This window comes from Saccopteryx bilineata, chromosome 5, assembly GCF_036850765.1.
Source record: "Saccopteryx bilineata isolate mSacBil1 chromosome 5, mSacBil1_pri_phased_curated, whole genome shotgun sequence".
NCBI lineage: Eukaryota > Metazoa > Chordata > Mammalia > Chiroptera > Emballonuridae > Saccopteryx > Saccopteryx bilineata.
The window spans coordinates 263,665,896-263,735,726 of record NC_089494.1 but is presented as its reverse complement, the minus strand read 5'-3'; the positions used below and the strand labels follow the sequence as shown (position 1 = coordinate 263,735,726).

Sequence of the window (69,831 nt, the reverse complement as noted above, 5' to 3'; positions counted from 1 at the left end):
ATGATACATTGGATTGTAATAGTATGGATACACATTGCATTGTCATATTATGGATACAAATGTATCCTGCAGCCCAGGCCGAGGCGGGAATGAGTCAGAAGAAGAAGCGTTCTCTCTCCCCGAACAAGGCCGCCGCTGCGCAGCCTGCCGGGGAAGAGAAAGCCCTTGCCATCGTCCCCGAGCCGGCCAGCCGCCGGGGCTGGGCTGCAGGCTTTAGTTAAACCGTTTTCAGCTTCCATAAATCCTCGTAAGCTACTTTAAGGCGCATCAGACCCCTCAATTGCCATTTAAGTGTTTTTCTCTGCACTAACTGCTTCTTGTTAAATAGTTTGACATTTATGCGTCTAGACTTCGGCTGTTTTGATATTGATTTGGTCCAAGAGGATAATGGAGGAGGAGGGAGGCGGCGCTTGGGTGCCGTCAGGGGCGCGCGGCTGTAGATCCATCTCTCTGGGTGAGGCGGGCTACGTTTTCCCTTCACCGGGTTGGAAACTGCAGGGATGCCCACGCGGGGCTGGAAGGGTCTGCACGCTCCAGAGCTGCCCCCACACACACCACGCGGGGCTGGAAGGGTCTGCACACTCCAGAGCTGTCCCCCACACACCCACTATGCGGGGCTGGAAGGGTCTGCATACTCCAGAGCTGCCCCCCCCACACACACCACGCGGGGCTGGAAGGGTCTGCACACTCCAGAGCTGCCCCCCACACACACACACCACGCGGGGCTGGAAGGGTCTGCACACTCCAGAGCTGCCCCCCCACACACACACATCATGCGGGGCTGGAAGGGTCTGCACACTCCAGAGCTGTCCCCCCCACACCCACCACGTGGGGCTGGAAGGGTCTGCACACTCCAGAGCTGCCCCCCACACACACACACCACGCGGGGCTGGAAGGGTCTGCACACTCCAGAGCTGCCCCCCCACACACACACATCATGTGGGGCTGGAAGGGTCTGCACACTCCAGAGCTGTCCCCCCCACACCACGCGGGGCTGGAAGGGTCTGCACACTCCAGAGCTGCCCCCCCCACACACACCACGCGGGGCTGGAAGGGTCTGCACACTCCAGAGCTGTCCCCCCCACACACACACATCATGTGGGGCTGGAAGGGTCTGCACACTCCAGAGCTGTCCCCCCCACACCACACGGGGCTGGAAGGGTCTGCACACTCCAGAGCTGCCCCCCCACACCCACCACGCGGGGCTGGAAGGGTCTGCACACTCCAGAGCTGCCCCCCCACACCCACCACGCGGGGCTGGAAGGGTCTGCACACTCCAGAGCTGCACCCCCAACACCCACCACGCGGGGCTGGAAGGGTTTGCACACTCCAGAGCTGCCCCCCCACACCCACCACGCGGGGCTGGAAGGGTCTGCACACTCCAGAGCTGCACCCCCAACACCCACCACGCGGGGCTGGAAGGGTTTGCACACTCCAGAGCTGCCCCCCCACACCCACCACGCGGGGCTGGAAGGGTCTGCACACTCCAGAGCTGCCCCCCCACACACACACATCATGTGGGGCTGGAAGGGTCTGCACACTCCAGAGCTGTCCCCCCCCACACCACGCGGGGCTGGAAGGGTCTGCACACTCCAGAGCTGCCCCCCCACACACACCACGCGGAGCTGGAAGGGTCTGCACACTCCAGAGCTGTCCCCCCCACACACACACATCATGTGGGGCTGGAAGGGTCTGCACACTCCAGAGCTGTCCCCCCCACACACACACCATGTGGGGCTGGAAGGGTCTGCACACTCCAGAGCTGCCCCCACACACCCACCACGCGGGGCTGGAAGGGTCTGCACACTCCAGAGCTGTCCCCCCCACACCCACCACGCGGGGCTGGAAGGGTCTGCACACTCCAGAGCTGCCCCCACACACCCACCACGCGGGGCTGGAAGGGTCTGCACACTCCAGAGCTGCCCCCCCACACCCACCACGCGGGGCTGGAAGGGTCTGCACACTCCAGAGCTGCACCCCCAACACCCACCACGCGGGGCTGGAAGGGTCTGCACACTCCAGAGCTGTCCCCCCACACACACACCACGTGGGGCTGGAAGGGTTTGCACACTCCAGAGCTGTCCCCCCCACACACACACCACGCGGGGCTGGAAGGGTCTGCACACTCCAGAGCTGCCCCCCCCACACACACACCACACGGGGCTGGAAGGGTCTGCACACTCCAGAGCTGTCCCCCCACACACACCACGTGAGGCTGGAAGGGTCTGCACACTCCAGAGCTGTCCCCCCACACACACCACGTGAGGCTGGAAGGGTCTGCACGCTCCAGAGCTGCCCCCCCCACACACACACCACACGGGGCTGGAAGGGTCTGCACACTCCAGAGCTGCCCCCACACACACACACATCATGTGGGGCTGGAAGGGTCTGCACACTCCAGAGCTGTCCCCCCCACACCACACGGGGCTGGAAGGGTCTGCACACTCCAGAGCTGCCCCCCCACACCCACCACGCGGGGCTGGAAGGGTCTGCACACTCCAGAGCTGTCCCCCTCTCCCCCCCACCTAGCAGGAGGTGCCGCGTTGAGTGAGGTTTCCTGTTCTGTTCTCGCCGGAGGTCACAGGTGCCCGGGTCACAGGTGGGATGGCGGTGAGCACCTGGGGTGGGGGCTGGCACGGGCTCAGCTGTTTGCCACCTCCTGGGCCAGCCGGACTGTTTCATGCCTCCGCACCTTGGTCTGTACCGTTCGCTCCCTTCTTTCCTCCATCCTCATCCGTCCAGACCCCACACAAGCTCCTTCTCCCCCGGTCTCCCTCGCCTCCCCAACCATGCACGTGTGATATAGTGCCGTGGACACCCAGGGCCCTCAGGATTGTCCTTAGAGGTCAGCCACATCCCCCTTGTCACCTTGTGGGTGAGAAAGGGCATGCGACCTGCCTAATGTCACCCGGGGAACTCCGAGGGGCAGCTGGACCTGAACCCACTCTCCAGCTCGCCTAGCCAACCCTCTTCCACTGTGTTCTCTGGACACCCTGCCCAACTCCCACCCAGCGTGGCCGTCATCCTGATCCCGGCTGCTGCTGCAGACCCCTCCCCCCCCCCCCCCCCCCCCCGGGGAGCTTGTGGCCAGAGAGTGACTCTCCAATCAATACCAGGAACCGTGCGGAGCGTCCTGTGGGCTGCGGGGTGAGTCCCGGCTCCAGGAGGGCGAGGGAAGCCCCCGCCGGCGTCAGCGGGCCCCTCCCCCCGCCCCGCCCCTGCGCTCAGCCGCGAGGTCCTTTGTCCTGCTCTATGGCTTTCACAAACAGAAATTGTTAAAGCACAGAACGGCACAGAGGGGAACCTTCCACCCATGTTCCCAACTCCCAGAATCCACGCATGTTCACATTTTATCGTTGGTATTCCCCCCTTCGCGGAAACAGAAGAAAGGAAACCACAGGTGCAGCGGCCGTGTGTCCTGCCGCCCGCCCCCGAAGGTCGCCTCTCCTGCCGCTTGCTCGCTCGCCTGTCCGGTCTGCGTTCTAGGCCCTCGTACACAACCCGCAGCATCGCATCACACTTAGGCGCCTCGGCAAGATGCTGGAAGTTTACTTTAGCGGCACTGTCTGTCGTATTCTATCGTCTGCATCAACTCGGTGTCATTGATCCATTCCACGGCACGGGCGTGCGTGTGTGTGCGTGTGTGGGGGGGGCTGTTCCCCGTTTGCTTCCAGGACGAGCAAAGCCGCCACCGGCCCCTGTGTGTGCCCCGCGTGTGCCCCCCTGCGTGTGCCCCCTGCATGTGCCCTTCGTGTGCCCCCACGCCTCCTGGGTGTGCCCCTGCGTGTGCCCCCACGTGTGGCCCTGCGTGTGCCCCCTGCATGTGCCCCCTGTGTGTGCCCCCTGAGTGTGCCCTCGCGCCTCCTGGGTGTGCCCCCTGTGTGTGCCCCCTGTGTGTGCCCCCTGAGTGTGCCCTCGCGCCTCCTGGGTGTGCCCCTGCGTGTGCCCCCACATGTGGCCCTGCATGTGCCCCCGCGTGTGCCCCCTGCGTGTGCCCCCGCGCCTCCTGGGTGCCTGCGTCTCAGCCTCTCGGTGCCAGTCCCAGACGGGAGGTGCTGAGAGGCTGCTGCAGGAGCCGTCCTCCTGACAGCTGGACATCTGTCTGTCTGTTCCCTGAACTTCCAGATTTTTTTCTTCTCTCTATATCTGTGTCCTTTTTTTTTTTTTTTTCCAAATCAGGTTGTTGGCCTTTTTCCTCACTGAGTCATAACAGTAGCTTACATCCCCTGGAGAGCAGTCTCCCCTCTGACAGACACGCTGCAGACGCCTTCTGTCTGCTGCTTGATTTTTATCTTTGCTGCAGTGTCTTCTGTCCCTCGGTCAGGCTACGTTTTGATGTAATCGGGGCGATCACTCTTCGGGAGGAGTTTTTCTTAGTCTCCACCCAGAACTTCCTTGCCTGAGGGCTGGGCTAGCCTCCGGGACTTTCTTCCCCGCGTTTTGTTGCCCATGGGGAGATATTTTAACATTTATCTACAAGTGTTATAGAAGGCATGGGTCTCATTTTTGCTAAAACAGATTCACACTTTTAGGGTCTTTGCTTTGTCGTGATGGATTTATTTAATAATCTGCTGGGCTGAATTTGCTAATTTCTCCTGGAAGATTTGACATACCTGTGCATGAACTTGGCCAGCAGGTGTCTGCTCTTGGACAAACTGTTGGTGTCAGGATATACCAGTCCCTCACACAGGGAGAGGGGGCTGTGTGAATGTCGTAGACATTATCTGCTATTTGAAGATGTGTTAAAATTTGCCTTTAAGGCCCTGGCCAGTTGGCTCAGTGATAGAGCATCGGCCCGGCATGTGGAAGTCTTGCATCGATTCCTGGTCAGGGCATACAGGACAAGCACCCATCTGCTTCTCCACTCCTCCACCTCCTCTCTCTCTCTTCTCCTCTCCTCCTGCAGCCATGGCTTAACTGGAGTGAGTTGGCCCCAGGCGCTGAGGATGGCTCCATGGCCTCTGCCTCAGGCACTATGAAGAGCTCTGTTGCTGAGCAATGGAGCAACACCCCAGATGGGCAGAGCATCACCCCCTACTGGGCTTGCCAGGTAGATCCCATTGGGGCACATGCGGGAGTCTGTCTCTCTGCCTCCTCTCCTCTCACTGAATAAAAAATAAATAAATAAATAAATAAATTGCCTTTAAGTGGTCTGGGGCTACACGATTTTTTCACAGCTGTAGAATTTCAATTTCCTCTTAAATAAAATTGGAAAACATATTTTTTCCTCCCTGGGGAAAAGATCTATTCTTTCTAGTTTTTCAAACACATTCCTATAAAGCTGTTCAGAATCCTACCTCATCGTTCTCAGCCCCGACGGGGTCCAGGTGTGACAGACCCTTTTCCTTCTGCCCCCCCCTTTCTCTTAAGCGGTCCTGGCAAACGTTTGTTTGTTTACTTTTAACAGTCATTTGTTCAATATTTCAAAGAACTGTATTTTGGATTTTGCTGAAATTCATACTATTTGTGATTTTTTCAGTGGTTTCATTCTGGCTGTAGAAAGACAAGAACCATGCCATGGTCACCAGCCAAGCCTCTGTCTGCCACCTCCCACCGCACGCGTGTGACCTGGGGCAGGTCTCTGTGCCTCACCAGTAAAGCAAGGAGAGTAGTCCTGCTGCTTGGGTCATTGGGGGGGAAGTATATATAAGGTCTACCGGAAAGTTCTGTCCGTTTTTGGAATAAAACAAAATACAAATTCTTCTGACTTAACTCATGTGGCACCCATCTTGAATATTTCCACACCAATCCTATCTTCCGAATATGGTCCGAAATGGTTTGCTGAGCTGAATTAAGCCTTTCTGCTATCTCCGATGTTGTCAGAAAAGGATCTTGCTCCAACATGGTCTTAACAACATCGTCATCCATCAAAGATGGTCGCCCAGAACGTGGCTTATCAGAAAGGTCGAAATCACCTGTTTCGAATTTTTCAAACCATCTTCTGCATGTCCTATCAGAAACTGTACCTTCACCAAACACTTTATAATAAATTTCTACATGCTTCTGTAGCATTTCTTCCTTGTTGAAATTCGTGTACAATACAGTGGCATAGATGAACTTTATCAGTAGCCATGGGTACACTATTGCTTCACACATAAGACTAACGTGAATCAACTTTGTTTTAGTTAATTTGCTACGTCAGTATGTATACATTAAGTGATAAAAACAGAGAGGCACACATGCACCAAATAAACGTGCTTACGTGTCGAAACTTGTGATAGAAACGGAGAGAACTTTCCGGTAGACCATATATATATATATATATATATATATATATATATATATATCTAGTGTAAGCACTCTTCGGATATTTAAAAAGCAGTGTAGCAAACTCAGACTAGAAGCGTTTGCTCTTCCAGTGTCTACCTGGCCCAGGCACACAGCGGGCGTGGAGGGGGCACTGCTGGGCACGTGCTCGAGTCACCTCAGGTCAGCAGGACGAGGACCCCGGCCAGCTTGGCCCTAGAGGCAAGAAAGGGGCAGGGCATTCAGATGGTCTTTATTCTCATCCAACGTGATTGTTCTCTGGAGAAAGCCCAAGATCATCTATAGAGAAATGATCAGAACTGATGAGAGAGTAGCAAGGCTTCTGAATTCTAGAGCAACGTAGTTTTTAAAAACTCATTACTTCAAGCAAGCAACAAAGTCTGAAAACCCGACTGTTACAACAGTAAATCTAGAACATTCAGCAATAAAATAAAAAAAAAATTAAAAAAAAAAAGATCGGGAAGCTCTCAATACAGGAAGTTATCAAACATTATTAACAGATGCTATAGAAGACCTGAATAAATGGAGTAACAGACTGTATTCATGGAAACAAAAACATGAATTTAAAGATACATGTTCTCATCCGCACAATGTGATACCACGTGGTCACGAAAACGAAAGAAATGCCACCTTTGGCACTGGCGTGGTAGACCTGGCGCTGCTGCTGCTGCTGAGTGCATTAAGCCAGGAAGAGAAAGACAAATGTCATGTGATCCCACTTCTCTGTGGAATCTAACGACCACAGTAAACTGAGGAACGGAACAGAAACAGAGGCGGGGTCCCAGGGAACAGCTGGACAGCGGTCAGAGGGGCGGGGGGTGAGGGGAGGAGATCAGAGAAGGTGAAAGGATTAGCCCCAAATTATACACACCTAGCACACAGATATGGACAACAAGGTGGCGAGTCCCAGAGGGGAAGGGGTGGACAGAGGTCGGGGAGGCGGAGAAGGGGGGGAATGGGAATGGAATAGACATTGCACAGGGCCGGGGGGGGGGCACAATGCCAGGGACGGAGGGCGGTGGGCATATCGAGTGGGACGCTTGAAACCATGGCAACACAATCAACTAAAAATACAAAAATTTTAAAATAAAGACGTTAGTTCTCCCCCAATCTATGGAGTCAGTGCCATTCCAGCCGCATTCTGATATGTGGTCGAGAAAGCCCCTTTTCTGTGGTGCTGTTTAGGAGTGTCTTGGCTCCTAAGCGTTTGTGTACACGTGTGTGTGTGTGTGTGTGTATGTGTGTGTGTGTGTGTGTGTGTGTAAAATGTAACAAGCCGGTTCTCGATGTTTATGGAAAAGCAAACACCGCCAGACTAGGCGGTGGCAGTGGATAGAGCGTCAGAGACTGGGATGCTGAGGACCCAGGTTCAAGACCCCAAGGTCACCAGCTTGAGCACAGGCTCATCTGGTTTGAGCACAGCTAATCAGCTTGAGCCCAAGGTCACTGGCTTGAGCAAAGGGTCACTCGCTCTGCTGTAGCCCCTCCGGTCAAGGCACATATGAGAAAGCAATCCATGAACAACTAAGGAGCCACAACAAAGAACTGATGCTTCTCATCTCTCTCCTTTCCTGTCTGTCTGTCCCTATCTGTCCTTCTCTCTGTCTCTGTCACAAAAAAAGAAAAGAAAAAAAGCAAACACCCAGTAGCCAAGACACTTCTAAACAGCACCACGGAAAAGGGGCTTTCTCAACCACATACCAGAACATTTTATAGTCATGGAAACTTAACCCTTGCCCCCAGCAAGGCCACTCCTAAGTTAGACACCCCAGAAAACTGGAAACAGAAAGTTGTATCTGAATGTCCAGGACAACATTCTTCACAGCAGCCAGTAAGTGGACACTGTGTAGATGTTCATCAGCAGTTAAAGGAGAAACACTGTGCGGTCCATCCACGTGGTGGGATACTACTCGGCCACGGAGAGGAAGGGCTTGCCGACACCCGCCCCTCCTGGACGAGCTCTGCAACGTGGTGCTCAGTGAGAGGAGCCAGACGCCAATGGCCACAGGTCCCAGGGTTCCGCCTCTGCGGACTGTCCAGAGCCGGCAAGTCCACAGAGACAGAGGGTAGATTGGGGTTGGCGGGGGGGCTGAGGGGAGGGGTAGGGAGTGACCGCTGATGGGGACAGGGGCTCTTTGGGGGACGCTAAAAAGTATCCTCACACTGATGGTGATGACAGTTGGATTCCTCTTAACGTGCTAAAAAGCCGTTGGATTGCACACTCGACATGGGTGAGTTCTGCGGCATGTGAATTACAGCTGCATTTTGGGGGGAAAGGCTCTATCGGTGCTGAATTAGGCAAGTGGACGGGAGCCGGCCCACGAGGGCAGGTGGGTGGCTTGTCCGCCAGGCCCAGGGCCGAGCAAAAGGTCTGATGTGCACACACACGTGCAATAAACAGTAAAGGGAGAGCTAAGGACCGGCGTGGCAAGGCCAGAATGAGTTCAAGTCTGGCCCCTGCTCCTCCAGCCGGTGGGCAAGCGAAGCTCGGACCTGAGTTCTGGTCATCCTGCCTCCCCAAGCCCACCCCCTGTTGACCCCCTCTCCCCCCAGGAGGGAGGACAGAGGTGGTGCTGGGGGGGGGGGTCCCGGAGAGGCAGGAGGGCTGCCTGTCCCCTCATCTCAGCAGGCAGGTCTGGGAGGACGTCAGGGTTGAAGCCGGTGCCCAGGGGTGGCGATGCCTCATGGTGCTGGTCGTGAGGTCAGGTCGGGGCATGAGAAAACCCCGGGGACTGGCAGAGTTGATGCCAACCCCAGCAGCCACGCGGGGACCCTCGGGAATGCGAGGGACTGGCAGAGTTGATGCCAACCCCAGCAGCCACGCAGGGACCCTCGGGAATGCACGGGACTGGCAGAGTTGATGCCAACCCCAGCAGCCATGCGGGGACCCTCGGGAATGCAAGGGTTTCCTGGCAGAGTTGATGCCAACCCCAGCAGCCATGCGGGGACCCTCGGGAATGCGAGGGACTGGCAGAGTTGAAGCCAACCCCCACAGCCATGCGGGGACCCTCGGGAATGCCAGAGTTCATGCCAACCCCAGCAGCCATGCGGGGACCCTCGAGAATGCGAGGGACTGGCAGAGTTGATGCCAACCCCCGCAGCCATGCGGGGACCCTCGGGAATGCGAGGGACTGGCAGAGTTGATGCCAACCCCCGCAGCCACGCGGGGACCCTCGGGAATGCGAGGGACTGGCAGAGTTGATGCCAACCCCAGCAGCCACGCGGGGGCCCTTGGGAATGCGAGGGACTGGCAGAGTTGATGCCAACCCCAGCAGCCACGCAGGGACCCTCGGGAATGCGAGGGACTGGCAGAGTTGATGCCAACCCCCGCAGCCACGCGGGGACCCTCGGGAATGCAAGGGTCTCCTGGCACTGTGAGAGGCAAGACTGAAACCTCCTCCCTGTGTCCCCCAAACTCCCCACGGTCACTCGGATGTCTCACTGTGACATGCCGCTCTCTGCTTGGGGGCTCAACCTGGTATGTAATGAGGTGAGAGCTTGGAGGCCCTTTTTACTGTAAACTGTCGTAATGAAGTGCCCCACACACACACACACCAGGGACCCTCTGGGCCAGGTGTCCTTATTTAGAAAACCGCAGGATGAGGGCCCATGGTGGTCACCGGTCTCCTGGGGAGAGAGCCACACTCAGGACGGCCGACGGATGTGGTCTGGTGACTCAGGAGGGTGACACATTTACCCCACCCCCCACCCGTGCAGGGAGACCCTCCCCAAGAGGCCTGAAGCAAGTTTATTTGGGGCTGGTGCCAGGAAGAGCCCCGGGAGGCCCCCCGAGGTGCTGAGGACAGACAGGGTGCTGCCCCTTACCCTGTGGGGGGAACTTGGGTGAGTCTCTCACTCGTCCTGCCTTGGCTTCCCTTGCCAGGGCCCCGTGCAGCCAACCAGGCTGGCCCGCCCTGTGAGCCTGGCCCCCGGCAGGTGGGATTCTCCCCCGTGTGGGTTCTCAGGACTTCCGGCCGGGCAGCCTCCTCGGCTGAGAACCTGCGGTGGCTTCTCCTGCATGTCTAGGTGGGTGGGCCGGGGTATGTGGGGCTGCGTGTGGACTCCACTCTGCAGATTGCATGGGGACAGTGGTGCCAAGGTGTCACATGCAGAGCCTCGCCCTCCCCCACAGGCACAACAAGGTCACCCCCGGTGGAAGAGCAGCTGCTGGGGGCAGGCATGTCCGGCCGCTTGCAAAGGACTTCCTATCGCGTTAGAATCATAGCGTCCTGGGGCCGCCATCGGGGACCCTCTGGACCAAACCCTTTGTGTAGAGGGTGGAACCAGGTCCGGTTCTGAGTCAACCAGCGAAGAGGCTCTGAGCCCTGGGGTCCCAGCAGCCTTAGCCAGGCACCCCTCCACTGCCTGCTCATTGCAGCCCTGCCCCCCAGGTTCCTGTGTGTACCCCCCCTCAGTCCAGACATCCCCCAAAGAGCCGGCTGCATTTCCCAGAGCCAGTCGGTGCCGATCACGGAATCATCAATAAATCTCCAAGCCCTCGTAAATCTGTCCGGCATAAATGCTTGTTTACCCAGGGCGGGCCGCGCGGGGCGTCTGCGCGTGGGAGACAGGTTCCTTTGATCAATGGAGCACTTTAGCCGGAGTTCGCTCAGCACTTACCCAGTGGCAGGCCTGCCCCGGGGGATGAGAGGAGGAGGTGTTCTCTACCCTCTACCCCGGGGTGTGATGTGGACGAAGAGGATGCCACACACTTACAAAACTGGCCACCGCACCACAAAACATGCCAGATACCAGGCGTGCACAACGAGGAAGTAGCCATCCGTTGGACACAGAAAGCCTGGCCGGAGGCGGTGGTGTTTAGGTGGGGTTTTGAAGGATGTGTAAGAGTTCGTTAGGAGAGCGTCCTGGGAACATGGAACCATGGGGGGAATGGCAGGAAAATGCCTTGCATCCTGTGTTACGAGGTTCCCTGGTGCTGCTACCACAGACTTCCTTAAGCTCACTGTCTTAAAACAACACCGATTCTGTTATCTTATAGTTCTGGAGGTCAGAAGTCTGAAATGGGTCTTAAGGGGCCAAAATTACACACAGCAGGCAGGCCCCCAGTGACAGAGACCTGGCTGCCAGCCCTTTCCGGCCTCCTCCTGGCTGGGCAGCCTCCTCTGCTGCTCTGGGCCTCCATCTCCCTTCCTTCTCAGCCCTGCACTCAGGTCAGGTCCGAGCACAGGACCCTCATGGCACAGCTAGCGATGAGGGCGGGGTTCCTGCTCCCCGCAGGGCGTCCCACTGTGCGGCCTGTCCCTCTCCAGGACCGGGGCTGCCCACTGGCCTTTTCTTTCTTTTTTCTTTTTTGTGACAGAGGGACAGAGAGAGACAGAGAGAGGGACAGACAGAAAGGGAGAGAGATGAGAAGCATCAGTTCTTTGTGGTGGCACCTTAGTTGTTCAGTGATTGCTTTTTCATATGTGCCTTGACCAGGGGGGGCTGCAGATGAGCCAGTGACCCTGCACTCAAGCCAGAGACCTTGGACTCAAGCTGGTGAGCCTTGCTCAAACCCGATGAGCCCGTGGTTAAGCCAGCGACCTCGGGGTTTTGAACCTGGGTCCTCCGCATCCCAGTCCAACACTCTATCCACTGCGCCACCTCCTGGTCAAGCCCACTGGCCTTTTCTGAACGTGCACACCTGGCTTGTGTCCGCATCATGTGTTCACTGGCGTGACGCTCGCACCCAGTAGGTGCTCAGGAAGTCCGTGTGGAAGGGAGAGGGGGGAGGAGAAGGGGAAGGAAGAGGAAGGGGAGGCACAGACGTCCTCCGGCCTGGGTTTAGGGCGTGGGTGGGCATGTGCAGGTCCCCCCGGCTGGGATCAGGGCCCCTAACAAGGCGGCAGAAAGCAGGACCGCACGGCTAAGTGGCTTGATTGAGGCCCTCAGCGATAAAATGGATCCAGACAGCCCCTGCTCAGCTGTGCCCGGTCACAGCAGAGGCTTGGGGCTCTGAGCTCGTGGGAGAAAGGGCTTTTCTCAAAGGGGAATGTTGGTAAAACCCCACGTTTGTCAGAGAGGATCCATGTCCTCCAAAATGCCCTGTGAGGTAATGAGCTCCCCGTCACAGGAGTGGGGGGCCGCCTGGCTGGCAGAGACACAGCACCTCCGACTCCTCCCTCCCCTCCCCCAACCCCTCCCCCACCAGCGGTAAACCCCTCCCCCCACCAGCCAGGGGGCCGGAGCAGCGGGCCCCTGGGGCCCAGCGAGGGGCTGACGCTGACATGATGTGCTCGGGCAGCCGAGAGCAGCTCCCGACAACTTTCAAGGTCTTTCTAAGTAATGAGTCCCCTTCCCCCAAGTGCAGCCAGGGAGCCGGCCGCCCAGGCGCGGCCCGGAGCCAGCCCGTGGTCAGCCGGTCTGGCTGCACACATTTGACCCTGCTCCTCCCTCAACCTTTTCTCACACCTAGAGAGCAGCCCTCCGACCCCGGTCTGGAGAACTTGATCCGCGCTCCCAGGGTCTGTTTACCTTACCTATTAATTCTGGCACACCGGGCCGACCCCTGATTCTGGGGCCAAACTTCTCTGCTGTCACTCACTGTGGCCAGACTCCAGCGGACAGGCCCGACCGGCTGTGTCCAGTTCCCTCCTGCCTTTGCTGGCTCACCAGGTACCAGGGAGGCGGCCCTGGGGACCAGGCTGTGCTGAGGGCATGGAGGGTGGGGGACTCCCCCACAGAGTTGCCCGGGGCTGCCCGGGGGCACATCTGTGCGGGTCACAATGGCCGAGGTGACCTGGGGTCACGAGACGCCCTCCGGCCACAGGCCGTGTCTGAGGCGCTCGGCGCGGGATCCCAGCGCCGGTGCCCGGCGGGTCCTCCATAAGCGCTTGCCCGATGCGGTGATTAATCACCGACTCCTCTCCCTGCTCTCAGTTTCTCTCGGGTCCCCAGACGGTGGACGCACCAACCTTCCTCTGAATAATGGATGCCTCGCCGTCTCGTGGACACCGCGCCAGGAGCTGACGTCCATCTTCGGCCCGCAGCCCCGGCTCGGACGGCCAGCGCACCCCGCGCTCGTGTTTGGGGTCCCCTGGCTGGCCTCTGAGAGCCATCCCCCCTCCGGCTTCCCCTGTGTCTCTCTTCGTACTTCCCTCTGCCCAGATCTCCCGCGCTGATCGATTCTCTCCTGCGCAGTTACGATGGCACCCCTCTCGTCTCGCCCAGACGGTTTGGGATACGGGATAGAATATATTGAAAGACAGCCCGTGAGTGAATTCTCGGTGGGCCACTGGATCTCGGTGATAAACTTGTAGGAAAGGAAAACCAAACACTAACCAGGCTAACCAGGGCCGCCCAAGTGTGGCGCGTTCCCCTCCCCCACGCCCAGCTGCACACGCGGCTGGAGGCAGAACAAGCCCCCCCCCCACGGTGCTGGCGGTAACGGGGGCACGGGAGGGGCCCGCGAGGTCATAGCTAACAGCCGTTGCTCCTTTGTGAGGACCTACTGTGTGCGTGTGCTGTCGGATAGAATGGATACTGAGTCAGTTTGATGGAGGAATCACCTGAGATTCAGAGACTGCTCCAGGTGACCCCAGAGAGGGGGTTGGGGGGGGGCTGGGGCCTGAGCTGAATCTCACGGGGTCGGAACTCTCCCGCGTGTGGCACTGTCAGTGAGAAAGCCGGAGACCCGGTGGGCGTGCGTCTCCAGCTTTGCCGGGGACAGACACACTGTCCTGTTGTTAGGGTCTCATCCAGCTCCGATGTCACATGCGGGACCACTGAGCCAGGAGGATGACGCCCCTCTCTCAGCAACCCCCCTCCTGCATGACTTCAGCCTGGGTCTCCCCCCCTCCCACTCGGAACTCAGCCAGCCGCTTGTCCTGATTGGAACCAGAGCCAGTGTCCACCACAGAACCTTCAGGAACATGCAGGAAGTAGAGAGAGACAACAGTGAAGGTCACATCCGATGCCCGTCAGGAACAGGGCTCATGCCAGCGGGGGTGGGGACTCCTGAGCACCTGCTGTGGCTCACGTGTGCTCCGTGATCTTCCTGTGAGCCAGCAGGAAGGCGTCTCCGGCATCCGGCGACTTCACACGTGTGCGTCACACAACAGCCAGAAGACCGCGTCTGACTGATGGGAGGAGCCGACCGGCCACTCGGCGGGGGCACAAGGAGGTTGGCAGAGCCCGGTCTCGCCCGCCGGAAGGTCCTGCCCTCAGACGCTCTTGCTGCTGCTCTTAGACCCGGTGTTCTCTCTGCCTGGAATTTGAGTCGGGCAGTGGGGGTGAGGAGGGGTGTGTGTTTGTGGAGGGGCTTAAACCATTTTTTTATTGGCTAAACACAGCCCGGACCCTCCTCTGAGAAGCAGCCGTGGAGCCTCCTTTGAACACCCCCAGGGTCTGCCCCTCAGAAGGCCACGGCCCAGGTCAGGCCAGGATTGCGTCTTGTCCCTGTGGAAATGCCCAGCACCCGGGTGCCCGGCAGTGGCCTCACTGTGGCCCGGACCAGAGGCCAGAGGCTGAAGCAGCTCTGGGGCGAGTCCTCTGCCTGCTGAGAGGGTTACAGGCCTGCGCTCACCCCCGCTGGCTGTGCCAGACCAGCCCTCCCTGGACCCTGGCGGTCTTGTCCTCTAACAAGGCAGCCGCCTCCCAGGGACAGCCCATTTCCACGTACAAATCAATTTGTCTCCACTGAGGGGAGAGAATTGCAAAGCAAACAAATTATGCACGTCCCACTGCACCCCGGGCACGCGGCCGGCTTGGGACATTCAGGGGATCTGCTTCCTCCACTTGTCCCCCGGGATGACCACCTGGAGGGGACACGTGCATGCCCCTCAGTTCCTGAGATCTGTCTTCCCTGGAACCGTCCATGCTGGCCGAAGCGTTAGGACGGCCAGTCCCGGGCAGGGGGTCTGTCGGAGCCTGGGGGGGGGGGGTGTGGAACGGAGGGCCTTCGAACAACTAAACTCGCCCGCCCTCTGTCTTGGGGGCCAGGAGTGTGACGTCAAGCTAAGGGCGCCCCGGGAATGGTCCCCCACGCTTCCTCCTGTCTGTCCGGTGGTGGCCGCTGTCCTAGGCGTCCTGGGTGTAGAGATACACGCACCAGCCTCGGCCGCCCTGGACACATGGCCTCTCCTGTGCTCCTGCGTCTTGCCCTGTTCTCAGAAGGACACCAGTCACTGGGCCGGGTCCCACGCGACCCCAACATGACCCCATCTTGACTTGGCTACATCTTCAGAGACCCCATCACGTCACAGCCAGAGGTGCCTGGGGCTGGAACTTCAACTCCACCTTCAGGGGGACAGCAGGGTCCGGCCCCCCGCGAAACATGAACCAGCGACCTTGTTAGCGTGTCATACGGCCAAACCCCCGACACGGAGGACGGGAGGCGAGAAAGACCAGAGTGGATGAGAGGGTTTGGACGGCAGCCGTTGCCTCCCGGGCCCGACTGTGGGATCAGGGAGGAGACAAGAACAGAACCACCCCACAGATCACTACAGACGGAGGGGGTCAGCTCCGACCTGCAGAATCGGTGCAGGAAGGGCATCGACTCGGACAAGGGTGATGGCGAAGGCTGCGCGGGAGGGACAGAGCCACGCCGCGCCCGCGGGGGCGGGTCAGAGTTTCCCAGAACCCCTCATCTATTTACTCCTCTTCCGGTAGTAAGCTCGGCGGCCGACGGACAACCCCTGGGGTCCCCACACCTGGGGTCCACCGTCCCGCCCTTCTCCCACATCCTCCCAGCGGGAAAGAAGAGGCCATCGTAAGCACCAGCGCATGCCAAGGTTCTGGTCACCACCAGCCAGTCCCGCGGCCGAGGGGCGTCACAGTCCCCAGGAACCTGAGCTGCCGTCCCCACGGGGACAGGCGGAGCCCGGGCCGATGCTCCCGTCACACCAAGGCCGTTCGTGTGCCCAGCTCCGCCAGGAGCCGCCTGGACGCTCTGCCATCTTGTGAAAACACCACGGTTTTTGTTGCAGCGCAGAGGGGCAGGCTGACCGGCTGAAACCGGCTCCGATTCCCTTTATTGAATTCGGTGATATTGGATTTATGGAACTCAACTTTCTGATGACAAAAAAAAAAAAATTATCTGTGGGTCAAATGAAGATGAACGAAGCTCAGAGCCCACTCAAAAGGCCATTTGGGTTTCTAATCCACCGCACGGACTGCTTATCACGCCCGGGATGGTGTCATCTGCCGGGTGGGGATAGAAAGTGCCTTTTTGGACTTTTCTTAAGCTAACATTAGAAAATTGTACGTAAATCTAATCTCGACTAAAAGGTAAAGATAGTCCCACAGCCGAGGGCGAGGCCACCGCCACGCGGCCACTGCTGTACGTTATGGTCAATCAGACACCAGCTAAGAGGGGGAAGAACACGGCTCTCTCGGCTAATCAATTATATTTGGGTAATTGATCGTATATTATTATTGATGAAAGCCCGTAATAGGTGAATTAGAAGGGAGTAGGTTCTCAAAAGATTAGATTTGTATACGAAAATGGAAGCGGAGGATAAAAAATGACTGTCATAAAATCATTTGAGTGGTTTATGGTTTTATTGCCCGGCAGGTCAAGGAGTCGGGTCCACTCTGCTTCCCTCCCTCCCCGCGTGCTGTCCACCTGGGAGGAGGGGACCCGGACATGCAGCAGAGAGGAGGGTTGTAAGTCCACAGAGCCGCCGGGCATGGTCGAGCAGTTGTGATGGGGAAGAGAGAGGGGATTGGGCCAGCACAGCCTCAGAGGGCCATCTGGGGTGGACAGTGTAGGAAGAAACGGTCCTAGGGAAGGGGTTTCTCATAACAAGCAACATCGTCCTCGTAAGGGGGGACCTTCCCACCCAGGAAGGCGTGAGAGCGAAGGTTGTCAGACCAGGATCAGGGACGTTAGGCAGGAGAATCCGCTTCGCCAGAAGACCCTCGAGGTCGTTGTCAATCAGAGGTCAGGATTCTAAAGCGTGCCGTCAGCCAGGGTGGTGGGGTCAGGAAAAGACACGCACCACTCACCGGGGTGAGGTCCCTTCCCCCCCGCAGCCCCCAGGACACCGATCTTGTTCCTACCCTCGCCCGCACCAGAAAGTAGAGACTGGGAGGTGACAAGTCTCTCCACCTCCCACCGTCCGTCCATCCCTGGGCCCTGACACCCATTTTTATCTTCTTTCCAGCTGTTCCCATGTTTGAGGCCACTGCCTGCAGCCCCGGCAGGGGCCAAGGACCCCACCCACCCCACCAGCCCTGCTCCCAGTCTGAGCTCTCCCTTCCCCCTCACCCCAGGGTCTGGGCAGTCACCCAAGGTGAGGGGAGCTCAGGGGACGCTTGGTCCAGCAGCATCCCCCTCACCCCCACCCCGCCCCGCCCCGGAAGGAACACGCCTTCTGACCCTGCTCCTCCTCCAGTGAGGGCCCACTCACACTTCTTCACAGACAGGCGCGGAGAGCATCCCCGGTCCCCCCCAACCCCCCCCCCACTCCCCAGGCACGTCCTTGACCCGTCCGTGTGACCTCCACAGACCCAGCAAGGCCCACTTCTAGCTGCCGTTCTATTTCCCATTTGTTCATTCATTCATTCATCCATCCATCCATCATTTATTCATTCATTGTTTAACGAGCATCAGCGGTGAGCAAGCCTGCCCACAAGGAGCTGGGGTTCAGACACGGTCCCTCCCCAGTGGAGAGAGCCAGTCAGCATCGAGCCGGGATGGACGCGGATGGGTAAGCCCGGCATCGAGCCGGGATGGACGTGGACGGCTAAGCCCGGCAGCGTGTGCCAAGCACGCCCCAGACCCACGCCCGTGGGCAGCGACTCTCTCGGCCCCGGATGCCCCATCAGAACCGCCTCCTGGATGTCACTCACGCCCTCTCTGGGTCCTCCTTCCAAAGAGCCTTCTCTCTGCCCCCCCTTTTTTTAACCGAGATAAAATCTACCATTTTAACCATTTTAAAGTGTTCTGGCCAATGGGATGGGAGCAGAAGTGGTGGGAGAGAGAGAGAGAGAAAGAGGAAGAAGGAGAGAGAGAGAGAGAGAGAAGCATCAATTTACTGTTCCGCCTAGTTGTTCCATTTCATTATACACTCGCTGATTGCTTCTCCTATGTGCCCTGACCAGGGATCGAACCTGCAACCTAGGTGTGCCGGGATGACGCTTTATCCACTGGCCCACCCGACCCGGCCGGGGTCCAGCCCAGACTTCTACATGAGAGAGGAACTTCCTCAGAGAGTGGTAACCCACAGTTCTGCTGCGTCTCTGGTGGTACCCAGCTCAATCCATTCTCTAAGACCAAGCATAATTTTAAGAGTGTGTTCCAAGTGGTAAAAGGTTTTCCGTGGGGGAGGTGAAATTTTTAATTCATTATTTCTAATTTTTCTAGAATATGGCTAGAGAGAATTTCAACCCGTTAAATTTCTCTTCTTTTGTGTGTTTATTTTGTTGATTTTAGAGAGAGGAAGAGAGGGACAGGAACGTCAGTCTGTTCCTGTGTGTGCCCTGACCGGGGATCGAACCGGCAACCTCTGTGCTTCAGGACGACGCTCTAACCTAACAAGCTATCTGGCCAGGGCTGACATTTTCCTTAAGGTTTTCTTTGAAACCACATACACTATCAGTTTTTAGAAATGCTGAAGGAGCCGTAGAAAGAACACACAGTCTCCGAGGCACACGGTGTTTTTGTACACAGCTATTAGATTGAACTTGCTGAGTAGAGTGGTTCCGTTCTTCTCAAACCTGATTTAGTTATTTGTCATCCACTCGACTAGTTCCGGTTCTGAACGTCGCCACCCCTGGTGGAGCTCTGCCTTCTTCCCATTCTTCCTGTATTTTTACTGGGTTCTTTTTTTAAAATTTTCTTCTCATATTTTTCAATAACCTGGCTTTATAGGGTTAGCTGCTAAGCTGATTAGTGTCTAACACAGATTTATAGTTTTACAGATTCATAAATTGTTCTGTGAATTCTCCTGCCCACCTTCCCTTCCCGGGTGGTGTTCTGAGCTGTGCCCCCCCCCCCGTCTCTGGACTGAAGAGAAACCCTCACATCCCTTCCGCCTGCCTTTCCCGGCGTCTCTGACAACAACCCTTTATTTTCGAGCCTTCTCTACCATTTGCCTTGAACGCGATGCTTCTTTGAAACACATACCGTTTATTTCTTTTTTAAAAACCCAAATTGGCCGTCTCTGTCCTTTTAACAGAGGACTCGGCCACGCCCATTCCCCCGCGGTCTGCCTTTCACCCCTTCCGTGTCTCCCGCATGCTCATGGTTACGTCCTTGATGTGCGCTGGCTGGTTTCTCCCCTTTGCCTCTGCTCAGGGGGCTGGTCACCTCCCCTGTCTCCCGGGAACTTCTGTGAGTGAACCTGGTCTCTCTTCTCCCCACCAGGGCTCACCTTTCCTTTCCCTGCCTCCAGATCTGACCCCCTGTTCTGTATTCTAATACAAAACTGAGACACTCTCCCCCCCCCCCCGCCGTGACCCCCAGGGGATACATGCTCCCTCTGGGACCCCCTCCTCCCACGGTGCCTGTCCCTGCTGGTGGGCAGCTTACACCAGCTCCCCCATTGCTCTGCCGTCTCCCTCAGACTCGCAGGGGGCACGGCCAGGCAGACCCCTTGCTGCTAGCCCCTCCCAGAGGGGGATCTGTCCTGAGTCGGCGGGCCTTGGCTCAGATGAGCTTCCGGGCCATGTATTCTTGCCCGGCAAATGTGGAAGCCTCTTTCTTTCTCGGTGACCCGTGAATTTTGTCTGGAGAAAGGGGGGAGGAGCACAGACTCCTCCTGAAGCTGAGCTCCAGGTCCTAGTCCTGGCTGTGGGACTGTGGCCGGAAGATGGGGGTCATTCTAACACCCCTCTGGTCAGTGAGAGGTGACAGAGGAAGCTCACGTGTGTCCGGTACTGTGAGCAGCGCCTGGGCGAGGAAAACGTCCCTGGGCACCGGTGATTGTCATGGTCAGTCACTGTCACTCACCATCGGGAGCAGGAGGGCCAGACAGAGCCTTTTGCTCTGAGCCCTTTGTAGGCCCTTGTCCACTATCTTCTGGCCCTCACAGTAACCAATGAAAACTCGTCCAGGGCTTATAGGATTTTTGCTTTGTCCTCTAGTTCAGATATTTATTCAGACTCTACCTGTCTTTCCACACCAGCCCCGTCTGGACTCTCAGGAGCCCTTCCAAGTGGCGGACGTGAACATCATGGGCTCAGAAACTCCTTCTGTTATTTGTTCTCTGCCCCCCGCCCCCCCCCCGCCCCCCGCTCCCGGGTATGTGCACAGGGGACCGCAGTCTGTCCTCAAGCCTCTCTGTCCTCGTGGTTTTCTCATGGGGGTGCCTGAGCTCTGACGGTCAACTCACTCCCCCACGTGGTCCCCCCATGAGGTCAGAAGCAGAGACGCCCGGGCTCCTGTCCGTCTGGCGCTGGGTAGGTTTGGTTTACAGATCAAGGTGCTGAGTTCCAAATGCTTCCCATGCTCCCTTGAATCCCTGTCTTTTCACTGTGTGATTCCAGGGGTGGCCTGTCCCCAGCAGGCCTGTCGTCTCAGCTGGCCACCTCTGTCCTGCCCACACCCTCTCCCTGGCGGCAGCCCTGCCCTCTGGGCCTGGCAGGGACGCTTGGCTGCCACACAGCTGGGTGTCTGTCCTCAGCTGCCAGGATTAGCAAAGGCGAGTCATTTGACCTTGTATCCTTAGTGGGTTATATCCCAGGAAAAGGAAAGTGAAAAAAAAGGAAGGGAAGAAAGAAGAAAGGAAGGGAGGAAGGAGGGAAGGGAAGGGAAGGGAAGGGGAGGGGGAAGCGGAAGGAAAGGAGGAAGGGAGGGAGGGAGGGAGGGAGGAAGGAAGGAAGGAAAGAAGGAAGGAAAGGAAGGAGGGAGGGAGGGAGGGAGGAAGGAGGGAAGGAATGAAGGAAGGAAAGGAAGGAGGGAGGGAGGAGGGAAGGAAGGAAGGAAAGGAGGAAGGAAAGGAGGGAGGAAAGGAGGGAGGGAGGGAGGAAGGAAGGAAGGAAGGAAGGGAAGGAAGAAAGGAAAGGAAAGGAGGGAGGGAGGAAGGAAGGAAGGAAAGAAGGAAGGAAAGGAAGGAGGGAGGGAGGAAGGAAGGAAGGAAAGGAGGGAGGGAGGGAGGAAGGAAGGAAGGAAGGAAAGGAGGGAGGGAAGGAAGGAAGGAAAGGAAAGGAGGGAGGGAGGAAGGAGGGAAGGAAGGAAGGAAGGAAGGAAGGAAGGAAGGAAGGAAGGGAGGGAAGGAGGGAGGGAAGGAAGGAAGGAAAGGAAGGAGGGAGGGAGGAAGGAGGGAAGGAAGGAAGGAAGGAAGGAAGGAAGGAAGGGAGGGAGGGAAGGAGGGAGGGAGGAAGGAAAGAAGGAAGGAAAGAAAGGAGGGAGGGAGGAAGGAAAGGAAAGGAGGGAGGGAGGAAGGAGGGAATGAAGGAAGGAAGGAAGGAAAAAAGGGAGGGACAGAGGGAAGGAGGAAGGAAGGAAGGAAAGAAGGAAGGAAAGGAGAGAGGGAAGGAGGGAGGAAGGAAGGAAAGAAGGAAGGAAAGGAAGGAGGGAGGGAGGAAGGAAGGAAGGAAAGGAGGGAGGAAGGGAGGGAGGAAGGAGGGAAGGAAGGAAGGAAGGAAAGGAAAGGAGGGAGGGAGGAAGGTGGGAAAGAAAGAAGGAAGGAAAGGAAGGAGGAAGGGAAGGAAAAAGAGAAGAGAACTCCTGACCAGTTCTGGCCATCAGCTGTCAGCCTGCGAGTGTTGCAGCTGACACGGTCCTCCTGAAGCCCATGTGTGTGTGTTACAAATAAAGCAAACGAGCAATTGTAAGAAATACTAATTCTATCACACCCGACGTTGTTGAAAGCCAGGTTCTCAGAGCAGGAAAGAGGTGACGTAATCCTGACCTGGAATCAGAACCCTCACTCGGAACTCACCTACGACTCCCCTTCAGAAGAAAACCCGTGTCTGGTCCACTGACAGGGAGCCCCCACCCCAGCAAGGAGAGGCCCTCCCATCTCAGGGACCCACAGAGACCTGGAGGCCTGGGGCCTCCAAGCCTTACCCTCAGGTGAGGTTACAGGGGCTCGAGGTTCCTGCCAGCTCTCCCGCCCCAGAGGCCTTGACCCTGAGGGTGTCCCCTGCTGCCCACCCCCACTCTGCCCAGCGGGGCGCCCTGACCTTCCCCGATGTACTCCCAGACACCCGGGCTTCAGCCGCAGGACGTGAAGTCTGGTCTCCCGCTCACCCCTCCCGGTGTGCGACCCCCGGTTTTCCCCGTCTGTAGAGCGGGGTCCCTCTTGCTTTGGGGACCACGCGCAGACGAGTCTGAGCGGCAGCCGGTTTGTGGGCACCAGGGCGGCCTCGCTCGCCCGCTCGGCCAGGGTCCGATTCTAAGCCGCACACATGGAGCCTCTCATCACAGCAGAAGGTGAGCACGCTCACTTTAATGAAGTGGAGCCGGTCTCACGGGGTCCTCGGGAGACGGAACCAGGAGCCAGGAGCGCGGGCCGCGGAGGCGCTGGGTCCCGGCCACGCCCCGGCCGCAAGCAGCACCTAGTACTTGAGCAGCCAGCGCGGCTTGTGCTGGCTCAGCGCCGTGAAGTAGGACCACCACCAGGGCTTGCTCCCGTCCCCCGGCTGCCTCCGCTCCCGGCCCGGCTCCTCGGCCTCCCCGTGGGGGCCGCCGCTGCTTCCCGGCGGGTCTCGGAGCCCCGGACCGCTTCTCCGCGGCCCCTGGAGGAATTTCTTGGGTCCAGTCCCCAGAGGCTGGAGAATAAAGTCCACGCGGCCTGCCCTCTTCATCCGGGCAGGGATGGTGACTTTCTTGATGACCTTGGAGTAGCCAGGAGCCTGAGCGATGACGATGTGGGACCCTGGGGGTAGCAGTCTCCAATAGTCGCCATCTGGGGCTGTGGACAAATAGAGTCAAGTAGTTCTCGGACCTGGGCTCAGAGTCAGCCTGGAGGTGATGGGTCCCGGGAGTCGGAGGTGGGCAGACAGGCCCCAAGTGTACACTCGCCTCTGTAATGACCTGGGACGATGTCCTTCCTGCCTTCTCCATCTATCGAACTCCTACTCATCCCTCAAAGCTCTGCTTGGGCACCACCTCCTCTCTGAGGCCTTCACAGACCTTCCCCGAGCCATACACTGAGCCATCCCTCCCTCCTCTGGGCCAGGCCACCCACATTACAGCGTATTGCCATTTTCAGATCAGCTGGGAAATCCCCAAGGGCACTTGGACCCCACGCTGGGCACCCAGCCTATCAATGGGACAGAAACTCTGGGATTTGAACAAACGGGCTCATGGACTGGCAGCAGCCCCCTCCTTGGTTTTCGAGATGGTGGCTTTTCCGAGCCCCGTGATTTCCTGACAGACATGGAGTATGCGCGTGGGCAGCTGGGACCCAAACGCGGTCTCCCTGGGCCACACGCTGCAGCAGTCACGGACCACAACCCCCCCCCCCCCGCACCCTCGCCGACCAGGCGGGCGGGGGAGGAGTCATGCTGCCCAGAGGAGCGTGGACTGCGGGAGCCGGCGGCCAGGACATGGGCCCTGAAAGGGGCTCACCTGTGGTGATGTCATGGCGAATACCCTTGACGGATATACGGGCATTTTTAACCGGCTTGCCAAACTTGTCCATCACTACGCCTTTGATGCCCCGGTGCACCTGGAGGGACCAGAAATGAGGGTGCAGCTCTGATGGGTGCTCACCAAAGAGCCTGGTCAGCCCCCCATCCATCTCTCCGTAGAGCCTGGGGTCTCCGGTGGCTGAGCCTGCCCTACCCCTCACTTTGCCTCTCTCTGGGCCTCTGTTTTCTCATCTGTGAAGTGAGGGTGGCGGGTGAGCCCATCTCTGGGGCAATCAACCCTGTCCAGGTTTGTGAACAACCCGCAGTCCTACCGGAGGGTCTGGCTGGCGTCTCTCGGGCAGTGAGCACCGGGCAGAAAGGTGAGTCCACCTCTGAGTACACCTGAGCGGCCCCCCGCCCGCCGCCATAAGCGGAGCCTTGGTGAGTCCACCTCTGAGCACACCTGAGCGGCCCCCCGCCCGCCGCCATAAGCAGAGCCTTGATGAGTCCACCTCTGAGCACACCTGAGCGGCCCCCCGCCCGCCGTCATAAGCGGAGCCTTGGTGAGTCCACCTCTGAGCACACCTGAGCGGCCCCCCGCCCGCCGCCATAAGCAGAGCCTTGGTGAGTCCACCTCTGAGCACACCTGAGCGGCCCCCCGCCCGCCGCCATAGGCGGAGCCTTGGTGAGTCCACCTCTGAGCACACCTGAGCGGCCCCCCGCCCGCCGCCATAGGCGGAGTCTTGGCTGGGTTCTCTCTGAATCAAGGTTCTGAAGGCAGCACGGGCCACCGGAAGGACTCAGGCCAAGGGTTTGGGCCCCGGCTCAGTCCTGGCCGTGGCACAGACCCGCTCCCCGACCTTGGGCAAGCATCTCAGTGTGGCCGCCCTGTCTGTCAGGCGGGGTCGCGCGGCCTGCTGGGCACCGCTGGGGAGTAATGATACGTAGTGATGTGGACAGCGCCAAAGCGGAGGCCCGGGACCTGCCCCCCAGCTGTGTGCCTGCAGCTCCTGCAACACAGCCGGCCAGTGGTTAGCCGGGGGCGCTGCGCTTCCCTAAAGCAAAGCTCCTATCAGAGCCACCTGATCCTGCTCACATTTCTTCTCCCCCCTCCCCCAAATCGGCAATAGACAAGCCAAACTGCCCTTGCTCTACGGGACTGAAAACTACGGGTCCACAGGTCACAGCAAATGAGGCCAGGATGACTGGGTGGGAGGAGAAATTCAGTGCAGTGAGGCTGGTCTCCCCCAGGAGGCTGCTTTATCCCTCCTCAGTGCGGCCCAACACCTCATCAGCGCCCCCACCTGGCCAATTCCTCATCCCTTTGAGATATAGCTCACATGCCTCTTCCTCCAGGAAGCCCTCCCTGATGACTAGTCACACCCTCTGGGGTCCCACAGTCATGAGCTTCTCCTCTCCCAGCCCTGACCTCACTCTAATGTCACTGACTGCCTTCCTCCTCCTACCCTGATAACAGAAGTCACACAAACAACAGGGCCTCATTTAACATCAGCTTGCACTGTCCGAATTTTACTCCATCCCAGCCCACAGACTGAGGAGTCATCCCTCTGCAGGACCAGGATGGGGAGCTCTCTGACAAGGAAGTAGAGATGGTGAGCAATGCCCTCCCCTCCCCCCCCAGGGAGAGGAGACACCCACCCAAGGGCCTGGTCAGGATCACTGTGCAGAAGGCCTCAATGGGCCACGACAGGCTCGATCTTATCGGAAGGCTCGGCCTGGCTCTCCTGAGGGGTCATCCTCAGGGGGCAGCCACGCCCAGCCGCGTGCTGCCCAGCCTCCCACAGAACCTCGCTGGCTATTAAATCTTCCTATTCCAAGACTTCACATACAATATCCTCAGAGCGATACCAGCCCCATTTAAGTCTCCTTAAAACTCGTTTTCACCAGACAGCCATAAAATGGAGTGCATGTGGGGGTCTGGCCCAGGGCCATTACTGGATGATGACTCGCCCCCACCAGCAAGAGGTCGCGGGCACAGCCATAAACATGAAACTCGCAACACTAATGACATCCCAGCGATTACTGGTGCTTTTCCCCTGTTGCTACAGCGGCTGACGGGGAGGCTGTCTGGCTCTTGCCTGGAGGAAGGTTCCTGATCTTCCCGGAAAGAAGGGAGGTCACGGACAGAGCCGGGCTGTGGGGCAGGCAGGCGGGTCTGAGTTTGAGCTCTGGGCAGTCGCTGGGTGACAATGGACACACAGGCCCCATCACCCTTGGCCGCCTCCTCTGACTATCTCACAGCCACCAAGAAGAGCCAGGGACAGGAGCCTGTGTGTCGCCCGGTGACCCCAGACCAGCTCCGCCCTTCCCTGGCACCTGCCCCTCCATCTATAAGTGGGGCAGCCCGCCTACCGCCCAGGACTGGTGTCAGGATTCACGCCCCATGGGGGGGGGGGGGTACCAGCTGTGACACACTGTGCACCTGCCAACCCAACCCCTCCCCTTCGGCCGGTCCCGTTGCTTCTCACAGGGACATTGTGCACTCTCTGATTTTTTTTTTAATGCCTGGAAAACAGAGCAGAGGTTCTAGAAAAACCACGGTTGCCTTTCGACTCCCTGCATTCCCCTCATGCACGCTGCTTTCGTCAGAACCCTGTGACATCCCTCGGCTGTGACCGTGCTGGCGAGACTGAGGTCTGGGGCAGGGCTGGACGTGGAAGCCGGATGTCTGGCATCTTGTCCCCAGCTGGTCACCCAGACTGGGGTCTCCAGGCCCAGCGAGGGGTTTAGACACATACTCTGAGGCCCCCGCTCACTGGGCAACTATTTCTGTGTGACCTCAGCCCCATGAAAGCAGTTACCGCTCCACCTCCCCCTGCCAGCCAATGCCATCCCATCCAAGGGGCAGACGTGCCCAAGGCCCTGGGGCACACAGATCCCCTGCTGCCCAGAGGCCCAGAGCTATCACCCCTGGGCCTCAGCCTGCCCACTGCCCACTGCCTTCCTACGGCCAGGGGGACCCTCCCCCACCGCCCCTGCCCCCTGCCTGAGCTCTCCTGGTCCCATCCCCTTTCCCCTCTTCTTCCAAGACAAAGCCCAGGTACTGCCTCCTCCAGGAAGCCCCATGGCCTCTGAGGCTGGGTCAGGTGTCTTCCCCTGGTGTTCAGCTGTACCCCTTGAGGACCTGAGACCCTTGCTATACCAGGACCCTGACATATGACCCCACACCCCCCCCAGCCCATGGCCTGTGGGTGCAGGTCAGACGGGGCAGGGGGTTTCCGCTATAAACTAACAGGCGCTTAGCTAACAAACGAGTGAAATGTAACCGAATGTGCGGACGCAGAGCTCTGCCACACAGTGCCCCGGGTACGAGGTGGGGGGTCGCCCCTGACCCCTCACCACCCCCAGAGCGAGGCAGGCAGCCGGCTCACCGTCTCCATGAAGTTCAAGAGCGGCTCCTTGTTGTGCTGCCAGAGCGTGTAGAGCGCCTCCTCGGGGGGGAACTTCACGCAGCCCAGCTCCACCGTGATCTCAAAGCAGTTGCTGTGCAGGTAGTTGAAGTCGGACATACCTGCAGCACAGGGGCCAGCTGAGCGCGGCCACCGCTTCCCAGGTGCCGCTGGCTGGTGCCGCTGTCCCCTGCTCCACGGGTGAGCAGACAGAGGCCTGGGGGCATGTGGTCCCACAGGGGAAGGGGCCGAGCTGCACTCTGAACCCGGGCGGTCTGGGGCTCAGGCCGGCCACCCCTCGGTGGGTCCCTGGAGGTCCTGCATTCCGTCAGGCAACCCTACTTAACCCTCAGACGGAAAAGCGGAACTGGACGTACAAGTGGAGCCATGGGGTGGACGTGGTCACTAACCAGAATGGCAGCAGGAGGTCCCGGGCCCTATTCTGGTGAGCCCACCCACGCCCCAACCTTTCCTCCCCTGAGTGGGAGTCTCCCAGCCAGGGTGCGTCTTTGCTGCTCTCCAAGGGCCCAGAATCAAGCTCCAGGAAAAAGCTGCGACAGGAGGCCCCAGGCCCTGCCCCACCCTCCCCCACCCTCCCCTCCCCCTGCCCTCTCCTGCCCAGCGCCGGCTCCTGCCCCCACCCTCCCCCACCCTCCCCCACCCTCCCCTCCCCCTGCCCTCTCCTGCCCGGCGCCGGCTCCTGCCCCCACCCTCCCCCACCCAGCCCGCCCCCAGCCCTCTCCTGCCCAGCGCCGGCTCCTGCCCCACCCTCCCCCACCCTCCCCGCCCCCTGCCCTCTCCTGCCCAGCGCCGGCTCCTGCCCCCACCCTCCCCCACCCAGCCCGCCCCCTGCCCTCTCCTGCCCAGCGCCGGCTCCTGCCCCACCCTCCCCCACCCAGCCCGCCCCCTGCCCTCTCCTGCCCAGCGCAGGCTCCTGCCCCCACCCTCCCCCACCCAGCCCGCCCCCTGCCCTCTCCTGCCCAGCGCCGGCTCCTGCCCCACCCTCCCCCACCCAGCCCGCCCCCTGCCCTCTCCTGCCCAGCGCCGGCTCCTGCCCCACCCTCCCCCACCCAGCCCGCCCCCTGCCCTCTCCTGCCCAGCGCCGGCTCCTGCCCCACCCTCCCCCACCCAGCCCCCCCCCTGCCCTCTCCTGCCCAGCGCCGGCGCCTGCCCCCACCCTCCCCCACCCAGCCCGCCCCCTGCCCTCTCCTGCCCGGCGCCGGCTCCTGCCCCCACCCTCCCCCCCCCAGCCCGCCCCCAGCCCTCTCCTGCCCGGCGCCGGCTCCTGCCCCCACCCTCCCCCACCCTCCCCTCCCCCTGCCCTCTCCTGCCCGGCGCCGGCTCCTGCCCCCACCCTCCCCCACCCTCCCCTCCCCCTGCCCTCTCCTGCCCAGCGCCGGCTCCTGCCCCCACCCTCCCCCACCCTCCCCCACCCAGCCCGCCCCCTGCCCTCTCCTGCCCAGTGCCGGCTCCTGCCCCCACCCTCCCCCACCCAGCCCGCCCCCTGCCCTCTCCTGCCCAGCGCCGGCTCCTGCCCCACCCTCCCCCACCCAGCCCGCCCCCTGCCCTCTCCTGCCCAGCGCAGGCTCCTGCCCCCACCCTCCCCCACCCAGCCCGCCCCCTGCCCTCTCCTGCCCAGCGCCGGCTCCTGCCCCACCCTCCCCCACCCAGCCCGCCCCCTGCCCTCTCCTGCCCAGCGCCGGCTCCTGCCCCACCCTCCCCCACCCAGCCCGCCCCCTGCCCTCTCCTGCCCAGCGCCGGCTCCTGCCCCACCCTCCCCCACCCCGCCCGCCCCCTGCCCTCTCCTGCCCAGCGCCGGCTCCTGCCCCCACCCTCCCCCACCCAGCCCGCCCCCAGCCCTCTCCTGCCCGGCGCCGGCTCCTGCCCCCACCCTCCCCCACCCAGCCCGCCCCCAGCCCTCTCCTGCCCGGCGCCGGCTCCTGCCCCCACCCTCCCCCACCCTCCCCTCCCCCTGCCCTCTCCTGCCCGGCGCCGGCTCCTGCCCCCACCCTCCCCCACCCTCCCCTCCCCCTGCCCTCTCCTGCCCAGCGCCGGCTCCTGCCCCCACCCTCCCCCACCCTCCCCCACCCAGCCCGCCCCCTGCCCTCTCCTGCCCAGTGCCGGCTCCTGCCCCCACCCTCCCCCACCCAGCCCGCCCCCTGCCCTCTCCTGCCCAGCGCCGGCTCCTGCCCCCACCCTCCCCCACCCAGCCCGCCCCCTGCCCTCTCCTGCCCAGCGCCGGCTCCTGCCCCCACCCTCCCCCACCCAGCCCGCCCCCTGCCCTCTCCTGCCCAGTGCCGGCTCCTGCCCCCACCCTCCCCCACCCAGCCCGCCCCCTGCCCTCTCCTGCCCAGCGCCGGCTCCTGCCCCCACCCTCCCCCACCCAGCCCGCCCCCAGCCCTCTCCTGCCCAGCGCCGGCTCCTGCCCCCACCCTCCCCCACCCTCCCCTCCCCCTGCCCTCTCCTGCCCCCACCCTCCCCCACCCTCCCCCACCCTCCCCCACCCTCCCCTCCCCCTGCCCTCTCCTGCCCAGCGCCGGCTCCGGCCCCCACCCTCCCCCACCCAGCCCGCCCCCAGCCCTCTCCTGCCCGGCGCCGGCTCCTGCCCCCACCCTCCCCCACCCTCCCCTCCCCCTGCCCTCTCCTGCCCCCACCCTCCCCCACCCTCCCCCACCCTCCCCCACCCTCCCCTCCCCCTGCCCTCTCCTGCCCGGCGCCGGCTCCTGCCCCCACCCTCCCCCACCCAGCCCGCCCCCAGCCCTCTCCTGCCCGGCGCCGGCTCCTGCCCCCACCCTCCCCCACCCTCCCCTCCCCCTGCCCTCTCCTGCCCCCACCCTCCCCCACCCTCCCCCACCCTCCCCTCCCCCTGCCCTCTCCTGCCCAGCGCCGGCTCCTGCCCCCACCCTCCCCCGCCCAGCCCGCCCCCAGCCCTCTCCTGCCCGGCGCCGGCTCCTGCCCCCACCCTCCCCCACCCAGCCCGCCCCCAGCCCCCCGGAACCGCACCTCCCGTGAAGCTGTACCAGTCCGCCCCGTTGATGATGCTGCCCCTCTTCAGGAAGTTGCCCCCACACCTGTTCTCCGACTTGTCCATCATCATGGGGTGGACGTCCGCATAGGCTCTGGCCAGCAACTTGAACATCTGGAAAGGAGACCATAAAAGAGGTTCCCCGAGGCCCAGACCAGAAGGTGGGTGCCCTGTAGGGTGCCCTCAGGGCTGGGGGGCAATGGAGAGGCTTCCTGTGAGAGGGGCCTCCACACTGGGCACCTGTAACACAGGCAAGAGAGGGGAACAGTGTCCTTGCAGTGGGCACAGCACGTGCAAAGGCCCAGAGGCGGAACGGCCAAGCTCGGGGCACCTGTGGTGGGTCCCTGGGGGCAGCGCAGAGCCCCTGCACTATGACAACAGGCCTGACCTGGGAGGTGAGCACAGGACAAGGAAGCTGGGAGGAGTCCGGCCGAGGCCAGGCCAGGCATGAGTGGACAAGGATGAGGGGAACATGGTGGGGGCAGTGGACTGCTGCAGGGGGGGGGGGAGCACGTAGACTGACATGGGGCCCCAGGACACAGGCCAGGGGCCAGGACAAGACCACCCTCCCAGCTCCTGCCACCAGTGACCCTGGATAAAGCAAGCCTCCCCCGCCGGGGCCTGGGCCGAGTCCGGAGGGGACAGCGGGCAGCACCGAGCGGGAGTCCAGCGCAGGGTCTGAGGGGCAGAAGAGCAACGGGGAGGAGCGGGCAGCTGCGGGCAGTCTGGGGGCCCGGAACGCTGCCCGCGGCCCTGGCCCTCGTCCACGGGATGCCATGGAAGTCTGAGGGGGGTGCCTGGGGACAGCCTGACCAGCCCCTCCTCAGCCCCTCCGCCCCACAGCGCCTCTCTGGGGACCCTGGTTTCCACAGAGACCACCACAGGCTGCGGGGCTGAGGGTTATTGATTGCCGATTGACGGCCCGTGCGGAAGACGCTCAGCTTTCTGACTCTGCCGGGACTCATTGAGGTGAACGTCCCCTCTGGGAACATCCACACACAGCGGCCTCTGAGATCCAGGGCCCAGGGGCTCCCTCTGCCCCAGCGGAGAGGGGGGCACACAGGCCACAGAGCTGATGGCCCTATGCTCCGACAGCCAGCCCCCTGCACCCCACTCCCAGGAAGCTGATCCTTAAACCCTCAAGGCCCACAAAGGAGGGCGGCTCAGAGCCGGGCGGGTGTCATTCGCGCTGCAGCACTGCCCCCTGCTGGTGCCTTCTGGAACCCACCCTCCTCTTGGACCAGAAACACCAGGTGGCCCAGTGGGTGGGAGGGTGCTTGGCCACAGTCCCCACCCCAGAAGGTCCCAGATAGAGACACTGAGGAAGGTGGGGTGCAGCCAGAGCAGAGAGGGGCTGCTTCCAGCTGGGCTGGAAGGCTTCCTGGAGGAGGGGGCTTTGGAGCTGGGCCCAAAAGGCTCCTAAGGGTTCAGCGACTCTGTGGGCTCAGGACAGGTCCGGACAGCGATCCAGCTCGAGGGCGGCACCCACCCCGCGGCTTCCCTGCGCCCCCCGCCCCCCCCCCGCCTCTCACCTTCTCGTCAGGCGTGGGAGAGAACATCTTCTCCTCGTGGGGGTCCTGGGAGAAGTCAAAGGGGTAGGACACCACCAGGTCGCCCCCGTGCAGGCTAGCCGACAGCACAAAGGGGGCGGTCCTCATCCACTTCATCACTGCCTTCGTCTCAGGGGCCACCTGCCCAGGGTGGACGGGGCCGCCTCAGGACAGGGCACAGCCCACTGCCCGCCCTGGGTCAGTGCCCAGCCTTCAGGACTGGGGTCAGGTACTACGGGGCTCTCGCACATGCCAGTGCTCCTGCCTCTTAGGATGCCACTTCCTTCAGGAAGCCTTCCTGGGCACCTGTCCTGAGCACCTGCCAGGCTCTGGGTGCTTTCAGTCACTGCGCCCTGAGAACCGCCAATGCCCAGCGAGGAGCTATCCCAGGAGGGTAAGGCTCTAACCACCGGGCTCCCTGTCCTGGTAGGGGAAGGACCGCCCCGGAGGAGGGTCCTGGAGTAGCTGTGGGTGGGGCCCCCCCTGGGGGCGGGCGTGGCAAGGGCGGCTCCTACCTTACCCCACCAGTAGTGCTGGGGGATGCTGATGTGGTCTGTGCAAGGGGGGGGGGGGGGGCCGGGGGGCGGGCGTGGCAGGGGGCGGCTCCTACCTTACCCCACCAGTAGTGCTGGGGGATGCTGATGTGGTCCGTGCGGGGGGGGGGGGGCCCTGGGGGCGGGCGTGGCAAGGGGCGGCTCCTACCTTACCCCACCAGTAGTGCTGGGGGATGCTGATGTGGTCTGTGCGGGGGGGGGGGGGGGGGGGGGGGGGGGTGGCCCTGGGGGCGGGCGTGGCAAGGGGCGGCTCCTACCTTACCCCACCAGTAGTGCTGGGGGATGCTGATGTGGTCCGTGCGGGGGGGGGGGGGGGGGGGCCCGGGGGGCGGGCGTGGCAAGGGGCGGCTCCTACCTTACCCCACCAGTAGTGCTGGGGGATGCTGATGTGGTCTGTGCAAGGGGGGGGGGGCCCTGGGGGCGGGCGTGGCAAGGGGCAGCTCCTACCTTACCCCACCAGTAGTGCTGGGGGATGCTGATGTGGTCTGTGGGGGGGGGGGGGCCTGGGGGCGGGCGTGGCAGGGGGCGGCTCCTACCTTACCCCACCAGTAGTGCTGGGGGATGCTGATGTGGTCTGTGCGGGGGGGGGGGGGGGGGGGGGGGGGGGGGGCTGGGGGCGGGCGTGGCAGGGGGCGGCTCCTACCTTACCCCACCAGTAGTGCTGGGGGATGCTGATGTGGTCCGTGCGGGCCCCCCGGGAGGAAGCTAGCCGGTAGAACTCGGAGGTCAGGTCGGGAAAGTTGCGGTTCAAGTCCAGGTTCTGCGCGTTCTGCCGTCCGCTCGTCCACCCGTTGTAGCCGGCACCCTGAAACACGGGCCACCCGCAGCCGGGGGTCAGCATGCCTGCCCTGCTCCTCCCGGGAGGTGAGAGCTGGAACCGGGGCTGTGCTTTCTCTGGGGCTTTGCGTGATGACCTGGGGAGGACGTCCACCCTTGACCTCCTCTGCCGGCTCTCTGGCCCTGGCCCGCCCGCCCTGCCTCCACGCTGACCCCCCGCCCTCAGAGCCTGGCGCTGGCTGCCCCCCCTGCCTGGAGAGTCCCCCCCCTCCCTGACTGCTCGCGCTTAGTGGATGACTAGGAGTGACTAGGGGTGTGGGGGGTACGGCCCACACAGTGCCGCCTCAGGCAGGGCGCTCACCTCGGCGGCGGCCACCTCGTAGCCGTCGGGGTTCATGGAGGGCAGCAGGTGGACACGGGTGGTGTTGAGCAGGCGCTGGACCCGGGGGCTGCCCTGCAGGTACTCGGCGCACAGGTACTGCGCCAGGTAGATGAGCATCTCCCGCCCCGCCACCTCGTTGCCGTGGATGTTGCCGATGAGCTTGACCTCGGGCTCCACTGCAGGGGAGACATGGTGACCCGGGGGTCGTCTCAGAGCCCGGGAGGGTCCCCTGCGGCAGGGCTGGCCAGATGTTCTTGCGCCTACTCACACTTGCTGTGGCCCCAGTGTCTCCGGGGCTAATGAGGTCTTGTTATTGAGCTCATTTGGCATTTTCAGACATAATTAGCAGCAGCACGAAGCATCGAGGAGATTAATTAACAATACAGAGCATCAGCCCTGGCCAGTTGGCTCAGTGGTAGAGCGTCGGCCTGGTGTGCAGAAGTCCCGGATTCGATTCCCGGCCAGGGCACACAGGAGAAGCGCCCATCTGCTTCTCCACCCCTCCCCCTCTCCTTCCTCTCTGTCTCTCTCTTCCCCTCCCGCAGCCAAGGCTCCATTGGAGCAAAGTTGGCCCGGGCACTGAGGATGGCTCTGTGGCCTCTGCCTCAGGCGCTAGAGTGGCTCTGGTCGCAACAGAGCAACGCCCCAGATGGACAGAGCATCGCCCCCTGGTGGGCGTGCCGGGTGGATCCCGGTCAGGTGGATGCGGGAGTCTGTCTGCCTCCCTGCTTCTCACTTCAGGAAAAAGAAAACAAAAAACAATATATGGCATCACTGGTTTGTGCAGTTTTTACTGAAAGCCATGCTTCATGTTTGTGTAATAAGTTAAGGTATATGTTCATGCTTACGTGAGAAGGCAGACAGCAGCCAACGAAGGAATGAATGGAAGGAAAAAAGGAAGGAAAGAAGGATGGAGGGTGGGTGGATAGATGACGGGTGGGTGGATAGATGATGGGTGGGTGGGTGGATAGATGATGGGTGGGTGGGTGGATGATGGGTGGGTGGGTGGGTGGATAGATGACGGATGGGTGGATAGATGATGGGTGGGTGGGTGGATAGATGATGGGTGGGTGGATAGATGATGGGTGGGTGGGTGGGTGGATAGATGATGGGTGGGTAGGTGGATGATGGGTGGGTGGGTGGGTGGATAGATGACGGATGGGTGGATAGATGATGGGTGGGTGGGTGGATAGATGATGGGTGGGTGGATAGATGATGGGTGGGTGGGTGGGTGGGTGGATAGATGACGGATGGGTGGATAGATGATGGGTGGGTGGGTGGGTGGATAGATGATGGGTGGGTGGGTGGGTGGGTGGATAGATGAAGGATGGGTGGATAGATGATGGGTGGGTGGGTGGGTGGATAGATGATGGGTGGGTAGGTGGATGATGGGTGGGTGGGTGGATAGATGACGGGTGGGTGGATAGATGATGGGTGGGTGGGTGGGTGGATAGATGATGGGTGGGTGGGTGGATGATGGGTGGGTGGATAGATGATGGGTGGGTGGATGGATAGATGACAGGTGGGTGGATAGATGATGGGTGGGTGGGTGGGTGGATAGATGATGGGTGGGTGAGTGGATGATGGGTGGGTGGGTGGGTGGATAGATGACAGATGGGTGGATAGATGATGGGTGGGTGGGTGGATAGATGATGGGTGGGTGGATAGATGATGGGTGGGTGGGTGGGTGGGTGGATAGATGACGGATGGGTGGATAGATGATGGGTGGGTGGGTGGGTGGATAGATGATGGGTGGGTAGGTGGATGATGGGTGGGTGGGTGGATAGATGACGGGTGGGTGGATAGATGATGGGTGGGTGGGTGGGTGGATAGATGATGGGTGGGTGGGTGGATGATGGGTGGGTGGATAGATGATGGGTGGGTGGGTGGATAGATGACGGGTGGGTGGATAGATGATGGGTGGGTGGGTGGGTGGATAGATGATGGGTGGGTAGGTGGATGATGGGTGGGTGGGTGGGTGGATAGATGACAGATGGGTGGATAGATGATGGATGGGTGGGTGGATAGATGATGGGTGGGTGGATAGATGATGGGTGGGTGGGTGGGTGGATAGATGACGGATGGGTGGATAGATGATGGGTGGGTGGGTGGGTGGATAGATGACGGATGGGTGGATAGATGATGGGTGGGTGGGTGGGTGGATAGATGATGGGCCCACACGTTCCAAAGCTGCAGGCCCACCCGCGTTGGGCAGAGCCCGCCTTTAGCCCAGAGCCCACCACCAAACCAACCCGGGGGCTGGGAGGCAGGCTGGGCCCCGGAGACCGAGGGGCTTGGTGACCTCTGACCCCTGGCCAGAGACCGGGCTTCGGGCTCAGGACGTCCACGCTGCCTAAGGCAGCAGGATAAGAGCTGGGCTGAGGTGGGCAGTCCAGCAAAGGGGCCGGAGCTGCTGCACTAAGTGGGGTGGATTTCTACAGCAGCTTACAAGGACCAAGGGTTGAATGGGGTCTGCTTCTAGATCGAACCTGGCCGATGCACACGGTCACGGGGACAGACAAGGTAGGGGATGAGGCTGGGGAAGGACTGGGACCCTCACTCACCAATCCCCCCCACACACACACACTCACAGGAAGCAGGCTGCCCAGCCGGGGGGCAGAGACTTTGCTACAACCTCCTGGACCTTGGGCCAGACCCCAGCCCCGGCCCCAGAGCCCACTGCCGCGTCCATGGCCTCGGCCTAGCCCTGAAATTCAGCCCCACGGTCATGCGTCCAGCGCCCACCCTCCCGGCCTGAGCGGGCCCTTCCTCAACCACGGCGGGCGTGGACGGTGACTGCAGTGACGTCCGGCTTTGCCTTGAAAGAGCAGAGCTCTACGGGGACAATGAAATGTGGCCTTTCCCGGGCAGCTGGCTCTCCCTCGTCTCCAAACAGGGCCCCTCCGTCCGAGACGAGTGAACACGGACGTGGGTTATGAAAAGGGAGAAAGGGCTTTGTTCCTACGTTCTCTGACGTCGCGCTCGGCAGGCAGCTTAGAGGAGCCAGACTGGGTGCCGCACCCACCTGCCCGGGGTCTGGGCGCCGAGGCAAGGTTGCCAAGGGACGTGGTACACTCCGTGGTGACGTGTCCCCCCGTGGAGGCACACAGGCCACGGCTCTGCAGCCCTGGCGAGCCCCTGATTCACTTCTCCCTGGCGGTGCAGCCTTTGTTCCCGGGGCTGTGAGCCCTGCGTCCCACGTCCCCCTGGGCTCCCAGTCCTCACTAAGTGGTTCCACGTGGCCGGTGGGGTGTGGCCGTTCACCCAGTGTAGCAAGCAGACCCTTGATGACTCTGTCTCGCCACCCCGTCCCCCTAACATCAGGGGCTTTGATTAGACTCCGGGACCCTGGCTATTTCACCCCAAGGCCAAGCAGGCCCGGGGTCCGTCCCCGGAAGCGGGCCCACGCCCAGGCCTCTCACTGGGGCGCCCGCAGTGCCCGGCTGTGGCTTACTCAGCTCGTGCTGGCCGGGCCGGCTGGAGAACTCGATGACCAGCAGGTCCCGGCCGTCGAAGCTGCGCCCGATGCTGTAGGTCCTGGCGATGTGGGGGCAGCGGGCCGCCGTCCGCCTCAGCACGCGCGCCATCTGGGCGTAGGAGTGGTGGGTGAAGTCGATGAAGGTCGGAGGCAGGCCCGAGGGCAGCGTGTCCTCCACGTCCAGGCCGCCTGGAGCCGGGGGTGGGGTGCCAGGTCAGCCCAGGCCAGCTGACCCACTCACTGCAAGCTGCTGTCTGCCTCCACCCACCTCCCCTCGGACCCTGACCGCTCCACACCCTCACCCCCCCACCAACCCACTTTGGCTGATCTGTGTCTGTTTTAAATTAAAAACCCCTCTATAATACTTGATTGATACCACAGCTAATAGCAGCACCCAGCATGTATAAAGCAACCTCGTGCCTAATGCGCCCCTGCAGAAAAGTAACACGTTACTGCTTCGGAACGTTCGTAAGATACGGGCCAGCAGGATTTGGAGGAAAAGACAGACCTACAGAAGCCTCAAGCCTGCCCTTCGGCCTGTAGCCTCCGGACTGCTTCCTGTTTCCCGGGAGCACCTGCCGTGACCCCGTGCTGACGTGGGGGGTCCCCATCTGCCTTGTTTCCTCGTCCAGGCGGAAACAGGTTCGGCACCTGCGGGTCAGGGAGCACCAGCTCTGAGGGGCTCCTGCCAGCTCACAGTCCAGCCCCTGAAGGCTCCAGACGGCTGCTGCTCCTGCCAGCAGGACAGTGAGCATGCCTGGGGGGGACACTCACTCCATACTTCTAAAGGTTTCTTTAAGAGAAGTTCCTGGGTCCAGGTCAGGGGGACCACCGCTGGCCAGCTCTCCCATCCTGCCACCCGGAGCACAGACCCGGCAGGTGGCCCTGGCTACTCCCTGCCTGCGCCGTCCCCATGCCGGGGCCTCAGCGTGACTAAGCAGGTCCCTGCAGGCTGGTCCCGGGGGGGGGGGGGGGAGCATGAACAGTTAATCCTCTCCCAAAGTGTCTCACTTGACCTGTGGTTTTGTCTGTGCTCAGAATGGTTTTCGAGGAGGGAGGAAACAGAACCAGCAATTTGCTGGCGAAGTTGCCCAAAATAATCTCTTTCAAGCCAAGTCCACGGGCTTTCCCAGGGTGGGTGGGCAGGCGGGCGGGCGGGCCTGACCCACAGAAAGTCTGGCTTCCTTCCTCTGCGTCCCTGCCACAATGCCTCCTGCCTCCACATGAACAGTGTGCTGCCCACAGACCCCGGCGTCCGCCCGGCAGCCCCAGAGCAGCGGGACCCCCACCGCTGTCAGCTCCGGGGTCAGCCCTGAGCCCCGCACACAGCCAGGGAGCGGCAGAACGGGGGCCCAGGCTCGCGGGGGCCGGGGCTCCATCCTGGACGTCCCAGCATGCACCAGGCTCGCAGCAGGTGCTCACAGCTGTCTGGTGAAGGCACAGTCCAGTCTGTGCAGCCCGGTTCACCACCGCCACCGTCTGCCTCCCAGAGCTCCCCTCTGCCATCTGTACAATCGGGGTGACTACCTTCAGGGTTGCTGTGGGATATAGACGAGACCCACGCACGGCACCCAGCCCCAGATCGTGGGAACCTCACCGTCAGCTTTGTGATGTGAATACACAAGAGGCCAGAAGCAGATGTCCTGCACTGTCCAGTGTCACACACTGGCCACAGGTGGCTATTTATACTTAAGCTTAAATCCATTCAAATCAAATCAAATAAAAACTCTGACGCTCAGTGGCACTAGCCACATTCCCCAGTGTGACTAGCGGCATCTGCCTGGGACAGCACAGGAAGGACATTCACCATAGCAGAAAACTGTTAGCCGGCCACCACAGATGGCCCCTGTGACCCTGGAGGGTGGGCAGTCATGGAGCCCGTCCTCCAGACCTGCCCTGGAAAACCCAGCAGGGAGCACAGCAGGCTTGGGGTGAAAGGCGTGGAGAGGCACTTGGCTTAGCCTCATGAAGAACTTTTCTTACCCCCTCCCCTGGCACCACCGCCAAGAAGTCCTCCAGGACTTCCTTGCATATCTCATCTCCCAAGACGAGTGGCTCAGCACTATCAAAGGGCTGCCCACTGCACCTCTGCTGCTTTGTCCACACAAGGAACCAAAGCCCATCCCTCTGCATACGCTCTCACAGTGAGCGACCTTGTTGAGCCCACCGGGCCCCACAGACCCCGCTTTTATGGGTCCGGCTGCTGGGCAGTATCCCACGTGTGATCTTTCAGGGCCGGCCATAGGCAATGACAGGCTTTGCCTCGCAGAGCTCACACGAGGTCATGCCCTCCCCACACCAGCCTGGGGTAAGCCGGTGCACCGCAGTGTCCTGAGGGCTGCGGGCAGGGACCCCGGCCCCCCGGGGCAGCCACGCATCCAGGCATTCTCACAGGCGCACTCCCGCACGGGCACCTGCCCGGGGCCCCCTCGCCGGGCCCTGGCTGAAGCGCTGTCCCCGCTCCGACTCAGCCGTCCCGTCGGGGCCCCCCGGACGGCCCGGCCCAGCCCCGCTGAACCCCGGAGCCCCCTCCGCTCACCGCGCAGCTTCTCCAGGGGGTCGTGGCAGCCTTCCTCCTCGCCCCCGAAGTAGCGGCCGCAGTCGAGGAAGTAGGGCCAGGCCATGTCGATGGCGTCGAAGGCGGGCTGGCAGGCGGCCCTGAGCGCCTGGCACACGCCCCGGCAGGGCCTGCGCACCCGGCCGCCCTCGCAGCGGGGGGCCAGCACGGCGCAGCCCAGCAGGCGCAGGTCGGGGTTGCACTGGCCCTCCAGGAGGTGGTGCAGCACGCTCAGCAGGATGTACTCGGAGCTGGCCTCCACCGCCTCCCGGGACCGGTGCTCCAGCGGGGTGGGGAAGGCCGTCCGGTTGTAGGCGGCGTCGCTGCAGGTCCTGAGCCGCAGGTCCACGCACGTGGCTGGGGGACGAGGGTCAGGTCAGTCCCTCCCGTGGGGACCCGCGGGGACCCACTCTGTCATCTGTCAGACACTTCCTGAAGGCCTGCTGTGCCCCAGCCGACCCGCCCAGGCTCAGGGCCTGCAGGGAGGGAGTCCTCAGACTGGGCGGGGCCGAGGCTGGAACAAGGGCTGTTTCCGGGGCAACCGGGGCCGGTGGGAGGACCGGAGAAGGCTCCTGACACTGACCGGGCTCAACTGCTCACTTGTGGGTGAACCAGGCGGGTCGTCCTGGGCCTCAGCTCCCACATCTGTGAAATGGGAGCAGGAATGCCAGCCTTGCCCAGGGTTTGCAACATTAGGGCATGTCATTGAATGCCATATTGGGAAAATATTTTCCTGCCATTCTTTTATTAATTCAGTGAGAGGAGGAAAGGCAGAGAGAGACTCCCACATGCACTCTGACCAGGATCCACCCAGCAAGCCCACTAGGGGGCGATGCTCTATCCATCTGGGGCGTTGCTCAGCAATGGAGCTCTTCTTAGTGCCTGAAGCAGAAGTCATAGAGCCATCCTCAGCACCTGGGGCCAACTCACTCCAGTTGAGCCATGGCTGCAGGAGGGGGAGGGAGGGAGAGAGAAAGAGAGAAGCAAGAGGGGGAAGGGTAGAGAAACAGATAGGTGCTTCTCCTATGTGTCCTGACTGGAAATCAAACCCAGGATATCCACATACTAGGCTGATGCTCTAGCACTGAGCCAACCAGCCAAGGCCACTTTTCCTGCTTTAAAAATAAAAAGAACCCTAGTCCCTCCACTTGGAATAGAGCAGATGCCCAATCTGACAGGAGAAGACTTGAAGAAATGTCTGTCTGCTTCTGAGCCCCTCAGACACATCAGATCCCACACGGCCTTCAAAACCGTGCGTGGGCACCGCATCCCCTTCCGCACTTGGGGAGGGAGGAGGAAATCAGAGCTCAGAGAGGAGAAGGGGCTGGGCCCAGCCCAGGTTCCAGCAGGTGCCGGCACAAGGCCGAGAGCCTGGGAGCACGGGGGCTGAAGAGCACACCCCACACACCCCCCACGGCTGAACCCCAGCGTGTGGAGCCCACCTCCGAGGTGGCCCAGGGGGCGGAGGAGCAGGCAGGAAGGGGGTACCGCTCTGCAGGAGCCGGGCCTGTCCAGAGGCCCAGGGCAAAGAGGGGGGGGTCCTTCCTTGTTCATTTTGTCTCGTTTCCAGCTGCTTAAGAAGCAGTCTGGATTTGATTAATGGGCCACACTACCCATTACCCTTCAGAACCATGGGTTCAGCTCTTTAAAATGCTTTGATACCCTGGCCTGTGGTGGCGCAGTGGATAAAGCATCGACCTGGAACACTGAGGTCGCCGGTTCAAAACCTTGGGTTTGCCTGGTCAAGGCATATATGGGAGTTGATGCTTCTTGCTCCTCCCTCCCTTCTCTCTCTTTCTCCTTTCTGTCTCTCTTCTCCATAAATAAAAAAATAATTTATAAAATGCTTTGATAGTTGGGGGGGGGGGAGTGTCTGCACCACACTCCCATATACACAAACAAGGGCAGGCCACGTACGTACCACTGTCAGAGGCCGGCGACTGGTGGCAGCCACCTGCAGAGAGAGAGCCAGCGCTGTGAGAGGGCCCTGCTGTCATTGTCCCCCGACGCGCGCTGACACTCGCCGGGCACCCCGCCCCGCACAGGCCCTATGTAGGCTTTGTCTCACTCGGTCCTCACGGTGATCTCTGAGGTCCACGTGGCCGGGCTCCCCCACCGCGCGGGTATGGAGCCCTCATGTCACGGAGGTCACGTGACTCCACGCAGAGAGGATGGCCAGAGAGTGGGGGGCTCTCCACAGCCCAGAGCCCCGCCCCCACATGCGCCAGCTGCCCGCCCGGGCACAGACACTTCCACCACGCCAGCCTCCCGCTGTGGAGCAGCACCTTCTCATAGAGTTCCTGGACATGGACGAGCAGCCGGCCCTCGGAGCCTGGACCGGGGGCTCCGCCCGTCCATCACGGACCCTGACCTCATGTTATTCAAAGTCATCCGGCCTCGGGGATGCCGGCTCCCTGCCCTCCAAGACTTTCTGCAAGTGTGGCGCTCCTCTGTCTCCTGGGTGGGGGACCCTCTTCACAGAGAGAAACATGCAGAACTGTCCTTGCCATTACAGCTCAAGGTCCCCCCGCGAGGCCCAGGCACGTGGACCTGACAGGCATGAGGTGTTATTGGGGAGGCCGAGAACATCAACCACAAACAGTGTCACCTGCAAGGCCGCCGTCAGAGCAGGTCTGTGAGCATCAGAGGGAGGACTGATGGAGAGAGATTTAAGCCCAGCCAGGAGTCCCGGGGGGTGGGGGGGCAGGAACAGGAGGACACAGGAAAGGAGAAGAGGGGATGTGGGAGAGGTGAGGAGGAGAGGGAGGAAGGCTATGACTGGAGGGAGAAGGCCCCGATCTAATCCTGTAACCTCCCCCACACCCTGACCTTCATCCAGGCCCAGACCCCGAGTCTGGGAAGGGTGGGTTTCACCTTAAAATCCTGAGGTCGGCCCTGGCCGGTTGGCTCAGTGTTAGAGTGTCGGCCTGGTGTGCAAGGGGTCCTGGGTTCGATTCCCGGCCAGGGCACACAGGAGAAGCGCACATCTGCTTCTCCACCCCTCGCCCTCTCCTTCCTTTCTGTCTCTCTCTTCCCCTCCCGCAGCGAGGCTCCATTGAAGCAAGGATGGCCCGGGCGCTGGGGATGGCTCTGTGGCCTCTGCCCCAGGCGCTAGAGTGGCTCTGGTCCCAGCAGAGCGACGCCCCGGAGGGGCAGAGCATCGCCCCCTGGTGGGCAGAGCGTCGCCCCCTGGTGGGCAGAGCGTTGCCCCTGGTGGGCGTGCCGGGTGGATCCCGGTCGGGCGCATGCGGGAGTCTGTCTGACTGTCTCTCCCCGTTTCCAGCTTCGGAAAAATAAAAAAAAAAAAAAAAAAAAAAAAAAATCCTGAGGTCGCCACAACCTGCCTGCGCACAGGCGAGGCCCCAGTGGAGGAGGCGCAGGAGGGCGGGCGCTGGTCCTTCAGGAACTGAGAACAGGGTTCCCCAAGGGGACCGGGCAGCCACCGTCCCTGAGCCCGACACGGTGGCCCAGCTCCCGCGGGACGAGGGTCTTAGGGGAGCCTCTCACCACCAGGGGCTCGTGTGATTCCCCTCCTGACTGGTCACAAAGACAGCCACACACGGTGACACAGCTGTCTGCAGGCGGCCTGCAGGGACAGGCCTGCAGCCCCGGGACCACCTCCCTCCTTGTCCACGTCATGTGGTAAGAAAACGTCGCTGTGAGCCGCGAGGCAGCATAAGGCAGGGCAGGATGCCCGGCGGGCGCCAGCGCCAGGCGGGTCCGACCCCGCCCGTCACAGCAGGGAGGCCGCCCAGGGAGCTGCGCTCTGTGGCTCCCTTTCCCCCACCTGAGCTGGGTTTTGTTGCCACCACTTTGCGGGAACAACGGGGGGGGGGGTTCTCCGAGACATCCCACACTCTGCGACGGGCTCGGGGTAGATGCCCCATGAGTAATGGCGCACACACCTGCCCCCTCAAAGCCACCGGGAGCCCCCACCAGCGACTGGGTGCATGGATTGGAGCAGGTTTGACAAGGGGGTCCCTCCTCAAGTCCCATGGCTTCAAGTCGCCTCGATTTATGGATGGGAAAACTGACATTGGATGATTACCTGCCCCTGTGCCTCAGTTTCCCCATCTGTAATATAGGGAGAATGAGAGTGCACACGGTTGTTGGGGGTCCTGGGCCCATGGCCACGTCGCCCCACAATCTTTGTCTCCATGTCCTTCCCGGTTGTGCCTGTGTCCAAATTACCTTGTTCTTATAAGGACATCGGCCATCGGATTCAGGGTCCACCCTAAGCCAGTGTGACTTCATTTTAATCTGACTGTGTCTGCAAGGACTGTTTCCCAATAAAGTCACAGTCACGGGTACCGGGGGTTACGATGTCAGCACATCTTCCAGAGGACACGATCGAACCCAAAACGAGAGGCAGGTGACAACGTGCACTTGTCTCGAGGGCTCAGGGGTTGGTGGGGGCTGGGAACAGGGGAGTTCTGGCCACACCCTCCAGTGTGGTCCCCACTAGCCACCAGCGGGGCCTGAGCACCTGCAATGCTGTGGGTCCAAGTCAACATGAGTTGCAGGTGTCAAATACCAAACATCAGACTTAGTACTAAGAACAAAAAGTAAAATATATCATTGATAATATTTATATTGATGAGAAATACTGGAACAATATTTTGCATATAAAGGGTTAAGTATGTTTTGCTATAAAATTTAATTCCACCTGTTTCTTGTTACCTCTTTAGTGTGGCTACTAGAAAAGATAAAAAAATTATAAGTGTGGCCGACCAGCATCTTGGAAGGGGCTGGTCCACGCGTGACCACTGCACCTCTTGACCACAAGGTGTCACCACTTCTTCAACAGAAGAACGGAGATGGACCCAAGGCTGGCCGTTACAAAGACCAGGATGGGTTTATTCCTCCTGGCCAGGGCTTCCTCTAATGCATATAACCTGAATGAGGTCAGAGAGGTCAAGCCATCTGCCCAAGGTCACACAGCAGAGTAGAGGAGTCAGAATTTGAACCCAGACCCGCCTGGCCCCGAGGAGCATGAAAGTCTCCTCAGGCCCCAGTCCCCCCCATAAAGACCTGGAGACCCCCCCTTCCCCAGGCAAGGGACAGAGGAGAAGGGAGAGAGCCCCCGGGGCTGTGAGATGCAGCTAGACTAGAGTGACCTGGATGCAAACTACCCAGCCCAACCTGTCGTCTGCAGTCTGGCAAAGACAGCTGGCTTCCACAGTCACACTCGTCAGGAACGTGGGGATGGAGGAAGGACTCACTCTGGAAAGAGTCACTGTGGTCAGTGAGGGAGGCGAGGAGGGCTGGTCTGGTCTGCCTACGCCCAGAGGAGGGGGCAGCACGCTCCCCTGGGATTCGAGGGCTCTAGACACTTCCTGGGGTCTCAGAGGTCCAAGGGAGGGCCCACTCATGACATGGTCCAAGTTCCATCCGCATCCCACACATACACCTGAGTGTCCACGTGCACACACATGTCCACACCCACAGCTGTGTGCCTGCACGCCCTTCCTGACCCGGGTCTTTCTGCAGAAAGGAGGAGGGGGGAGGGAAGAGGTGAGGAGGAGAGCAGAGCTGAGAGCAAGTCCCGGCTGAGAGAAGGAAAGGAAAAGGCCCACAGGGACGCATTCGAGGGGCGGCTGCCGGGATATGCACTTGGCAGGTGTGGCGAGTTCTCAGGTGTCCACCAGCCCTGGCGCTGGACGGATTCTGAACCTGACACCCACCCTCAGACCCTGTCCCCGGGGGGACCCCCGCCCGCGGGGGCCACAGATGTCTGCTGCTGATGAACACCGAGGAGACTGGACTCCTTTTAATAAGGAGGGAAACTGAGGCCCACTCCAAGAGGGGAGGTGTGGCCAGGACCCCAAACTCTCGCAAACACCACGCTCAGGTGAGATCAGGCAGGCAGACACACACCCCAGGAGGGTCCCTGGGTCACCCCCTACCCCTGCGCCGGAGCTTTTCATAAGCCCCCGCCCCTTCCCAGCAGTCCCGGGGGTGGGGGGGAGGCCAGGGGCCCAGCAGCCCTCCAGGAGACGTAGTTGTCCACATCACAGCAGGGCTGGGAAGGAGGGGTGAAGAGTTCGCTGTGGCCTGCCCCCTTTCTGGAAGGACCGACCTCAGATAACCTCCCCCCTGCCAAGTCCTGGCTCCTGCGCCTCGGACCCCACCTGCTGGGCGTCCCGCCTGCTGCGCCCTGACCCTGACCCTGACCGAGAAAGGACCCTACACGTGGGCACAGTGTCCCTCCGCTGCCCCTAGCTGCTCGTGTGCTCCGCCCTGGGGTACCAGCCTCCGTGTGCTCAGAGAGCCCGTGCCCCCTCCTGGGCACACTACCAGTCGGAGGCCACAGGGCGCCCACTTGGAGACGTTAGCCCGGGCTATGGGTCATGCTGAGGGGAGGGTGTTCCCGGGTCCCCTGCGCCCCGTTCTCCCCGCAGGGCGCGTGATCCGGCCCTACCTGCAGGGTCCCAGTTGGGCTCGCACCCCGGCCCGGCGGCAGCGACGGCCAGCGCGGCGAGGAGCAGCAGCAGCAGAGGCATGGTGGTCGGCAGGCGGCGGGCTGCGGGCGCAGTGATGTGGCACTCGGGCCTCGGGACCAGGCTGAGCGCACTCGGCTCCCGCCCCCCAACGAGCGAGCGGAGTCGGGTTACAGCGAGGCGCCAGGACCGCGGGGAGGAGGGGGCGGAGGACACACCAGCCCGGCGAAGCCTTTCCGCGGGGTTGTCCCGCCCCCAGGAGTGCCGCCCCCCTGGGGCTTACTTCCCAGTCCCCACCTGCGAGGCCTGGGAGCTGATCTCGGAATCACTGGCTGATCCGTCCCAAAAGTCCTGGTTCCTGGACAGGACTGAGGCCAGCTCCGAACCCAGATGGCCATGAACCAGGCCAAGTGCCCCAGCACCAGGCCTCTGTCCCAAGAGGTGGGGAGAAAGAGTGCCCCACCTGCCCACCCTGTCCAAGGTGTGGATGCCCGGAAGGGTCTGTGAGAATGTTAGGTCCCTAGAAGGGCAGGTGGCTTCTCCGAAGCCTTTTGTGACTCGTGCCACTGAGCCTGGCCTCTGTCTGCCCCTGGGGAGAAGCCCCCTCCTCGTTTGCTCCCCACAGGGCCTTGCAGGGAGCCTGGCACCAGCGACCTCAGGGAAATGTGGCAGCCATCTCTCCGTGCTCTGAGGGGACAGCAGCTGGTCCAGGTGGGGGCACAAAGGGTCTCTGGGCTGGGTCTTCCTTTCTCCCTCTCATCTTCCCCCAGATGAGGGGGGGAGGCAATGTGGAGGGTCCCAGAGAGCCCATGCAGACCCCCCCCACCTCCATGGTGACCTGCTCACACCTGGGGGCGCGGGAGGGCCCCTTCCACATGTCTCCCCTCCCCGTTCCTCCCTGTGCCCGTGCCCAAGTCACTCAGAGCCATCTGGACAGGAGGCCGGAGGGCCTGGGAGGAGGAAGGCCCAGGACTCTTGACCCTAAGGTAAGAGAAAAGGGGACCCCGACTCGCTGTCTCCCTAGAGCCCCCTCTATCCTCCCAGGGCCAGGACTGTTTGGGGGTTCAGCCAGACTCCAGCCAGCCCACTGGATAATGGGCCCAGAGGGGCAGGGACTGCCCAAAGCCAGACCCGCGAGGTCAGAATGGGGCAGGGGGCCCAGCAGAGGCGACGAGAGCCTGAGCCCGCGAGAGCTTGGGCAGGCCCCAGGGGACGCGGCCATGGTGGACCAGCTGCCCATTCGTGGCAAGGGCACACGGACTGCCATCTCACCATGCTAAACTCCTTTCCTAGGGCTCCCCGCCCACAGCTGGGCCCCGGCCCTCCCCTCCCGGGCACTGAGAGAGGGTGTCATCACTCAGCCCCCTCCTGGAGTGGCCCAGAGGAAGCCCCGCAGCAGAGCGGCTCCTGTCCTGCAGGCGTCTCCGGTGGGACGGGCCGTCTGAGAATCAGGGGAGCATGCGGGAGCTGCAGGCTGGTCCGAGGAAGCGGAGCCCCCTCCCTGCCCACGTGGGGCAGGCAGGGTCCAGTCTGGGTCATCTTGGAAGCTCCGCAGGGGACCTCCTTTCCTGGCAGTTTTCACAGCTGGCTTCGGGCTAATGCCACGTCAGCACTTTCCCCCTGGGCAGAGGAGGGGTGGGGGCTCCCCTTTCAATCAGATGTCTGCTGTTGGTTCACAAAGTCCTTGGGAGACAACACTGTTTTGCAACACATTTAAATTCACATGAAAAGAATCTTTCAAATTAAAATAAGAAAAATAAATAAAGAGACCAGGAGCCCGACAGGAACACAGCCCAGGGAGCGAGCGGCATCAGCTGGCAGGACGAGTGTTCTAGAATGCTGGGCTCAGCACAGAGGCAGCTAACAGCGCTCCCCCGTGCCCGGGCGGTCTTCTAGAAAATGTTGTGGGGGCTTCAGAGAAGGCAAAATGGGAGAGGAATAGTCACCATCTCTAAAAAGTGTTGACTCTTCCGAATGGTGGCATTGTCCACAGGATGGGGCACACACGTCCCCTCAAATGGACTGAGGCTGGGCCAGTGGACTCTTACATGGCAAGACTGTGCCAACCCAGTGCCCAGCCCGGCCACCTTGGCCGGCCAGCCGGCATGCTCCTCCTCCTACCTTGGGAAAGAGGGGGTTCACAGCTTGGTCCTGGGGTCCCCACGCTCTCCTTTGTGAGTGGTGGGGCGCCCAGGGTGAGCCTGGGGCTCAAGGTCCACACACCCCGCCCTGTGAGCCCAGGAATGATGTCACCTCCCTCTCACACCTAGGCCCACGTCAGGGTTTTCACCGAACCGCCTGGGTGGTTTGTCTTCTGTTTCGTTTTAACTTCTGAAAAACTGCTTTATTGTTACTCCATATGTATAGTTACTATTCCTAACAATTTGTTTTGTTTGAATGGCACCTTATAATGACTTAGAAGCACTTACAAATGTCCTGCCAGGGGAGGCCTTAAGGACACAGCCCAGAGCAGACAAACAGCATCCAGTGAGTAGGAAAGAGTGTCTCAAACCGCCCCCCACCCCGCGGCAAACTGTCACCAATGCCTGACGGGCCAACAGTGCGGCCCGCTGTGTGGGGGCCGTCTCTCCCTAGACCTCGGGCTCCACAGGATCCCCAGGGGGCCCTTTCCAAGTGCACCCCACCACGTGCTGGGCCCCCATCACCCAGCCCACCCTGCTTCTGCAGGGGCCAGCCTGGGCTGAACAGGAGAGGGACAGCACTGGACAGGACTGACGAGGACACGTGTCCATTCAACCGGGTGCTCACCCCGCCTTCACACGAAGCACCTGCCGCTCTTTCTCTGACCTGTGAGATGGGACAGATGTGCACACGTTCCCAGACGCTGTCCCCTGGGCCCGCCTGGCAGCTCAGGCAGCGGCCGCCTGGACCGCTGGACTGAGGACAATGCTGTGACCCAGAGGAGGGCCCGCCCCCTCTCGGCTCCCCCGGGGCTGCACAGCACAGGCAGCAGCCGCCTGGACCGCTGGACTGAGGACAGTGCTGTGACCCAGAGGAGGGCCCGCCCCCTCTCGGCTCCCCCGGGGCTGCGCAGCACAGGCAGCGGCCGCCTGGACCGCTGGACTGAGGACAGTGCTGTGACCCAGAGGAGGGCCCGCCCTCTCTCGGCTCCCCCGGGGCTGCGCAGCACAGGCAGCGGCCGCCTGGACCGCTGGACTGAGGACAGTGCTGTGACCCAGAGGAGGGCCCGCCCCCTCTCGGCTCCCCCGGGGCTGCGCAGGGTGGGAGGTCCCCGCCCCCCGGCCCCCAGACAGCGGGGCTCTGCCTGCAGTGGTCACTCTCTGGGCCATCTCAGGACAGCTGTCAAGAGGCCCAGTGTGGCCTGGGGGGAGCAGGACAGGGTCCACATGCACTCCTATCTTCACCAGAAAAGTCTCTGATCCCTTCCAGGGACCGAGAGGAGATTGGTGGGAGGAGACGCCCCCAGTGAGCCCGGACCTCATGCCGCCGTGAGCAAACGGAGCAGAGGGAGCCGGCCGCCAGGCCCCTCGGGGACAGGCATGCCCAGCAGACCCCTGCTCCAGCCTGCATGGGCGTCCTGGCTGACCACCGGGTGTCAGAGGAGAGGTCTGGGAACCCCACACCAGACTCTCCAACCCTGGGACTGGGAGCGAAGGGGACAGTATCAGTAACTAGTTGGGGACAACCTGGGTCACCTTGCCTGACCCCAAGGCCACCTTACCCGTGACGACAGCGGTCGCTATCACACTGGGGGAGGCCCACCATGCACAAGGTGCTTTCTGACCCACCATAGGGAAGCATCACAGCCTCAGACAGGAGGTGGGGAAGCTGAGGCTCAGGGAAGAAAAGATGCTGTCCTGGGGCCACCCAGCAGCCACCGGCTGAGCCCGGAGCTGAGCTGACCCGCAGCCTGCACCACCTCCTCCACCCCACAGCTGCTGCCCGCCCCGCCTCTGCCCAAACCCAAGCTTCCCTGGTGGGTGGGGGGTGTCCCAGGGGATGGATCAGTGCCAAGACCAGTGCCCAGGGCAGTGGGCTCCCATGAGGCCCTCAGTGCATCCACTGCTGGCAGAAGTCACGCTGCACGTCCGGAGAGCTGCTGTAGGCGGACACACCCGTCCTCAGCCACCGTTGGCCAGGCTGGACAGGACCTGGTAGAGCGGCTGGTGGAGCCGGAAGCAAACAAAGGGGTCAGCGCCACCTTGCTCAGGACCCCCAGTGACAGCAGCAAGAGACACAAGCTCCACCACCCCCTGGGGAGTTGAGCAGGGGTTCAGCAGCAGTGTGTGCGCGCACACACACACACACACACACACACACACACACCTGTCCTCTAGAACAGTGGTCCCCAACCTTTTTTGGGCCACAAACCGGTTACCGGTTTAATGTCAGAAAATATTTTCACGGACCGGCCTTTAGGGTGGGACGGATAAATGTATCACGTGACCGAGATGAGCGTCAAGAGTGAGTCTTAGACGGATGTAACAGAGGGAATCTGGTCATTTTTTAAAAATAAAACATCGTTCAGACTTACTTAAATATAAATAGAACAGAAATAATGTAAGTTATTTATTCTTTCTCTGCAGACCAGTACCAAATGGCCCACGGACCAGTACTGGTCCGCGGCGTGGGGGTTGGGGACCACTGCCCTAGTGGTCTGGAAGGTTCATGAACCACAGACAGTAAGACGCTAGGGAAACTTCTTGACAGATAGAATAAGGAAAATGGAGACAAAATAATTCAACAAGGTCAAACAATCTGAGCCACTTTCAGCCAGCTGATGGATCACAAGGTTTTATCTTCCCCAACCAAGGACGCTTAGGAGCGAACGGTTTACATGTTCCAGACCGTCCCGGGCAGACCGGTATTGGTCTTGGTCCCTCTTTGATGGCATTCTTTAAAAATGAAACTAACCAGAAACTAACCCTGACCCCTCTCTGGGGGCACATTTTGACAAGTCAACCTGTTGAAGGACAGACCTTGAAAGCTAATGAATATTCTGTGAAGACCCCCCCCCGACACCTCCACCAGGATTCCCTCCGGCTGAAGAGAGAAAAAGCCTGGGGAAGAAGGACCCACGGGCACTCTCTGGAGGACACCCATTTCCTCGGGCGCACCCCTGCTTATCTCCGCTCTCTGTTCTCCAAAACTCAAAGGGTCCCCACGAGACTCGCAACCCGGGGAGCAGTGGGCAGCAGCAGCAGCTCAGCCCGGGCTCACCCCTGAACCTGGCTCCAAGGACTCTTTTTATTTTCTCTCTGACTGTCCCCGGAGCTGACCGCAGCCCCGCCTTGACCCACTTCTGTCGCTGTGACTTTTCTCAGGGAGTCCCCGAAGCCCAGGGTGGCCCCCTCCTTTCCTGTGACGTCTCTGAAGAGCCCAGGTAGCCCGTCCACACTCTCTCCTGGTGCTTTTTGAATCCTAAGAACTTCCTGGTCTCACTGTCCCCAGCTGTCAGGACCGTGTTCTCCAGATCACCTGGACTTGGCTTGTGAGATCTTGTCTGCATGAAGTTGAGCAGGCACGTGCTACTGCCGGGCCTGAGGCAGACCCCGGTCCCCACCTGGTAACGCGGCCAGGGGCATTGCGAGGTCCAGCCGGGGGCAGCACAGCCTGAGGGGGTTGGAAGGAGTTACCTCCCACACTCTGAGCATGCACTGTACCGGAAGGTCACAGCCAGTGTGTGACGCAGGTTCTGAGTAGGAGCTGGACTAACCCACAGGATCCCTATACCCGGGAGGAGTCGCTCCTCTCGAGGGTCCCCAGCCCTAGAAGGTCATGCACTTACCTGCTAAGACATCTCGGGGATCTTCTCCCAGAAACTGTTTTCAGACCCGGGATGTGTCCTTAGATTCTTGAGTGGACGTGTTGAAGGTGGATTGACTGCAGGTGGAAACATTACAAAGCCGCCTCGATCCTGCTGGTGTGCGTGGGGAAGGGTGGGGCGGGGACCAGTGGCCCCCTCCCTCTCTCTTGGTTGTCACCCTTGGGTTTCAGTCATTCAGTCAACCGTGCGGATTAAGGCTCAGGGCGTGTGACATGCAGACGGGGGTGGGGCGCAGGATGTAGCCTTCACCTCTGTAAGCAGGCAGCCTGGGAAAGGGAGGGGTGAGGGACATGGAGTCACGGTGCTGCCCCCAACTCAGTCCCTCCATGGCCCTCCCTCCGTGGAGACACCTGCCTGCTCTTGTTGAAGGGCATGTCTTGCCATCAGAACCAAGGGCCCAGGGCGGTGGGGCCCGCCTGGAACCAGGAGACCGCAGAGGCCTGCCTGCCTGAGGCCGAGCCCCCTGCCCAGTGGCCCTCAGGACAGGGCCCTGAGAGCCAGCACCCCGCTGGTCACAAGCATGGGGCAGAGCAGATGATGACGGACCCACTGAAGATGCTGATCTTTGTGGCAGCCTTGGTGGCACTGCCGTGACACCCTGCAGGGAGAGAGGACAGTGCGGCAGTGAGGGACCTGGGAGGGCAGGGGTAGAGCCCAAGTCCAGGCCCTGGGGCTGGACCAGGCAGGGTCAGGAGAGCCGAGGAACACAGAGGGAGAAGACAGGAGAGGGAGAGCAATGCAGAGAGGTGAGAGTGAAATAACGGGGTGGGGGGAGGGCCGGAGAGAGGGGGCGATCCTCCTTTTCCCTCAGCCCCTCACCACAGCCAGAAACGACACGGCTGGAGATGCAGTGGGCACACCAAGTAGTGAGCAGACAGAACCGGGGAGACCGTCCCCAACACGTGGGAGCCCAGGCCAGAACCGGGGAGACTGTCCCCAACACGTGGGAGCCCAGGCGAGGCAAGGGCACCGGTTCCGCAGGGCAGAAATGTCAAGGAGGGCTTACCTCCACACCCTCCTGCCCCGGGAGGGAAGTGGCTGACTGTCCCCAGCGCAGGGCGGTGGCACAGACCTCACAGCTGGGGCAAAACCTCCCTGTGGGCTGTGAGCACATAATCCACAAGGCAAACGCCTTCCGGAGTGCAGACGCACGGAGTGTACAAACAAGCCAATGAGGAACCCGGGAACAGCACGCAGGGAAAGCCCCCCAAGCCTGCCAATGCCCGGCCAGGTGGCAGTTTTTAGCACAGCTCTGGTGCGGCCCTGGGGGCTGGGCGAGGACTGTGGGCTGGCTGGGGTGTGTGTGTGTGTGTGTGTGTGTGTGTGCAGGGCCTTGAGCAGGCATGGCCCCGCCTACACGGTGACATTGTCAGTGCGCCAGCAGTGCCAGTGCGCCACCTGCAGCACCTTGAACGCGGTGAAACTGAGCACAGAGCTGCAGAGGGAAGCCCTGGACAGGGAGCGCGGTGGGGAAGGCGGCCAAGCGCGGCTCAGGATCAAAGGTGCCCTGTAGCCCAGGCTTGAGCAAGCGAGCGTGGCAAACGCGAAGGCCAACGACTGTCCCCACGCGTGGGCCAGCAGCAGGAAGGCGTCGCGCGGTTGCAGGAGCTGGGCGTAGAGCAACTGGAAATCCACCCCTGGGCATGCTCAGCGTTGCGTAGGACGCCAGGCAGGGGTTCAGGAAGCCGACGCCCTGGCACTCGCCAAGACCCGAAGGCGGCCACCCGCACGGCACGCGGAGCAGCGTTAAGTGCGTGTCGAGCGCCGCCAGGAGCAGGTGGCTCAGCGACAAATTCACCAGGAAGCCGCCCGAGACGCGCGCGCGCGCAGGTCAGCGCTGTAAGCGCAGCAGAGCAGCACCAGCCCGTTGGACAGCAGCGACACGGCCAGCACCAGCGCCGGCAGCCACGCCAGCAGCGCCTCTCCCGGGCCCAGAGCGGCTCTCCAGGCGCCCCGCGGGCCAGCGGCCGCGGGGGCCCGCGTTCATGGCTTGGCTCCAGCAGCGGGCAGGGGAAGCTCGCGCGGAGTTTCGGAGATACAGAGCCGGAGGCCAGAGTCCCCAGCGGCACGTGGAGCGGCGGCAAACATGGGACCCCGGGTGTCCTGGCCAAGCGAGTTGCGCTGCGGAGCGGGGAGCGACCCCGGGCGGCGGAGCACAGGTGCCGCTCGCTGCTCATCTCACCGCCCGCGGCGCTGTCCGCGGTGCTGAACGCTCTCGCGGTCCCCGCGCCCCGCGCAGAGCTGTCCTTCGGCTAAACCTCAGCGGGAGGGCGCGGAGTGGCGGGGTACAGAGGTCTCTTTGGGGTAGTCTGGGCTCCTCTTTCCTCCTTGTGGCGTGGCGGGAGAGTGCTGCGCGCCCTACAGCTCCGAACCGGGTCTGTCGTTGCAATGGTCACATCTGGGCTGGATCGTCCGGCAGCGAGTCTTGAGCGGTTGAGACGCCAGCGAGCCCGTCTGCTCCTCAGAGGCATCGATCCTCACCTTTCGCCCCGCTCTCCTCTGCCATGGCACCAAACAGGAGGGGTCCCGGAGGCTTGTGGGGGGCGGGGAGCCGTGCAGGGTGCGCAGAGGAGCAGCAGGGAGGCAGTGGTTGGCCGGCTGGGTAGTGTTCCCCTCTCTTTAACTACCAGCTCAGGACTCGGACTGACCCACGTCTGCTGAACCAAGTAGAGTGGAAAGAATCGGCAACCGGGTTGGGGGAGGAACGAGGAGAGGGAGGTGAGGAAGGAAAGGTAGATGGAGGAAGAGGAAAGGAAGAGGAGAGAGAAGGGCGGAGACGGGGAGGCGCAATATGCAAACACCTTTGGCACTGGAGGTGGGCCCCGCCCTGTGACTCCTGGAGCCCCCGGGAGGGGTGTGGTCTTTGTCCCCCTGCTGCGCTGAACCTAGTCACCTTTAGGGAATCTTCCAGTCCCTTCCCTGGCCAGGTGGCAAGACGAGGCTGAGGGAAAGGCACTCGGAAGCCATGTATGTGTTCAGGGAAGCAGAGGTCTGGGCTGTGCTCAGAGGAGCTCGCTCTCCTGGCTGGGAGCTGGGAGAGGGCCGCTACCAGCTCAGCAAGGGGGGTGCACAGAAGGAGGGTGCTGCAGGGCTTGAGAAAAAACACACACAAGACACAACATAGAGAAAAGATGGGTCCAGGGGGCTCCCAGCCTCTAGGACTGAGAGCCCAGAGCTCTGCAGCCTCATCGTACTTATTAGTTTGTTTGTTTGTTTCTTTCTTTCTCTTTTGTATTTATTCAAAATGAGAAGCCAGGGGGAAGCAGACAGACAGACTCCCACAAATGCCCCACTGGGATCCATCCAGCATGCCCACCAGGGGGCGATGCTCGGCCCATCTGGGCTGTTGCTCCATTGAGGCTGGAGCCATTCTAGCACCTGAGGCAGAGGCCATGGAGCCATCCTCAGTGCCCGGGCCAACTCTGCTCCAATGGAGCCTTGGCTGCAGGAGGGAAAGAGAGATAGAGAGGAAGGAGAGGGGGAGGGGTGGAGAAGCAGATGGGTGCTTCTCCTCTGTGCCCCGACTAGCAATTGAACCCAGGACTTCCACACACCAGACCAGCGCTCTACTGCTGAGCCAACCGACCAGGGCTATTCGTTTCTTTACTCATCAAGCAAATTAGCAGAGCCTAGGCCAGATTAGTCTAGAATGGATTCAGGTGCAGAACTAATACCTTTCAGGTAGGCAGGAAAATGGCTATAGGGATCAGCTGCTTCCTTTAAACACTCTTATCGGTGCTTGCCGGGCTGCATTCTGCCCCCGCAGGACTTGGCGTTCCTATGTCCACACCAAAGACTTGTCTCAGGGCTGCAGTCTAATTCCCAGCCACTTTCCTAGAGGAGAGGCCTCGGAGGGAAGTGAGAGAGAGCTTCCCAGGTAAAGACAGCAGACAGGTGAAGTCAGAGAGCAGGTGTCAAAGATTTGACCCAATAGGTGATCACAGCAGCAAGAAGAGCCAGCAGATTCTTGGGGTTTGGGGGGGACTCTAGGGAATTTTTGGATAATACTGAACAGGGGAGGGACCTTCAGGAGCCAACACTGAGCTTTGTCATTGAAACACAAGGGACAGAGGTGAAGGACACACCCTTATTTCTTGAAGTGCCATAGCCTGCCCCTTAAGGATGGAACTGTGTTCTCAGAAATGTATCCTTAGGTGATTTTGTTATGTGATCTAACCTTAGCTTACTGTAACATTTTTACTTTGTAAACTGTTAAAGGGTCAAAGGGCCATATCAGGGCCTGGGAGGGGTGGTGTGTGTGTAGGTCTTTGTCTGGGAGCCTTTGGGGTCTCCTGGAGACAGGCAGCCTGGGCTCCTGCTGCTAAGAGTCCTGAGCAGGGTAAGGCCAGCTCTGCGGGGGGCTGCCACCCGGGATGGGGAGGAGGTGGGAAGCCAGAGTCTCAGGAGGTCCTGGAGGCAGCTGGTGAAGTTCCATCACGCAGCCCGGAGCCCCATTCCCTGGGCCACTGCAACCCCACAGCCGCAGGTCACACGGAGCCCTTTGCCCGACTCGGGGACTGTCTGTGGGAGACACATCACTGTGTGCAGCCGCATCCGGCAGCATGGGCCCTGAGCCTCGGCTCAGACACGTGGTCCCCGCACCTGGGACAAGTCTCTGCCTGTCTGTGAGCCTCCGTGTCCTCATCTGCCACTGACTCAGGGACCTTGGGATCTGCCACTGCCTCAGGGACCTTGGGATCTGCCACTGACTCAGGGACCTTGGGATCTGCCACTGCCTTAGGGACCTTGGGATCTGCCACTGCCTCAGGGACCTTGGGATCTGCCACTGCCTTAGGGTCCTTGGGATCTGCCACTGCCTTAGGGACCTTGGGATCTGCCACTGCCTTAGGGACCTTGGGATCTGCCACTGCCTCAGGGACCTTGGGATCTGCCACTGCCTCAGGGACCTTGGGATCTGCCACTGCCTCAGGGACCTTGGGATCTGCCACTGCCTTAGGGACCTTGGGATCTGCCACTGCCTCAGGGACCTTGGGATCTGCCACTGCCTCAGGGACCTTGGGATCTGCCACTGCCTTAGGGACCTTGGGAGGAACCGTGAGGTAAAACAAAGTGGAACCCCAGCAGGTAGGTGCCTACGAAGTGCAGCTGCCCCGAGGATGGAAGTGGGGAGGGGTCCCTCGTGGACCCCAGAGGACTGTGCCCTGCTGATGAGGTGGGTGGGGCATGGACAGGCCCCAACATGGGGGCAGGTGTGGGCGCTGGGTGTGTGAAGGGCAGTTCTAAAGAGCTAATTCAAAGTTCATTCATTCAACCCACACAGCAGGTGACCCTCAAGACAGAGCCCGGGCTGCGGCCTGGGGGGGCTCTCCGAGGGGGGCGAGTGGGACTTCACAGGCTCAGAACAAGGGGCAGGGGCACACCCTGCATGAAGCAAATGGCACCAAAGGGCACAGGACTGCGGGGTTCTGCTGGCAGGACCTCGAAGGTCAAAGGACAGCATTTGACCCCAAAGAGGGTGCCCGCCAGGCCCCACAGTGCACTGCACAGGGAGAAGAAGACAAACCAGAGAAGAGGCAGGCAGGTGTGCTGAGGGAGGGAGGGAGAGAGGGAGAGTGAGAGGGAGGGAGGGAGAGAGAGGGAAGAAGGGAGGGAGGGAGGGTGAGAGGGAGGGAGGGAGAGAGAGAGGGAAGGAGAGAGGGAAGGAGGGAGAGTGAGAGGGAGGGAGGGAGAGAGGGAAGGAGGGAGAGAGAGGGAAGAAGGGAGGGAGGGAGGGTGAGAGGGAGGGAGGGAGAGAGAGAGGGAAGGAGGGAGAGAGAGGGAAGAAGGGAGGGAGGGAGGGTGAGAGGGAGGGAGGGAGAGAGAGAGGGAGAGAGGGAAGGAGGGAGAGTGAGAGGGAGGGAGGGAGAGAGGGAAGGAGAGAGGGAGAGTGAGAGGGAGAGAGGGAGGGTGAGAGGGAGGGAGGGATGGAGAGAGGGAAGGAGGGAGAGAGAGAGGGAAGGAGGGAGGGAGGGTGAGAGGGAGGGAGGGACAGAGAGAGGAAAGGAAAGAGGGAGGGAGAGAGGGAGGGAGGGAGAGAGAGAGAAGGAGGGGGAGAGAGGGAGGGAGGGACAGAGAGAGGGAAGGAAAGAGGGAGGGAGAGAGGGAGGGAGGGAGAGAGAGAGAAGGAGGGGGAGAGAGGGAGGGAGGGAGAGAGGGAGGGAGGGAGAGAGAGGGAAAGAGGGAGAGAGAGGGAGGGAGGGAGAGAGAGAGGGAGGGAGGGAGAGAGAGGGAAGGAGGGAGGAAGAGAGGGAGGGAGAGAGAAAAGGAGGGAGGGAGGGAAGGAGGCAGAGAGGGAGGGAGGGAGGGAGAGAGAGGGAGGGAGGGAGAGAGAGAGGGAGGGAGGGAGAGAAAGGGAAGGAGGGAGGGAGAGAGAGGGAGGGAGGGAGGGAGAGGGAGGGAGAGAGGGAGAGAGAGGGAGGGAGGGAGGGAGGGAAGGAGGGAGGGAGAGAGGGAGGGAGGGAGGAAGGGAAGGAGGGAAGGAGGGAGGGAGAGAGGAAGGGAGGAAGGGAGGGAGGGAGAGAGGGAGGGAGGAAGGTAGGGAGGGAGAGAGGGAGGGAAGGAGGGAGAGGAAGCTGTCCCTGTTTCTGGACACCTGCACATCGGCAGGAAGCTACCTCCTGTACTTCACACCATATACAAGAGTTAACTCAAAATGAACTCCAAGATCTACCTCAATGTAACAGCTACACCTCCACTGCTCTTAGAAGAAAACTAAGGTGGAAGAGAGTTTGTGAACTTAGATCTGGCACCAGTTTCTTAGATACTAAATCAAAAGCATAATAAAGCTTTAAAAGAAAAATATATATAATCTACTGCGCCACCGCCTGGTCAGAGCTTGAAAAGAAAAAGAAACAGATAAAACGGGACCTCATCCAAATGAAATACTTGTGCTGTGAGGCACATTCTCAGCCCAGTGAAAAGACAACACCCAGAATGAGATGGAACATTTGAACATTTGCAACTCATGTATCTGATGAGGGTATGGATAGTGTCTAGACCACAATAATAAAGAGACAAGTAACCCAATTAAAAATGAACCAAAGATCCGAGTGGATATTTTCCAAAGGAGATGGACAGACGGTCAACGGGCACCTGAGAGGACGCCGGGCGTCACGAACCCTCAGGGAAATGTCACTCCACCCACACGGGACACCCCTGCTCACCCCCTGGGACGGCTGTTGTCAAAACCAGAAAACAGCCACCGCGGGCAACGGTGTGAAGAAACGGGGACCCTCCTGCTCTGATGGGGGGAGCGGAAAACGGAGGGGCCCCTGTGGACAACAGCGTAGAGCTTCCTCAGAAAGTTGCAGACAGCGTTACTCACTTCATAGCCAGAAACCTCACTCCTAGTGGATAATTTAGTGTAAGGGGTTGGAACCTACACTGGCACAGAAACCTGCACACAAACGTTCCTGGCAGTAGTATTAGTAACAGCTCAAAAGTGGAAACCACCCAAGTATAAAAGATCGAATGTATCGATTTCACAGAGAGAAGAGGGGGTGGGGTGGGAGAGCGAGATGTATCAACTCATAGTGGCATCACTTTAGTTGTTCATTGATTGCTTGTCGTGTGTGCGCCTGGCCCGGGCAAGCCCAGGGTTTCAAACCAGCGACCTCAGCGTTCCGGGTCCACCGCAGGCCAGGCTGATGGATGGATTTCTTCAAGGTGGTCCGTCCATGCCGCAGAATGTTACTCAGCCGCGAACAGGGTGACCCCCGACACCTGCTACCCCAGGGATGAGCCTCCAGAACACGGTGCCCAGTGAGAGAAGCCGGCACAGGAGACCACACGCCGTGGCATCTCATCCATACGAACGCCCATCACAGGCTCATCGGTAGAGGCTTGAAGGCAGGTGGGTGGCTGCCAGGGGGACAGTGTGTGTGTGGGGGGGGGGGGGGCGGGTGACCGCTCACAGGTGTGGGGTTTCCTTTTGGGATGACACAGGTCTTCTGGAATGGCATAATGGTGATGGTTGCTCAGCAGTGGGAATCGACTAAAAACTGTGGTAAGGTACCAAGGAATTGAAAAATGAATATTGATGTTTTAGGAGAAAAAGTCAGGGGTCTTGTCCTGTCCTTCCTGTAGAGAATAAAGAGAAAGAAATGTGAAAGTTTCCTAGCTTGCAGAGACATACTGTGTAGGAAACCCCTTTTTACCAGGAAGCTTAAAGGGCATTTTATAATTTGGGCTAAGCATGCAGAGAGATTTTGTGAATATGATTTTTATACTTGTGTGTGACTTGCACCAACTCAGGATAGACAGCAACATTGTGTTGTAAAGAGATTTTGTGCTGGGGAGACTTAGATCCTCCCTCCCCCACCTCTGTAAGAAACAGGGTCAACACCTAGCCAGGTGTGGGGAGGAGAGGGAGAGATTAAGCCAGTGGTGGTCAACCTGGTCCCTACCGCCCACTAGTGGGCGTTCTAGCTTTCATGGTGGGCGGTAGCGGAGCAAACACAGTATAAATAAAAAGGTAGATTTAACTACAGTAAGTTGTTTTATAAAGATTTATTCTGCCAAACTTAGCGAAAATCCAACATAAAGTACTTGGTAAGTAATTATTATTCTATGCTTTAACTTGCTGTCACTCTGCTTTATAAGTTTTATAAAGTAAAGTGACTTCCCTACTTTATAAATCGCCATGACTGTGGAACCGGTGGGCAGTTAGAAAAATGTTACTACTGACAGAGATACAGAAGCGGGCGGTAGGTATAAAAAGGTGGACTGCCCCTGGGTTAAGCAATCTTCTCTCTCTTCTTCTTCCTTCTTTAACGGGCCGTTTACAAACACCTATTCCCTGGCTCCATGTGGGCTCCCCGCCCCATCCTCAGGATGCAGGCTCCAGCAGGGCACCCACTGGGTGTCACCCGGGGTTCATGATGCAGCCCCACCCCAGGGGCAGCCACAGGGAGCCAGGACACCCCTCGTCTTCTGCTGTGAGCCCGGGTGCAGCCCACTCCTCGTGCCCCCAGCCCCCAGCCCACCCCGCGAACTCCAGCTGACCTCCCGCCCCAGAGCCAGCGCCTGGCCTGTGAAACCGGAGCCTGGACGGGCTGTCCTCGGCCTTGCTGGCCCCACAAGCAGGCGCGAACACAAACCTCCCTCCTTTCCTCTTAAACTGGGCATACTTGAGATTCCACAAGATGCCCCATTGAACTCTTGAAGAAATATTTCTAGAGCGGCACATTCTTGCGACTGCCTGGAAATGCATCTTCCCTCTGTCCTGCCTGCTCTGCCGCTGCCCTCTGCCCACCCCCACCCCCGGGGGCCCAGAAACTTCTCTGGCTCACCGGGCAGCCTGGAGGACCTCACAGGGACTGCGTATTCAACCCTCATCCATCCCACCCCGGGGGCCTCCCTGGAGATGACTTCTGAAGCTCATGTCACCTCGGGAAACACCTTCCCCAGAAAGTCTTTCTGACCACCCCAGCCCCTTGGAGCAGGGTGACTTTGGTTGGCACTTGTCACTCTGTCTGTGGAAGAACCATCCACCCGCAGGTCCCACGGTGGTGTGTGACCGTGACTACGTGTGGCCTGTGTCACATGGGATTCACCGGGAGAGCTGGTGCACGTAGGTGCTTGGGAGATGCTATAAAAGTCTCCAGACACTTGCTCTTGATATCTGCACTTGCCGGGGGCCTGTGACAAGCATTTCGAGGACAACCCCCAGGTGTCAAGTGCACCAAATAGCACCGTCAGGGGCCTCTCAGCTCCAGAGAGTCTAGGGTCTCAGGAGGAGCCCTCGTGCGAGGTGTGTGTGTGAGTTTTGAACATTGTAGAGTTTTGCTCTTCATGTCCCGGTCTCTAATCCACCCAGAATTCCCTTTGGTGTGTGGGTGGTATACGACAGCACTCTGGCGTTTCCATTGGCCGTACAGCGAAGCAATCATTCCAGCCTCTCCTTGCCAGAGTTCCTGCCCTGACCCCAGTGAATGACACAGGGAAGCCCAGGCCAGCTATCTGACTTGGCACTTCCCTGTGGCCAACTCCTATGCATCCCTCAAAACCCTGCTGTGTTCTCACTGCTCCCGGGCAGACTTCTCTGATGCCAGACCTAAGACTGGCGGCTCCTTTGCCCACCCCCCTGCCCATCAGAGCAGAAAACACATGGAAACGCAGTCTGATATACAAGGTCCGTCATTACAGAGTAAAATCTGGCTTCTCTTTAAGCTGTGTGACCTTGGACAATTTTCTTGACTTCTCTTAGTTCAGTTCCTTTGTCTGTAAAACACGGGTTGAACAAGGCAGCCTTTACAAGCTTCCTGTGCATGAGGATGACTCACGGGTAGTCGTTAGGGTTGCTGCGGCGTGGGTTGTGGTGACCTCCCCTTTCCTGCCTGCCCCCCACTGGGCTGAGTGCTCCCTGGGTGCAGAGTGCACACCTTCCTCACGGGGGTGGGGGCGTTGGTGTTTGTGGAGCAGAATGGAGCCTCGCAGTGGGAGGAGGGGACGGGGGCAGTCAGAGGATGTGACCGTGGCCTGGTGACGGGAGGAGAGCTGCCCAGCAGCCTGGACGTGGCCGGGGACGGGCTCCAGTCCACGTGGCCACCCATGGCTTCCAGAGCCTGTCTCATCACAGTGGAAAACCAGCCCTGGCAGCCCCCTGAGGCACGGACCCTGGCCAGCCCTCCAGAGGACTTCTCCAGATGCTGGGAACATCTCGGCCGCATTCCTGCTGAGAGCGCTCTCCAGCCTGCCGCGGCGGCAGCCAGAGCCGGCCAGAGGGCTGGGCCGTTCGGTGTGGGTCGATGGGGCGCGAGGCCCGTCCTGGAGCCAGGGACAGAGGCGAGCAGGTTCAGGATGGGAGGGGGGTCAAAGTGGGAAAGCTGAAATGTTTGAAGCCCACCAGACTCCTCAACAAGACTTCCTTGTCTTTTCTGTGTCCAGCCGTGGGATGGGAGCAGGGTGGGCAGGGACAGAGACCCCACCCTGCCCGCCACCCTGAGGTGCCGCCCAAGCCCCCATGGCTAAGGGCATAGCTGACAGGGCATGGGGCAGCTGCTGCCCCACTCCCAGGGGGCTGTCCCCTCCACTCGGCATGTCCACAGCGCTGCTGGACACCTGCCCCAACACCTCCCGGTGGGCAAACCCCACTCTGTGTCAAAGGCAGCATAGCTCATGGCAAAGAGCCCAAGTGTTGGTGGCAAACTGCCCTATCCCTCATTCATTCTCTCTTTCATTCAGCCATTGTTCATTCATCTCTCTGCACCTCTACTTCCTCGTGTGCAAGATGAGGACCCTACCAGCACCTGCCCTTCAAGGACACTGTGCGACTACCTTTGGGAGTGAGGACATCTCCACTGACCATGGCCTTTGTCTGCCCAAGACTGGAGCCGTCTGACGAGTCAGGCAGATGGCAACGGAAGTGAAATCTCCGCTTTGTTACGTGCAAAGAACAAAAAGGCTGCCTTCAGGAGGACAGCGCTCGGGTGTGAAAAGATAATGGTGTTCTAGTGCCGGCCACCGGGGTTTGGCCAAAACCCAGCCGCGGGCCATGGTAACCCCGTGGTCCTCCCCGCAGGGCGGCCCGGCAAGGTGGCCACACCGTGCGCCTGGGGCGGACAGAGGATTGAGACGTCACATGAGCACTCACAGCAGGCGCCCTGTGGGGAAGGACGCCCATGTGCCACGGCCCCTCCAGGCCTGAGCCGGAGCCCAGGGGAGATCAGGGGAGTCCTGCCTCTAAGGACACTGGTGAGGGAACTGAGTTCTACCACCCTGTTGTCCCCTCCCGTGGGGGCTGAGGCGCATACGAGGGTCCATATGTTAGTTCCAGCGCGATCCCTCCCGTGGGGGCTGAGACACATACGAGGGTCCATATGTTAGTTCCACCATGTTCCCTCCTGTGGGGGCTGAGACACATACGAGGGTCCATATGTTAGTTCCACCGTGTCCCCTCCCGTGGGGGCTGAGACACATACGAGGGTCCATATGTTAGTTCCAGCATGTTCCCTCCCGTGGGGGCTGAGACACATACGAGGGTCCATATGTTAGTTCCACCGCGATCCCTCCTGTGGGGGCAGAGACGCATACGAGGGTCCATATGTTAGTTCCACCATGTTCCCTGCCGTGGGGGCTGAGACACATACGAGGGTCCATATGTTAGTTCCACCGTGTCCCCTCCCGTGGGGGCTGAGACGCATACGAGGGTCCGTACGTTAGTTCCAGCGCGATCCCTCCCATGGGGGCTGAGACGCATACGAGGGTCCATATATTAGTTCCACCGTGTCCCCTCCCGTGGGGGCTGAGACGCATACGAGGGTCCATATGTTAGTTCCACCGTGTTCCCTCCCGTGGGGGCTGAGGCGCATACGAGGGTCCGTACGTTAGTTCCAGCGCGATCCTTCCCTGCCCATGGGTGGCTGAGCACCATACGAGGGTTCCATATATTAGTTCCACCGTGTCCCTCCCGTGGGGGCTGAGGACGATACGAGGGTACCGTACTGTTAGTTCCAGCGCGTAGATTTCCTCCCATGGCGGGCTGAGACTGCATACGAGGGTTCCATATGTTTAGTTTTGCTACCGTGTCCCCTACCCGATGGGGCTGAGGACGCATACGAGGGTCGTATGTAGTTCCACCGTGTCCCCTTCCCCTGTGGGGGCTTCGACGGCATACGAGGGTCCATATGTTAGTTCCACCGTGTCCCCTCCCGTGGGGGCTGAGATGCATACGAGGGTCCATATGTTAGTTCCACCGTGTCCCCTCCCATGGGGGCTGAGACGCATACGAGGGTCCATATGTTAGTTTCAGCAGGTTGTCTGTAGGTGCCGTCAGGAATCCCCCAGAGACAGCCCTGCCGTACGTGAACGGGGTGCTCTCCATTTCCAGGGCACGCCTTCCATCCCCTTCTCCTGCCACTGCTCTCTCCAGAGCGTCCAGCGTGAGGCTGAAGGACCCCGTGGGCATGTGTCCTGGCCCTGGCTCTCCCCGGAGCGTCCAGTGTGAGGCTGAAGGATCCCGTGGGCATGTGTCCTGGCCCTGGCCCCCCCTGTGGGGGCATTTCTCCACTGAGTACGAGGTGAAGGGGGGAGGGCTGTGCAGGAGTCCTTCATCCAACGGAGGGCATCCCCATCTAGCCTTGGGGTGTGGAGAGGTTTTTTTTCATGAAAAATAGATGTTAGGCTTTATCAAAGCTCACTCTTATTTAGTTATTCATACCTCTGTTGAGATGCTTACGTGTTTTTTCGCATTTAGCTTCTCCATGTGGCAAATCACACCGATCGCTGAAACGTGAAGCCAGCCTTGCATTCTGGAGTAAGTCTGCCTCGCGTGTCGATGGGCGGGCACATTCCTGTGTCACTGGATCCGACCTGCTAACGCTCTCCGGTTCTGCCCGCGGTTCAGACGGGAGGTCAGGCCTGCAGCTTCGCTTTCCTTTCCTGTGATGTCTTCCTCTGGCTTTGCTGTCAGAATAACAAGCCTCCAAGAATGCGCTGAGAAACAGTTCCTCCTCTTCTATTTGCCAGAAAAGTTTGAGTGCAATCGGTAGAATTTCTGGTAAAAAAAAAAAAAAATTCCAGTGAAAGCCATCGGGGCCTGAATTTTCCTCATGAGGAGGTTTGCGACTACTCCTTCCATTCCCTCGCAGACTCAGGGCTGCTTGTCCTGTCTTTCTCCTCCTGCAGTGAGCCCAGGTGTTCGGGGACTCTGTCCGTCATCGTGAGGTTAGTGACTGGGTTGTCAGGAGGCTGCGCATCCCACACCCTCTGTTCCTCTCCGTGCCCGTGGAGCCTGTAGTGACATCTCCCTCACTCCTGACACTGATCACATTGGTGCCCACCCACACCCTCCGTTCTTCTCCGTGCCCATAGAACCTGCGGTGACATCTCCCTCACTCCTGACACTGATCACATTGGTGCCCACCCTGCACCCTCCGCTCCTCTCCGTGCCCATAGAACCTGCGGTGACATCTCCCTCACTCCTGACACTGATCACATTGGTGCCCACCCTGCACCCTCCGCTCCTCTCCGTGCCCATGGAACCTGTGGTGACATCTCCCTCACTCCTGACACTGATCACATTGGTGCCCATCCTGCACCCTCCGCTCCTCTCCGTGCCCATGGAACCTGTGGTGACATCTCCCTCACTCCTGACACTGATCACATTGGTGCCCACCCTGCACCCTCCACTCCTCTTCGTGCCCGTGGAGCCTGTAGTGACATCTCCCTCACTCCTGACACTGATCGCATTGGTGCCCACCCTGCACCCTCCGCTCCTCTCCGTGCCCGTGGAACCTGTAGTGACATCTCCCTCACTCCTGACACTGATCGCATTGGTGCCCACCCTGCACCCTCCGTTCCTCTCCGTGCCCGTGGAACCTGCGGTGACATCTCCCTCACTCCTGACACTGATCACATTGGTGCCCACCCACACCCTCCGTTCTTCTCCGTGCCCATAGAACCTGCGGTGACATCTCCCTCACTCCTGACACTGATCACATTGGTGCCCATCCTGCACCCTCCGCTCCTCTCCGTGCCCGTGGAACCTGTGGTGACATCTCCCTCACTCCTGACACTGATCACATTGGTGCCAACCCTGCACCCTCCGCTCCTGTTCGTGCTCGTGGAACCTGTAGTGACATCTCTCTCTCTCCTGACACTGGTCGCATTGGTGCCCACCCTGCACCCTCCGCTCCTCTTTGTGCCCGTGGAGCCTGTAGTGACATCTCCCTCACTCCTGACACTGGTCCCATTGGTGCCCACCCTGCACCCTCCGCTCCTCTCCGTGCCCGTGGAACCGGTAGTGACATCTCCCTCACTCCTGACACTGATCACATTGGTGCCCATCCTGCACCCTCCATTCCTCTCCGTGCCCGTGGAACCTGTAGTGACATCTCCCTCACTCCTGACACTGATCACATTGGTGCCCACCCTGCACCCACTCCGTGCCCATGAAACGTGTAGTGACACCTCCCTCACTCCTGACACTGATCACATTGGTGCCCATCCTGCACCCTCTGTTCCTCTCCGTGCCCGTGGAACCTGTAGTGACATCTCCCTCACTCCTGACACTGATCACATTGGTGCCCACCCTGCACCCACTCCGTGCCCATGAAACGTGTAGTGACACCTCCCTCACTCCTGACACTGATCGCATTGGTGCCCACCCTGCACCCTCCGCTCCTCTCCGTGCCCGTGGAGCCTGTAGTGACATCTCCCTCACTCCTGACACTGATCACATTGGTGCCCACCCTGCACCCTCCGCTCCTCTCCGTGCCCATGGAACCTGTGGTGACATCTCCCTCACTCCTGACACTGATCGCATTGGTGCCCACCCTGCACCCTCCACTCCTCTTCGTGCCCGTGGAGCCTGTAGTGACATCTCCCTCACTCCTGACACTGATCCCATTGGTGCCCACCCTGCACCCTCCGCTCCTCTCCGTGCCCCGTGGAACCTGTAGTGACATCTCCCTCACTCCTGACCACTGATCACATTGGTGCCCACCTGCACCCTCCGTTCCTCTCCTGTCCCGTGGAACCTGCGGTGACATCTCCCTCACTCCTGACACTGATCACATTGGTGCCACCCTGCACCCTCCGTTCCTCTCCGTGCCCGTGGAACCTGCGGTGACATCTCCCTCACTCCTGACACTGATCCATTGGTGCCCACCCGCACCCTCCGTTCTTCTCCGTGCCATAGAACCTGTCGGTGACATCTCCCTCACTCCTGACACTGATCACATTGGTGCCCACCCTGCACCCTCCGCTCCTCTCCGTGCCCGTGGAACCTGTCGGTGACATCTCTCCTCACTCCTGACACTGATCACATTGGTGCCCACCCTGCACCCTCGCTCCTCTTCGTGCCCCGTGGAACCTGTAGTGACATCTCTCCTCACTCCTGACACTGATCGCATTGGTGCCCACCCTGCACCCTCCACTCCTCTCCGTGCCCGTGGAACCTGCGGTGACATCTCCCTCACTCCTGACACTGATCACATTGGTGCCCACCCACACCCTCCGTTCTTCTCCGTGCCCATAGAACCTGCGGTGACATCTCCCTCACTCCTGACACTGATCACATTGGTGCCCACCCTGCACCCTCCGTTCCTCTCCGTGCCCGTGGAACCTGCGGTGACATCTCCCTCACTCCTGACACTGATCACATTGGTGCCCACCCACACCCTCCGTTCTTCTCCGTGCCCATAGAACCTGCGGTGACATCTCCCTCACTCCTGACACTGATCACATTGGTGCCCATCCTGCACCCTCCGCTCCTCTCCGTGCCCGTGGAGCCTGTGGTGACATCTCCCTCACTCCTGACACTGATCACATTGGTGCCAACCCTGCACCCTCCGCTCCTGTTCGTGCCCGTGGAACCTGGAGTAACATCTCTCTCACTCCTGACACTGATCACATTGGTGCCCACCCTGCACCCTCCGCTCCTCTCCGTGCCCGTGGAACCTGTAGTGACATCTCTCACTCCTGACACTGATCACGTTGGTGCCCACCCTGCACCCTCCGCTCCTCTCCGTGCCCGTGGAACCTGTAGTGACATCTCCCTCACTCCTGACACTGATCACGTTGGTGCCCACCCTGCACCCTCCGCTCCTCTCCGTGCCCGTGGAACCTGTAGTGACATCTCCCTCACTCCTGACACTGATCACGTTGGTGCCCACCCTGCACCCTCCGCTCCTCTCCGTGCCCGTGGAACCTGTGGTGACATCTCCCTCACTCCTGACACTGATCACGTTGGTGCCCACCCTGCACCCTCCGCTCCTCTCCATGCCCGTGGAGCCTGTAGTGACATCTCTCTCACTCCTGACACTGATCACATTGGTGCCCACCCACACCCTCCGCTCCTCTCCGTGCCCGTGGAGCCTGTAGTGACATCTCCCTCACTCCTGACACTGATCGCATTGGTGCCCACCCTGCACCCTCCGCTCCTCTCCGTGCCCGTGGAGCCTGTAGTGACATCTCCCTCACTCCTGACACTGATCGCATTGGTGCCCACCCTGCACCCTCCGCTCCTCTCCGTGCCCGTGGAGCCTGTAGTGACATCTCCCTCACTCCTGACACTGATCGCATTGGTGCCCACCCTGCACCCTCCGTTCCTCCGTGCCCTGCGTGGAACCTGCGGTGACATCCCTCACTCCTGACACTGATCACATTGGTGCCCACCCTGCACCCTCCGTTCCTCTCCGTGCCCGTGGAACCTGCGGTGACATCTCCCTCACTCCTGACACTGATCACATTGGTGCCCACCCTGCACCCTCCGTTCTTCTCCGTGCCCGTGGAACCTGCGGTGACATCTCCCTCACTCCTGACACTGATCACATTGGTGCCCACCCAAACCCTCCGTTCTTCTCCGTGCCCATAGAACCTGTGGTGACATCTCCCTCACTCCTGACACTGATCGCATTGGTGCCCACCCTGCACCCTCCACTCCTCTCCGTGCCCGTGGAACCTGCGGTGACATCTCCCTCACTCCTGACACTGATCACATTGGTCCCCACCCACACCCTCCGTTCTTCTCCGTGCCCATAGAACCTGCGGTGACATCTCCGTCACTCCTGACACTGATCACATTGGTGCCCACCCTGCACCCTCCGCTCCTCTCCGTACCCGTGGAACCTGGAGTAACATCTCTCTCACTCCTGACACTGATCGCATTGGTGCCCACCCTGCACCCTCCACTCCTCTCCGTGCCCGTGGAACCTGCGGTGACATCTCCCTCACTCCTGACACTGATCACATTGGTGCCCACCCTGCACCCTCCGTTCCTCTCCATGCCCGTGGAACCTGCGGTGACATCTCCCTCACTCCTGACACTGATCACATTGGTGCCCACCCTGTACCCTCCGTTCCTCTCCGTGCCCGTGGAACCTGCGGTGACATCTCCCTCACTCCTGACACTGATCACATTGGTGCCCATCCTGCACCCTCCGCTCCTCTCCGTGCCCGTGGAACCTGTGGTGACATCTCACTCACTCCTGACACTGATCACATTGGTGCCAACCCTGCACCCTCCGCTCCTGTTCGTGCCCATGGAACCTGTAGTGACATCTCTCTCTCTCCTGACACTGGTCGCATTGGTGCCCACCCTGCACCCTCCGCTCCTCTTTGTGCCTGTGGAGCCTGTAGTGACATCTCCCTCACTCCTGACACTGGTCCCATTGGTG

The 69,831-nt window shown here is 60.5% G+C and overlaps 1 protein-coding gene across 1 annotated transcript; it reads right to left on the bottom strand.

Moving 5' to 3' along the window:
* Nucleotides 1-22,583: 22,583 nt before the first annotated feature.
* Nucleotides 22,584-46,072, bottom strand: CPZ (carboxypeptidase Z). Its single transcript, XM_066279629.1, has 11 exons — nt 45,885-46,072; nt 41,385-41,417; nt 39,446-39,820; nt 36,883-37,095; nt 33,408-33,604; nt 32,913-33,074; nt 31,698-31,856; nt 30,144-30,279; nt 27,123-27,262; nt 23,729-23,828; nt 22,584-23,069 (listed from the first exon to the last, which is right to left on the bottom strand). Exons 1-11 carry the CDS (start codon nt 45,964-45,966, stop codon nt 22,714-22,716), a joined length of 1,953 nt encoding a protein of 650 aa, XP_066135726.1. The 5' UTR covers nt 45,967-46,072; the 3' UTR covers nt 22,584-22,713.
* Between the last annotated feature and the right edge of the window lie 23,759 nt (nt 46,073-69,831).

Bases quoted from the DNA above. Each gene is read 5' to 3' on its own strand.
- CPZ (XM_066279629.1), bottom strand. From the start codon at position 45,966: ATGCCTCTGCTGCTGCTGCTCCTCGCCGCGCTGGCCGTCGCTGCCGCC. The intron at 37,096-39,445 runs GTGAGCGGAGGG...CCCCGGCTCCAG, and splicing joins CCCCCTGGAGAAGCTGCGCG to GCGGCCTGGACGTGGAGGAC. The intron at 33,075-33,407 runs GTGAGCGCCCTG...CCCGTGTTTCAG, and splicing joins ACGAGGTGGCCGCCGCCGAG to GGTGCCGGCTACAACGGGTG.